General features: G+C 46.9%; 2 protein-coding genes and 2 long non-coding RNA genes across 11 annotated transcripts; 1 reads left to right on the forward strand and 3 right to left on the reverse strand.

Moving 5' to 3' along the window:
- Window positions 1-28,106: 28,106 nt before the first annotated feature.
- On the reverse strand, window positions 28,107-29,959 carry LOC127329954 (uncharacterized). The gene is made up of 2 exons (XM_051356345.2): window positions 28,516-29,959; window positions 28,107-28,282 (listed from the first exon to the last, which is right to left on the reverse strand). The coding sequence occupies exon 1, from the start codon at window positions 29,811-29,813 to the stop codon at window positions 28,614-28,616; it is 1,200 nt and encodes a 399-aa protein (XP_051212305.1). The 5' UTR covers window positions 29,814-29,959; the 3' UTR covers window positions 28,107-28,282; window positions 28,516-28,613.
- A 25,165-nt stretch (window positions 29,960-55,124) lies between these two features.
- LOC127332278 (uncharacterized) lies at window positions 55,125-58,035 on the forward strand. Of its 4 annotated transcripts, none has more exons than XR_007870336.2 (4): window positions 55,125-55,403; window positions 55,835-56,107; window positions 56,277-56,512; window positions 56,590-58,035. It is a non-coding gene; the product is annotated as an uncharacterized lncRNA (long non-coding RNA). The 4 variants fall into 4 exon arrangements; XR_007870335.2 differs by having other exon boundaries at window positions 57,400-58,035; XR_007870334.2 differs by having other exon boundaries at window positions 55,835-55,931; window positions 55,994-56,107; window positions 56,277-58,035.
- Window positions 58,036-63,312: 5,277 nt separating this feature from the next.
- Window positions 63,313-64,755, reverse strand: LOC127332276 (uncharacterized). 3 transcript variants are annotated; one of them, XM_071829023.1, is made up of 5 exons: window positions 64,560-64,755; window positions 64,242-64,432; window positions 63,714-63,810; window positions 63,538-63,651; window positions 63,313-63,368 (listed from the first exon to the last, which is right to left on the reverse strand). In XM_071829023.1, exons 1-4 carry the CDS (start codon window positions 64,672-64,674, stop codon window positions 63,626-63,628), a joined length of 429 nt encoding a protein of 142 aa, XP_071685124.1. In that variant the 5' UTR covers window positions 64,675-64,755; the 3' UTR covers window positions 63,313-63,368; window positions 63,538-63,625. The 3 variants fall into 3 exon arrangements, with proteins under 3 accessions (XP_071685124.1, XP_071685122.1, XP_071685123.1); XM_071829021.1 differs by having other exon boundaries at window positions 63,538-63,810; XM_071829022.1 differs by lacking the exon at window positions 63,313-63,368 and having other exon boundaries at window positions 63,376-63,810.
- Window positions 64,756-67,998: 3,243 nt separating this feature from the next.
- On the reverse strand, window positions 67,999-70,395 carry LOC127332277 (uncharacterized). 3 transcript variants are annotated; one of them, XR_007870332.1, is made up of 6 exons: window positions 70,168-70,395; window positions 69,902-70,009; window positions 69,692-69,799; window positions 69,393-69,622; window positions 68,874-69,029; window positions 67,999-68,773 (listed from the first exon to the last, which is right to left on the reverse strand). It is a non-coding gene; the product is annotated as an uncharacterized lncRNA (long non-coding RNA). The 3 variants fall into 3 exon arrangements; XR_007870330.1 differs by having other exon boundaries at window positions 69,902-70,027; XR_007870331.1 differs by having other exon boundaries at window positions 69,351-69,622; window positions 69,902-70,027.
- Window positions 70,396-71,622: the final 1,227 nt, after the last annotated feature.

Below are 71,622 nucleotides of genomic sequence, written 5' to 3' on the forward strand. Positions count from 1 at the left end.
GAAATAGTTATGTATAGGGTGTAAAAAACGCTAAGTCAAACATCGTAGACTTTTTCAAGTTCCGAGAACTTGATGCCGATGACTCTGATGATGCCATAGATAGAGGAGTTGATGATTCAGATGATATCCCAGAGGAGCCGATGATTGAGATGATGGCCCTGAGGAGACGATGATTGAGATGATGGCCCAGAGGAGCCGATGATTGGGATGATGGTCCAGAGGAGCCGATGATTCGGATGATACCCAGAGGAGCCGATGATTCGGATGATGGCCCTGAGGAGCCGATGATTCGGATGATGGCCCTGAGGAGCCGATGATTCGGATGATGGCCCAGAGGAGCCGATGATTGGGGTGATGGCCCAGAGGAGCTGATAATTTTATCGGGTGCGCATCCAGTGCTCCCGATGGAAGTAGCCCCCGAGTTTGGGCACTGATGCTTGCAACCGTGAGTAGACTCAAGTCGAGCAACCCGATGTTTACAGTTTTCTTCAGGTGCCGTTGACACATTGTTGTTTATTTCAAGGGGCAAAACGCACCTTGAGCATCGTTGATGCCATTGTTTGTAAGTTTTTTGGTAGGTACATGTATATGCACTTTTACCGTGTTAATGCCGTTGGCAAATTTTGAAGGAGCAAATCTTAATTGCCCGTTTAAGCGTATGTGTATTCGTTGGTCAGCAAATTGTTTGAGTGATCAGCTCATGTTGCAGGTCTTGCTAAACCCGTTGTATGTGCAACTTTGCTTTCAACCGATGCATGTCTTGACTGTGGGTCATTTTCGTACGTGTTTCATGATCCTTGCTATATGCGGCACTCTTTGAGGCATCTATAGCAAAAGAAAAGAGCAAGGTCCCCGTTGCTTCATGATCCTTGCTATTTGCGGCACTCTTTGAGGCATCTATAGCAAAGGAAAAGAGCAAGGTCTTCGTTGCTTCATGATCCTTGCTATTTGCGGCACTCTTTGAGGCATCTATAGCAAAAGAAAAGAGCAAGGTCCCCGTTGCTTCATGATCCTTGCTATTTGCGACACTCTTTGAGGCATCTATAACAAAGGAAAAGAGCAAGGTCTTCGTTGCTTCATGATCCTTGCTATTTGCGGCACTCTTTGAGGCATCTATAGCAAAGGAAAAGAGCAAGGTCTTCGTTGCTTCATGATCCTTGCTATTTGCGGCACTCTTTGAGGCATCTATAGCAAGGGAAAAGAGCAAGGTCCCCGTTGATTACCATCCATTGCAGCACTCGTATTTTCAGAGGCTTTTAGACAATAACTTCAGGTATAAGAAGTCTTCATTTCCTCTTGAATTCCAATACACCAGCGCTCCCGATGGGAGTAATAATTCCAGCACACCGGCGCTCCCGATGGGAGTAATAGTCTTCATATCTTCTTGAATTCCAATACACCGGCGCTCCCGATGAGAGTAATAGTCTTCATATCTTCTTGAATTCCAATACACCGGCGCTCCCGATGGGAGTAATAATTCCAGCACACCGGCGCTCCCGATGGGAGTAATAGTCTTCATATCTTCTTGAATTCCAATACACCGGCGCTCCCGATGGGAGTAATAATTCCAGCACACCGGCGCTCCCGATGGGAGTAATTGCAATAGCTCGAAGATATTCCAGGAGCCCCCGAGTAATTCCAGCGCTCCCGATGGGATCGCATCGGGTCGATATTAAATAAGATGATATCCATTGAATTTTCCAGATGATGAACCCACTAACCCGAGAGTGCATCGGGAGAAGATATATCAGGGTTGAAGAGGATAAGTCCATCGAGTAATCATAGGTGATGAAGCCTTTGACCGATTCGGGGAAAATAAATCCACCGAGAGTACTGGAGGTAACGATGTCATGGCGCCTCCCCAATCATCGGGTGTGGCGAAAGGAAGAGGAACACTTAGTTCTGCAGGCGCAGTCGAAATAATTGCGCCATCCATGATAATTCATGCGGCGGGCGCAGCCAAAATAATTCCGCGGCAAGAGATAGTCCATGCGGCAGGCGTATCTGAAATAATTCCACGGCCAGAGATAGTCCATGCGGTAGGCGCATCCGAAATAATTTCACGGCCAGAGATAGTCCATGCGGCAGGCGCATCCGAAATAATTCCACGGCCAGAGATAGTCCATGCGGCAGGCGCCTAGCTGACGTGACCGATGAAGAGGACGCGGCTGACATAGCTGATCCGCTGCGGGTGAGCATCCGAATATATCGGGTCCGTGAGGTCGGGTCCAAGACAGGTAATCTCCAAGTGCAACCAGTGCGTGATGGTGGGGCGCAGTCGACCGGGCAGAGCAGTCGAAGATTATTCCCTATCTGATATTTTTATATCGAATGTAGGGGAGTAGCGTCGACGAAGAGGACGCAACTGAGATAGTCGCGCGGCGCCTCGCCTAATGTTCTCCAGCTTGCATCCGGTACTTCTGCTTTGTAGATTGATTCGCTTTCCGCTGGTATCAATAGCATAGATTCATCTGGTTTATATCTCTTCTGGAGAGCTCCACAGACAGCGATTACTGAAATCAGCATGTCATCTCAAGCACTTCGATAGTTTATTTTAGTCTGATCAGCTCTTTCCTTTTTTCTTCTCGCCGAGTACTTTGATGAAGTAGCATAGATGCGATCTGGTTGTCCGATGTTGACGAAGGTTCCCGCCCGGATAACAAAATCCAGCGTCGTGTTTCCCACAGACGGCGCCAATTGACGAGGCGGTTCCTCGGCAATGCCCACCATGAGGAGCTTGGGTTTTAGAGAAAGGCGACGACGGAAGTTCCGGGAGCGAGGCGGTACACGACGTACCCAGGTTCACGCCCCCGCGGTGGAGGGTCGCTACGTCCTGCTAGCAATCCACTATATGAATATATGTATACAGGGGGCCGCCATAGACGGAGTTGTTGGATCTAGTCTAGTTCTAATCCGCGGATTGCGGTGTCTAGGCGTGTTGCCTCTAAAATTATGTTTCTGATTGTGTGTCCCTAAGGTGTGCCCCTGCCTGGCTTTATATATCAGCCAAGCTAGGGTTTACAAGAGTCCTAGTAGGATTCATATTGGAGTCTTCTTTCCTTGTAGTCCAAGTTGAGACGCGTGCAGGTCCAGCTTGTCGAGTCCTTGTGCTGGTCCACCTTCATAGTTTGCATCGGGTATGGCAATGTCGAGTATCCAAAGGGTTATGCCCACGTCAACAGGCTACGCCCTAGAGCCGGTAGAGCAGTCGGTTCTACCAGTAGAACTAGTTTTTGTACAACACCTTTTTTATTTTCGGTTTTGCCTGGCTTTGCAGCTGCGTGTTATGCAGAGACTAGGTGTAAAGCTCCTACGAATTGATAAATTTTGAAGTGATAAAGCGTCTTTTATAGGAAAAAAAGGTCTATTCCAACATGATGTTCTAGTGACAATCACAGGACGTCCACTAGAGGAATGGGAGCTACGCCGAGGACCAGCCTATACACCGACAGCCAAAAGTCGGGGCCGTCGGTGTATGGCTCGGCCAGGCCAGCATGCAGTCCGACCCTCGGCGTAGAGTTGCCGTCGGCGTAGTGAGGTCTACACCGAGGGCAGCCCTCGGCATATGTTTGGCCCTAGGCGTAGACAGGGCTATGCCGGCAGCCACCCTCGGCGTAGACTATTTTTCAAATTTGTCTAATTTTGTAAAAATTATAACTAATTCATATGATGTCAAAAAAATGCGTATAAGATATCAAAATGTTCAGAAAACATACTCTATCCGTTTATGTCAAAATCATGCATATTTAAATCATGTACAGTACCATGTTAACATACTAACAATTCAAACACTTTTTTATATATCCTCGGGTTCCCGTTTTGGCCAGATGGCAATTTAAACGAACTCAGAATATTCCGCGGAGCCGCATGACATCATTTTATGTGTTCTAGTAACCACTCCAAAAGTCGGAATTAAGATACGATAATTATTTTGGAAAACCCTTCACAAACATGGCTATCAAGTCCGGAGTTCTATGACTCATAGGGAAATGAGTAGGAAACGGCCCGTGATACCGCATAGTTTGTCGGAACGAGGGCATATTTGGCACGTGTGGGGTCCCTAGGATGGGAAGCAAGGCTCCGGGAGCGGATTTCCAATCCGACCCATGGCGATGGTTTTTTCATTTCCGGGGTGCCAAAACGGGTTTTTTTTGTGAAGCAGCTACATGGGGCGCACTTTAGTATTCCGCGAGACCTCTGCGTAGTGGTAGGACACCGCATTCGCACCACATATCACATGTCATACGTGCACGTTAGCTATCTAGGAATCCATGCGGCTTCCTGCGGTGTCCAGCCGAATCTGCTGGAAACTGACCGGATTTAAACTAGGGGTATACTTTCCGTCTCTCAATAAATTCCGGGAAAAAAAATTTAGGTCTACGACACATCACTTTATGTGCTAATTTTTTTCCGTTTAGCGCGATGGTGAACGGGTGCACCAGCGCACCCGGTACAGCCATACCGCATCTCCGTGGGGCCCGTTTTGGCCAAATGACAATTTAAACGAAGTCAAAAAATGCTGCGGAGCCGCATGGCATCATTTTATTTGTCCTAGTAACCAGTCCAAAAGTCGGAATTAGGATACGGCAATTATTTTGGAAAACCCTTCACAAATAAGGCTATCACGTCCGGAGTTCTATGGCTTTTAGGGCAAATGAGTAGGAAACGACCGGTGACACCTCATAGTTTGTCAGAACGAGGCCATATTTGGCACATGTGTGCTCCCTGGGATGGGAAGGAAGGCTCCGGGAGCGGATTTCCAATCCGACCCATGGGCGATGTTTTTTTCATTTTCGGGGTGTCAAAACGGGTTTTTTTGTGAAGCAACTACATGGGGCGCAATTTAGTATTGCGGGAGACCTCCGCGTAGTGGTAGGACACCGCCTTCGGACCACATATCACATGGCATATGTGCGCGCTAGGTATCTGAGAATCTCAGCGGCTTTCTGCGGTGTCCCGCCGAATCCGTTGGAAACTGACCGAATTTGAACTAGGGGTACACTTTTCGTCGCTCAATAAATTCCGCGAAAAATGTTTTTAGGTCTATAACACATCACTTTATATGCTAATTTTTATCCGTTTAGCGTGTTGGCGAACGGTGCACCAACGCGCCCGGTACAGCCATTTCGCATCTCCCGAGGGGGGCTGTTTTGGCTAGATGGTAAATTGGACGTTATATTTGGATTCCTATAATTTTTAGGTTCAAATGATGATATGGATGTGATATTTAGATTCCTCTCATATTTCTGATCGATTTAGACATATTATTTGTAGAATTTCGATTTTTCGATTTAAAGATATTAATTATTCCATATTAAATAGAAAAAAGACCAAAAAATAATTTTATTGTTATTTGAATTCAATATTATTATTACTTATATTCATTTTTGTTTACTTAAGTAATTATTTGGAATTCAAAAATAAAGAGGTGTGACATCACGGTTCAAGGGTTAATAGGGTTGATATGCTATTATTATTAGCAAGGTGTCAATTCTGTAAAGGAAACTCATTCGAATGGAACCAAGAATTTAAGCGTGCTGAGCCTGGAGTATTGTAAGGATGGGTGACCGAAGTTTAACCATGATTGTAATCTGATGTAAGATTAAGTATACTTAGAGTTAAAAGTGTCTTGGGTGAAAGATAAACAAGTAAAAAAAGAAAAAAAGAAAATAATGGTATAAAATAAATTTAAATTTGAAAAAAAAATTAAAACTATATGCCGAGGGTTTTGCCGTCGACATAGCAAAAAATGATTTTTTTCGAATTTTTTTTGGAATTTATATTTTGAAAATGGAAATTTGATTTTTTAAAATTTGTATGACGACGGTTTTGCCGTCGGCGTAGCGTCCTACGCCGAGGGCCGGGCTACGCCGACGGCAATGATGACTCTGCCGATGGAGGTAGCTGCCGAGGTGATATGCCGATGGCGGCTCTCGGCGTAGCCTATGCCGAGGGCCAAAACAGGCTACGCCGAGGGTTCCCGGCCCTCGGCATATCGCCCCATTCCTGTAGTGGTCGTCTATTTTCGGGTAAATGTATGCATAGAACGGATGATCATGCAAAGTAGCTTTGTTTGGGTCTTCTTTGAAGGAGACTATGATCAGAAAAGAAGCCACAACTCACCATATGTAGAATAACCTCCCCAACCCTAGCCACCTCCACCTTCTCCAACCCCCTTCAACTTCGTCGGAGGATGCCCTAGGCAAAGGACATGCGATAGACTCCAACGTAAGGACCTCTCGCAAATATTTTGTTGTGCTGAGCTAGTGGCGGTATGAATAGAAAGATGGTAACCAGTCACCCCCGGCATCTGCATCTGTTATTGAATGATAGATGAAGGTGGCAGGGGCTTTGCCATCCTCAACTCCCGTTGGCCTGGCCATCCCTCTGCCCACCTTGCACCCTTCTTCTTCGGCGTAGGCAAGCTGCTACCTTAACCTCAATTTGCGCCTACCCATACCCCTCGACCCTAAGTTTAGGCCTTGCCTCTGGCTAGCTCGCATCTCACAGGAGGCTTCTCCACTAAGACTAGCAGGGCGCCAACACTAACTTGGTTGCTAGGGAGAGAACGATATATAGACATGTGGGAGAAGGAAGATGTAAGAGAGAGAGTCACAGAGGTCATTGGGATCTATGGGGGACACGTATCGTGCGAGGTGATGATACATGTAAAACGTACCTAAGAACTTTGATGTATTTTATATGATATTATTGTTGTGGTTCTTAGCAGAAAATAATAATTTTTCTAACTAACGTACTCCGATTTTCGAGATCTATCTTTTTTATAAAGGAAATATATTAATATCGTGAAGATACCAATTACACCTAGCCTTTGCACTAACAAACTGCCCGAAGACATCGACGGTGCACACAGCAAAAAAAAAGACCTCGCCATAGTGATCAATCACTCACAGCAACAACACTCGGACTACAAAAAAGTTGTCCACAAGCAACGGCTACAAGAAAGAAACAATGCACACGTGTTGTCGAAGATCTTAGGTTTTCACCCTGGAGAAAGTCTGAGTTTCCAAAACAATACGTTGAACAAGGCTATTGCCAGGTACGACCAATAAATGTCAGACATTGGGTTTTCACCCTAGAAATAATGACTCGGTACTCGAGGAACACCACCAAATTAAGCTGAAGTCCCCTGGCGCTACCGCTGCCGCATGCCAAGGGCGGTGCTGCAAATTACCAATCACCAGGCTCACAAGCACCACATGTGCGGGTTGGATAGGAACAATTGCAAAACAAGTCAGCACAACATCCCATGAAGCAATGTCTTTCATCACATCCAGTAACCCACCTCGGATGTTACCTTCTTGTCTTCCAATCGTAGTCATCTTGACATTTCCCGTCTCTACCAACACCAGGGAAATCGCAACTTCGACATTTCCCATGGTGTCAACTGAAAACGGAGCTTCGCAACACGCCCCTTAAAGCCCCATGGGCTCATGTTTGTGGACCCGCTCGACCAGATCCCCTACACTTCAATGGTCCAGGGGCATTTTGCCAATCCTTGAAGATCTTCGGTGGAGAAAACCAGAACTCGTCCGTGGCCAGATCGAGGGTGACCGGCAGCAGAAGATCGGCGTGTTAGAAGGAATAGTACCACTAGGTTCACCTCCAAGCCCCCTTTATTGTCCCGGCGGGTGACAACAACAACGTTCTGAAAGCACACCAAAGCCATACGGCTGAACAGATCCCGCTGTCACCGTGGAGGCCGGCAGAAGCTGCATCGGTGCAAGACGACCATAGCTCCCAACCTCCACCCCATGGCCAACGCCGCCCCATCCATCCACACGCCCAACTCCATCTAAGAGTATTGTTGTAACATAGATAGTTTCAGTGCGTATCCTTGTAGACCAAAAGCAGTTAACGTTTCGCTGGAATGTGGATGATGTAGTCGTACTTCATCGCTGACCTTAGGGTCAAGTTTAATCTTTGCACGACATCCAGTACCGCAAATGCAACACCTCGTAGTTTATCACACGTATGGTGTTCGGCGATGACTCTCGAACCTGTGATGCAGTCGAGATTGCGGAAGTAGATCTTTTGGATCGGACCGCCAGCAGCATGATGGTATACTAGAGTGGACTTGGCCCTTACGTGCACAGCTCTTCGAGGAACCACGTGCGGGAGAGAAAACATGTGAGATAGAGGTGGAGGAGAGGGCTCTCCTTTTCCACCTGGAAATTCTGTGTAGTCCTCCCTCTATGTGCCCCCACTATATATAGGGGGAGGGGGAGGAGGGGCTGGCCAGCCGACATAGAGGAGGGGTTCGTGCGACGGCCGGCTCCCTTGGTGGCCCACGCCCCCTCCCCCACCGAAACCCTAGCTAGCCTCCTTGGCCCATGGGGTGTCCGCTCAGCCACCTTAGTGTGCTCCTCTACGGGAGGGGCCCATTAAGGTAGGCTGCCTTATTTTAATAATAAAAATGTATATTTAATAGTAATTTATTTAATTAATATATAATACATATTATTCATTCCTTGATGATCCGAGACACCTCCAGAACCACTCCGAACACCCTTCGGATTCTCCCGGAACCCTTTCCAGTTCTCTTTCTCTTTTTCTCTGGTGTTTCAAAATTCCAAAACAATCTCTAAGCATCGCGAACCCTTAAGCGTGTTACCCTACGGTACATGAATACTCAGACATGACCGAGATGTTTCTCCAATCAATGATCATCAGCGGGACAGGGACACCCATAATGACCCTTGTGAGTTCCACGAATAATGTCGTCGTTTGAACCATTACAGTGAGTCTTATTCCTTTTGTTACTTCGATACCGGCACCTGTCCGAGATATGAACATCAATATCATCATACCTAGTTCGATCTTGTTACCGACATGGCTATAATCTCACCGAGTGGGCCCGGAGTATCTATCCATCACGTGGATGGACAAATCCCGCTCTTGACACATATGCATGAGCCTACCCCTTCGGAATACCTTTGAACACCTTTATAATCACCCTGTTTTGTTGTGACGGTTGATGCACTCAAGGCAGCCTCCGGTAATATATTGCGATTAAATATGCTCTCACAGTAAGGATTAGGTCACTACTCTTTCATAATTATTATAAGGGTGAACTTTGTAACTTGATCAGGTGACAATACTTATATATTAGGCATGTACATCATATCATTCACCCAATGATGTGATCCCATTATCAATTGACATAAATATCCATACTGAGAAACCTCGAGAATCATCGAATGACCACAATGAGCTAGTTCACTTATATGCTTAATAGGGACCCTGATTTGTTTACATACCACACATGTATCAATATTTCTGATTAATATAGTTATATCATGACACGAAAATTATTATGAACTATTGAGATATAAATAAATACTCTTTATTATTTGCCTCTAGGGCAACAAATATGATAATTGAATGATATATCATGTTTCCAACATGTTTTGTAATTGATTTTCGGGATATATGTAAAGTCCCCATGTATTTATTATTTAACTTAATGAGGCAGGAAAACCTCTTTTTACTGTTTTTGATTTTTCAGGAGCTACAAGACTCGAAAAAAAGGGCAAGGTCAAATAACACTCTTCAGAATTTTGTAGGAGCACCCAACAATACAAAGTAGAGCATCAATAAGACAATAATACGGGAGATCAATCCCATGGCATAGCCCAGGGCCTAGTCGCGCCATGAGGGTGATTTTATTACAAGGGACACACGAAGTAAAATCATTAAACAAAAGTAAAAAGAAGCTATCGTATAAAATAGAACAACCACAAATACACAAGGTAAAAGCATTAAACGTAAGTAAACAAATCTATAATCCAACATAAAACAACCACATGAACACAATCGCGATGAACTGTATCAAGATTGTGATCCTTCAGGACCTTCACCCTAACAGAGTCGATATGAGCTGCATTATTACGAACTTCGTGGTTGCTCCTACTATATTCAGTCCGAGCTGCATTATTTCATCTTCGTGGTTGCTCCTCTATGCTTTACTTAATTACGGACTCGAAGTAATATTCATTCAGCTTCCTTTCTAGTTTTGAACTCTTGGAACTTGTTGTCGTAGTCAATCACTTGTTTCTCATGCTTGTCCCATGAGGTACCTACTCCAAATAATGTGAATGTTCGTGTTGAGAGCAATGTGTTTGTGGGTGTGTGTGATGTTTGACCACGCCACAACAAAACTTATGTCCTGATTGCTCTTTATGGCGCAAAAAAAACATCTTAGAAATGAAAATTATTTTTTGTCATAAAACATTAAGGTATGCTTCTTTTCTCTCAAAGATGATTTTCACCACTAACTTGTTGTGTAAATTCCCTTGTTAAATTCTATCATTTTGATATCTTCAATTTTTTTTTTCTCCACCATCTCAATTGATACGTCACCCTACCAACTACTCCCTCCGGTCTTGTACAAAATTGTACTAAATTCGAGTCAATTAAAAGAGACCGGAGAGAGTATCAACCAAGGGAGGATTGAGTTTTTGTTCTACGGAAGATTAAATGACTTTGCTACACAACTTAGGGTATCAATTCCGTTTGTCGTCTAATATAGATCCAACAGACAAGGTTGATCCAAGTTTGAACACAAAGTTCAAAATGCTCAGAGTAAATTGAAAAGTTCTAGTAAATCATATATGTTCAAATGTGTTTATGAGTAAGTTTTGTTTCACTTGGACCACTAGTTTGTGATTTATTAGGTTTTATGTTTTGATCTCAAAATGCTACTCATGCGATCCATAGTAACTATCGCTGATTGGCAGACATCATAGGTCGACAGGCCCGTGTCGCTCCCTAGGGCGACACCGGGGCGATACCGCGCCGCCGCCGCCTACAGCCCCCGCCGCCTGCTCCTCTAGCCGCCGCTGCCGCCGGCCCTTGCCGCGGTGGCGGTGGGCCCAGCCCCCGAAGGTGGACAGGGGTGGTGGACGTCGGAGATCGGCGCCATGGCTGCTAGGGCCGTGGTGGCGGCTCATTTGCATGCAGCGACCAGGGCGGCGCCCCTGGTCGGGGTGGTGGCGGAGACTCTCCTCCGGCGGCGCCTTGTCCGGCGGTGAAGATCTGGGCCAGATTGGGTGGCGTTGGGGAAAACTCCAGATCTTGATCTGGGTGATTCCCGTGCTGCCTATCCGGTCTTCTTCGCTGCATGGTTGGGCCGGTTCTGGTCGGGGTCGACCCTGCTTGGTCGTCGCCGTTCTCTTTGCTGCCTCTTGGCCGCTGGTAGAGTGCGGCGTCCGCGGCGGAGCAGGTTGCCGGCGGGCGGCGGCGAGGGGGACTGCCGTTCTGCCTAATAAAGGTGGCAGTCCTAGGGTTTCTCTCGCGCCAAGTGAAGATCGTTTGGAAGCTTCTTCCCACCGAGCTTGCTGGATTGTCGTGTTCCGGAAGGTCCTGCCGGCGAAATTCATTGTGCGATCAATGCCTGAAGATTGCTGGATTGAGTGTTTTCGGTCGAGCGCACCCATGTTTTATCTGACCGTTTGGTTTCAGAGGGAGCGCTTCGAAGCTCTGCTGGCTGTTAATATCATGGAGCTTGTTTTCTTTCCATGGTGCTGGCGGAGAAGGTCATGAAAGTCAAGATTGGTGGAAGAGCAATGGTGGTCGGATCTTGGTGGTGAGATGGAACTGGCTTTGTGTTCCGGGCTTCACAGCAGCGGTATGAAAGTGGGGGCGACAACACAAGTGAAGTTCAGAGTCCTACCTTTCAGGGTAAAAACCCAAGGTCTGGCCTTAACTTGTTGTGCCTGGCAATGACCTTGTTGGAGGCATTGTTTTGAGAGCGGGGACTATCTTCAGGGTGAAAACCTAAGATCTTTGATCGAGCGACGACGGTGTTAGAGCATTGTTCCCTTCTTGAAGGCGTCGTTTTTGGAGAGTCTATATTTCAGGTGTTGTCTTGGCGGTGGATGTATTGCTGTTGTTAGGTCCAAGATATTGTAGCGGGACTTTTATTTCTTAGTTTTCTTTTCTTTTTTTGGCTGTGTGCATCCGTAGTGCCATTAGGGTGGTGCGTTGTTGCAGAGGCTAGGTGTAATTGGTATCTTTTAATATTAATATATTCCCTTTATAAAAAAAATATCGCTGATTTAGTACAAAGTTTTTCTAAACCAACAGGGAGCATTAAGTACTCCCTCCGTGCAGAAATATAAGATGTTGGGGGAAATTTCCGACCAGGTGAAAAAGTGCTAAAAAGACATTCCTACCCCTGATTGAAACTAGAATCAGATCACGATCAACGCGATCCCTCTTCGCGCATCCTCTTCTTCTCGCCCAGGTGCTCGCTGCCCACCCGGATCTCGACCACGATCCCACGCCCAGCTCCTCCGGCCAGCGACCATCAGGTGCTCCACCTCCGGCCTGCAGCTGCTTCTCCTCCGCCCAGCGACACCACCTCTAGCCTCCACCTGCTTCCCCTCCGCCCAGCAAGTCCCAGGTCCGATCGATCCTGGGCCGGCCGCCATCCCCTTGGCACCAGGGATCGGAGCGTGCACTGCCTCCTCCTGCACCTTCTCCTCGACCGACGGTCTAGTTGCGTCACCCAGCTCGCGCCCGCAGCTCCAGGTCGCCCAGCTGCACTTCCCGGAAGCCGGCCGCACCTCCAGGTCCACGCGCGCCCAGCACATCACTTCTTCCTCGCTCAGCAGCACATCAGATCATGATTCTTCCAGACCTCAACTTCTCTCTTCCTGAAGAGGAAGGACGCATCTCTTAAGAGGAAGGCAACATATCAGGATATGAACATTTTGGCGTACGGATAAACTCATAAGCAATGACATAGTCATAAACATGGATTCAGTAGTGCTCAAGCTATTTTACTTTTGAAGACTCAGATGGATTGCAAAATAGCAGCAGCTTGTAAATATATGCACATAACCATTTCAACTCTTAAGCTATTTTACTTTTGAAGACTCAGATGGATTGCAAAATAGCAGTAGCTTGTAAATATATGCACATAACCATTTCAACTCTTTGATAAGCATTAGTGCATCATTAATTTTTATCTGACCTAAGTTCACTACGGGAACCAGCCGAGGGGCCGACGGCCGGCGGCCGTCGGCACAGCATCACCTGCCGTCGGCCCACGTCTGTGCCGACGGCCGCCGTCGGCACACCGCCGTCGGCACAATATCGCCTCGGCACAGACTGGCTCGCCGTCGGCCCAGCCTTTGCCGTCGGCACGGACTCACCACCCGACGGTCAAACGACGCCGTCGGCACGAGCCGTCGGCACGGTCCAACGTGGGGCCCGCGGAGCGTCTGCGGCCGTTAGGTCGAAAGGTATCGTGCCGACGGCCAAGCCGTCGGCCCAACATCGCCATCGGATGACCGGCGGCCGCCACGCGTCCACGCCCCTGTTTGTTGTGCCGACGGCCAAGCCGTCGGCCCATCAATCGCCATCGGACGACCACGGGCTGCCACGCGTCCACGCCCTGCTCTGTGCCGACGGCCAAGCCGTCGGCCCAGTCCTTCGGCCCAGACGCTGCCGCCCGCTCCGCCCATTGGCGGGCGCAACCTTCCTATGCCGACGGCATAGCCGTCGCACCCCCTGCCATTTGGCACGTCCAGGGGCTATGCCGTCGGCACGTACCATACCATTTGGTTTCCCGCTGCATTTCTGGCCCAAAGACAAGACGCACGACATATATAGCGGTAATATACATTCAAATGCATCACAAATGTTGCACAGCACATAATCATCATCAAATGTAGCAACAACATCATCGTGATACAAATATGTGTCATGTAGCACACAAAATCATCATACATCGTCGACACATGGCACACACGATCGACGCACACCCGCTAGACACCTAGCTAAGGGAAACTAAGATCAGGGGGTCCAACCAAGTTCCCGACTCGTAAATTCAGGCGTCCGGCCTTTGTCGAGGTAGACCGAAGTAGAACCATGGCCTGAACCATCGCCATGGTGAAAACCCCGAAGCACCGGGAGAATGGCGGCCGGGGTGCATCGGTGTGCCCTCGCGCGACGAACCAGGAGAGGGTCGGTTCCGCGAACTTCCCGTGCCCTACATGTTTGACAAGAGTTAGCATCTTACACATGGGAAAGGAAAGCGGTGAGAACTGGTTAGGCACGGGACTTACCGGAGTCCGTGCGTAGTATGTGGCCGCGAAAGCTTCCCTCGATGGGCACACCGGAGTCGGCCCCGGCCTAGGCGGCTCCTCGGCCGGAAGTGCGATCCTCTCTCCGATCGGGAAGAACGTCCTGACCGCCTGCAAGATAGTTTAGATGTCAAGCGCCGCAGATATAAAAAAAGGGGAGGTGGGACTTGTCATGTCTTCGAACCATAAAAGATTGGAACTTATACGACTCGTCGCCTCCTGGTACTCTTCCCAAGCCGCTCTCTTGAGGTCCCACTGCTACAACCGTCAAATACTTCTCATAAGCGGCCGCGTGGCGGCCTCAAAGTGAGCCTACAATTTCCAAGAAAAGGAGTCATGTCAATTTAGCCATTCAGGGATGAATGTTGGAAAGAAGATGGAAATGAGAAAACTTACATCCGTACGACGGTGTCGAGGAGGCGCGACCGGTGGGTCGCCGGTGGTGAGGGTAGACCTGATCTGCGTGAGGGTCCTCTGCGGCTTGATCACCCCACTAAGAAGCTTCGTGCGGCCATGCTCCGCGCCGCTCCCCGCCACCATAATCGCCATCAAGTCGGTCTCCTGCTCAATAGGATCATCCACCTCCGGATGAAGACCCTTGAACACCGAGCAGTACTTCTCCAACTCCTCTTCGGCATAGCCGAAGTACTGGCAGCGAGGGCTGAGGCTGGCTCGTATCGGGCTGCTTCAGCTTCATCTTCTGCCACCCTCCCACCTCGGTGAGAGGCTCCCGAGTTCCGCCTCCCGCACACAAGATAAATGTTATGTGTATCAAGTAGTAATATGAGGGGAAATAAATGCAAGTTGTTCCATGTATATATGTACCTTGTGCTTCTGTAGCGCTCGGTGCTGCGGCTTCCCGCACCGTGTGTTCCTCCAGGTGCCCCGGTTGGCCTTGTTGCGCGCGCTCTTGGCGTTGAAGTCGGCGTCTTCGCCAACCCACCTCGCTACCAAGGCCTCAAATGCGTCTTCCTTATTCTCGCACCATAGGGGCATAACCTGAAAAACCAAAACTCATTTGAAGAACACATAATGCAATCCCAACTATGCAGCAACATAGAGTCTCATTGAATATTTACTTACCTTGAAGTAATCTTCCTTTGTCAGCTGAGGATCGTCCCTGATATTGTCAGCTTTCTTGACCCTCGTGCCCTGCTCAGCCTTGAAGTGCCCGATGCAGGTATGCTTCTGATTGTACCACTGTTGCCTTGTCAACCTCGACAAGCCCTAGTCGCACCGCCCTCCCTTGCTCATCCATATCATCAGGCACCTTATAATGGGTCTGCAATCATGCATAAGAATAATTGTGAGAGAGACATGAGTTAGCATAGTGTGGTCATCAACTATGAAGTAAACTCGAGAAGCATGCTTTACCCAAAACTTGGTGTACACGGCGTCAGAAGCTGTCCCAAAGCCCGGGCAAGGAGCTGCCTCATAGTCCGCCCAAGTCTCGGCTAGCTTCTTCTCGCCGCCGGGGACCGGAGTGTAAAAGCCCGGCCAGTACTGCCTAATAAGAGCTCCAATCATGCTCGACGGCTGGAGAACCCCCTTGTCATATGTCCAATTGCTGCACAATAATCAAAACATTAGTATGCCAATCAGTTATGCACAATAATGAAAACATTAGTACATAGCAAAATGAATCTAAATGTTCAAAATTAAACTTACTCTTTTTCGTTCGGGATGATGAGGGCTTTCGCATCCTGGCTAGTAGGCTCCCTCCTCTCATCAGGGACTTGCGCTTCACCACGAATGCGCAACTTCTTCGGCGCCATCTCCCTCTCCGCCTCCTCGTCCTGCCCCTCCACCTCCATCTCCACCTCCATCTCCACCTCCATCTCCCCCTCAGTAGACTGTGTGTGAGCGGACTGGGAAGCCACGTCACCAGAAGCAGAGGGTATGTCACCAAGGAAAGGTCCACCTCCACCTCGTCCTCGTCCTCCACCTCCACCTCGTCCTCGTCCTCCACCTCCGCCTCCGCCTCGTCCTCCAGCTCGTCCTCCACCTCCACCTCGTCCTCCACCTCCACCACGTCCTCCACCTCCACCTACACCTCCACCTCCAACTCCACCCGTGTCATCGTCCGCGTAACGCGAGCTGGCACGCGTTGGTCTTCCACTTCTAGTGGTCCCGGTGAACTTCTGTTGGCTCATCTGAATCTCAACCCGTTCTTATGCCACGTCATCTGTTTGGCTGACTCCTCGGACATGTAAAGCCGTTGGATTCTTTTTATGAACGGGAGATAACGAAGAATCTTCACGGCGACTTTTGTCTGCACCTTCTCACCATTAGCTCTGGTTATCTCATGATACCTAGAGGACCCACACTTGCTACAATATTTGTCATCCGCAAACTCTTTCCAAAACAAAAGACAGTTTTTGGGACAACAATCATACTTCACATAATCCATGCTGAGCGCTTTCAACATTTTCTTTGCTGCATACATGGTTTTAGGCAGACAATGGCCTTCGGGCAACATGTTACCAACTGTTACCAAAAAATTTTCAAAGCATGCACGGGTGCTGTCGAACTGGGCCTTGTCGGCTAGTACTTGCGCGATGGCATCGAGCTGAGAAATTTTTGCACCCTCGTATAGAGGCCTCTTAGCCGTAGCCATCATATCATAGAAGGCCTTTGCGGTAGGCTCGGGTTCCTCCGGTTCTGGCGGTTCCTCCGGCTCGGCGGTCCCTCCGGTTACGGCGGTTCCTCCCGTTCGGCGATTACGGCATGTAGGCATCGTGGAGATCATCTAGCAAGTATCTAATCCCATCGTCCTCATTGCCATCGATTCGCTGCCTCATCACCTCACCTCTGTCACGTTAAATGCGAGCAAAGTCGACACACGTGACGTAATCAGGCATATACCCATTCAACCAAAGATGTTTAGTCATATCATCCTTTCCGTGACGATGACGCCTCTTGCAACGAGCGCAAGGGCAACTTGGACGAACGTCTGACTTTGAACCACGCGCTAACTCCTTTACTAATAAATTGGTCTTCCATACCCACTCTTCTGTCATTTCAGTCGAACTAGCACGGCCACTGTACATCCACCCATTATCAGCCATCCTCTGCTTGATTGGGAGACAAACAACAAATAGTACCATGAAATTAAATGCATCATATTTTTATTTATTTTACCGGGCGAAACGCATGTATCAACCTACATCTCTACTAGGTGGGCTCCTAGCAGCCGCCGGATCCGTAGTTGGCTACGTTCTCCATGCTCTACCCCGGTCCAAGTCAGAATTTAGGCAGCACCTCCCCGCTGCTCTCCCGATACACGTCTCGGCAAAAAACCGAGAGGATGTGCATCCGGAGAACAACGGGGAGGCGCCACCGAAATCCTGACTCGGACCGGAGTAGAACATGGAAAACGTAGACAACTACGCATCCGCCGACTGCCCCGTAAATGCCGCAAGCGTTACGGTTGAAAATATGCCGACCACTAATGCATATTTATCCGCGTAACGCTCGCGGACGGGAAGTGACACCTAGGTTACGCAACTTTACTTGAAAAATGAATCTAGTGATGTAAAAATATGGAGGAGGTGGAGTTTTAGCTCACCCTCGGCGATGTCGGCGACCGTCTCGAATCGCGTCAAGCAGCAGGGACCCGGGGTCGTCACGCCATCGGCCTAGTTTAGACAACAACAAATTCAAATTGTTATTTTCCTATTTTCAATTTTTCATTTCTATTTGCTATTTGCTATTTTCCATCTTTTTTTCTATGTGCTATTTTCCATTTTTGTTTCTATTTGCTATTTTCAAATTGCAACAATTACTATTACTAAAATGAAAAATAAAATTGCAACAATTACTATTACCTAGTGGAGGAGCAGGGGAGGCGCGGGGCGGAGGCGGCCGTGGGAGGAGGGGGCTGTCGGCGGCCGAGGAGGAGCAGGGGCGGAGGCGGTGGAGGAGCAGGGGCGGAGGCGGCCGTGGGCGGGGGGGCTGGGGAGGCGGACGGGGAGGAGAGGCAGGGGAGGCGGCCGGGGAGGAGCGGCAGGGGAGGCGGGGGCCGGGGAGGGGGCTGGGTGGGGCGGCAGGGGAGGAGCGGCGGCGGCCGGGGAGGAGCGGCGGCGGGGGAGGAGCGGCGGCGGCCGGGGAGGAGCGGCGGCGGGAGGAGGAGCGGCGGCGGGAGGAGCGGCAGGGATGAGCGGCGGCGGGGAGGAACGGCGGCGGGGAGGAGCGGCAGGGAGCGGCGGCGGCCGGGGAGGAGCGGCGGCGGGGAGGAGCGGCGGCGGGCAGGCGCGGCGGCGGCTGGGGCAGGAGGTGGAGGCGGCGCGGGTTGGGAGGAGGACGAGCGGTTGTGAAGGGCACGAGCTGGAGGGGTTAAGTCAAACCCATCCTAACCCTACCTGTGCCGACGGCTAGGCCGTCGGCACACTTTTTTTCATTTTTTTTTATTTCTATTTCTATTTCTGTTTCTATTTTTTCTTTCTATTTTTATTTTTCTTTTTCTTTTTTCCTTTTTATTTCTTTATTTACTTTTGCAGTGGTTGCTAGGAGCTGAGCGCGCGGGGTGGAGGAGCTGAGGGTGGCGACACATAAAATGACGCCACGCGGTTATTTTTATTTCTATTTCTTTTTTTCTTTTTATTTCTTTATTTTTCTTTTGCAGTGGTTGCTAGGACACATAAAATGACGCCACGCGGCTCCGCTCGATTTTTTGGCTCCGTTTGCTTTGCCAACTGCGCAATAAGGGGACGCCGGGACATGCGGTATGGCCGTACCGGGCGCGCGCGTGCACCCGTCCGCCAACGCGCGAAACGGAAAACATTTAGCACATAAAATGACGCGTCATAGACCTAAAACCATTTTTCCCTCCATTTATTGAGCGAAGGAAAGTGTCGCCCCAGTTCAAATCCGGTCAGTTTCCAGCGGATTCGGCGGGGCACCGCAGGAAGCGGGTGGGATTCCCAGATGGCTTCCGCGCGCATATGGCATGTGATAGGTGGTACGTAGGAGGTATCCTACCGCTGCGCGGAGGTCCCGCGCGATACTGAAATGCGCACCATGTAGCTGCTTCACAAAAAAAGCCCTTCCGGCACCCCGAAAATGGAAAAACCGTCGCCCGTGGTTCGGATTGGAAATCCGCGACCGGGGCCTTGCTTCCCATCCTAAGGCCCACGCACGTGCCAAATATGGCCTCGTTCCGACAAACTATGTGGTGAAACGGGCCGTTTCCTACTCATTTCCCCTAAAAGCCATAGAACTCCGGACGAGATAGCCCTGTTCGTGAAGGGTTCTCCAAGATAATTGCCGTATCCCAGTTCCGTCTTTTGCAGTGGTTGCTAGGACACATAAAATGACGCCACGCGGCTCCGCTCGATTTTTTGGCTCCGTTTGCTTTGCCAACTGCGCAAAACGGGGCCGCCGGGACATGCGGTATGGCCGTACCGGGCGCGCGCGTGCACCCGTCCGCCAACGCGCGAAACTGAAAACATTTAGCACATAAAATGACGCGTCATAGACCTAAAACCATTTTTCCCTCCATTTATTGAGCGAAGGAAAGTGTCGCCCCAGTTCAAATCCGGTCGGTTTCCCGGATTCGCGGGGCACCGCAGAAGCGGGTGGGATTCCCAGATGGCTTCCGCGCGCATATGGCATGTGATAGGTGGTGCGTAGGAGGTATCCTACCGCTGCGCGGAGGTCCCGCGCGATACTGAAATGCGCACCATGTAGCTGCTTCACAAAAAAAAGCCCTTCCGGCACCCCGAAAATGGAAAAACCGTCGCCCGTGGTTCGGATTGGAAATCCACGACCGGGGCCTTGCTTCCCATCCTAGGGCCCACGCATGTGCCAAATATGGCCTCGTTCCGACAAACTATGTGGTGAAACGGGCCGTTTCCTACTCATTTCCCCTAAAAGCCATAGAACTCCGGACGAGATAGCCCTGTTCGTGAAGGGTTCTCCAAGATAATTGCCGTATCCCAGTTCCGTCTTTTGCAGTGGTTGCTAGGACACATAAAATGACGCCACGCGGCTCCGCTCGATTTTTTGGCTCCGTTTGCTTTGCCAAGTCCCAAAACGGGGCCCGCCGGACATGCGGTATGGCCGTACCGGGCGCGCGGTTGCACCCGTCCGCCAACGCGCGAAACGGAAAACATTTAGCACATAAAATGACGCGTCATAGACCTAAAACCATTTTTCCCTCCATTTATTGAGCGAAGGAAAGTGTCGCCCCAGTTCAAATCCGGTCAGTTTCCAGCGGATTCGGCGGGGCACCGCAGGAAGCGGGTGGGATTCCCAGATGGCTTCCGCGCGCATATGGCATGTGATAGGTGGTACGTAGGAGGTATCCTACCGCTGCGCGGAGGTCCCGCGCGATACTGAAATGCGCACCATGTAGCTGCTTCACAAAAAAAAGCCCTTCCGGCACCCCGAAAATGGAAAAACCGTCGCCCGTGGTTCAGATTGGAAATCCGCGACCGGGGCCTTGCTTCCCATCCTAAGGCCGACGCACGTGCCAAATATGGCCTCGTTCTGACAAACTATGTGGTGAAACGGGGCGTTTCCTACTCATTTCCCCTAAAAGCCATAGAACTCCGGACGAGATAGCCCTGTTCGTGAAGGGTTTTCCAAGATAATTGCCGTATCCCAGTTCCGTCTTTTGCAGTGGTTTCTAGGACACATAAAATGACGCCACGCGGCTCCGCTCGATTTTTTGGCTCCGTTTGCTTTGCCAACTGCGCAAAACGGGGCCGCCGGGACATGCGGTATGGCCGTACCGGGCGCGCGGTTGCACCCGTCCGCCAACGCGCGAAACGGAAAACATTTAGCACATAAAATGACGCGTCATAGACCTAAAACCATTTTTCCCTCCATTTATTGAGCGAAGGAAAGTGTCGCCCCAGTTCAAATCCGGTCAGTTTCCAGCGGATTCGGCGGGGCACCGCAGGAAGCGGGTGGGATTCCCAGATGGCTTCCGCGCGCATATGGCATGTGATAGGTGGTACGTAGGAGGTATCCTACCGCTGCGCGGAGGTCCCGCGCGATACTGAAATGCGCACCATGTAGCTGCTTCACAAAAAAAAGCCCTTCCGGCACCCCGAAAATGGAAAAACCATCGCCCGTGGTTCAGATTGGAAATCCGCGACCGGGGCCTTGCTTCCCATCCTAAGGCCCACGCACGTGCCAAATATGGCCTCGTTCCGACAAACTATGTGGTGAAACGGGTCGTTTCCTACTCATTTCCCCTAAAAGCCATAGAACTCCGGACGAGATAGCCCTGTTCGTGAAGGGTTCTCCAAGATAATTGCCGTATCCCAGTTCCGTCTTTTGCAGTGGTTTCTAGGACACATAAAATGATGCCACGCGGCTCCGCTCGATTTTTTGGCTCCGTTTGCTTTGCCAACTGCGCAAAACGGGGCCGCCGGGACATGCGGTATGGCCGTACCGGGCGCGCGGTTGCACCCGTCCGCCAACGCGCGAAACGGAAAACATTTAACACATAAAATGACACGTCATAGACCTAAAACCATTTTTTCCTCCATTTATTGAGCGAAGAAAAGTGTCGCCCCAGTTCAAATCCGGTCAGTTTCCAGCGGATTCGGCGGGGCACCGCAGGAAGCGGGTGGGATTCCCAGATGGCTTCCGTGCGCATATGGCATGTGATAGGTGGTACGTAGGAGGTATCCTACCGCTGCACGGAGGTCCCGCGCGATACTGAAATGCGCACCATGTAGCTGCTTTACAAAAAAAAGCCCTTCCGGCACCCCGAAAATGGAAAAACCGTCGCCCGTGGTTCAGATTGGAAATCCGCGACCGGGGCCTTGCTTCCCATCCTAAGTCCCACGCACGTGCCAAATATGGCCTCGTTCCGACAAACTATGTGGTGAAACGGGCCGTTTCCTACTCATTTCCCCTAAAAGCCATAGAACTCCGGACGAGATAGCCCTGTTCGTGAAGGGTTCTCCAAGATAATTGCCGTATCCCAGTTCCGTCTTTTGCAGTGGTTGCTAGGACACATAAAATGACGCCACGCGGCTCCGCTCGATTTTTTGGCTCCGTTTGCTTTGCCAACTGCGCAAAACGGGGCCGCCGGGACATGCGGTATGGCCGCACGGCGCGCGCGGTTGCACCCGTCCGCCAACGCGCGAAACGGAAAACATTTAGCACATAAAATGACGCGTCATAGACCTAAAACCATTTTTCCCTCCATTTATTGAGCGAAGGAAAGTGTCGCCCCAGTTCAAATCCGGTCAGTTTCCAGCGGATTCGGCGGGGCACCGCAGGAAGCGGGTGGGATTCCCAGATGGCTTCCGCGCGCATATGGCATGTGATAGGTGGCTTCCCTACATCACACTTGTGCACATATGCTAGGGACATATGCAAGTTTTTAAGCGGTTCCGACGCTCCGCTGATCTGTATCTTCGGAAACCCTAGGGCGGGGACCCCGCAGATCTACCCCTATAGCTTTCTCCGTGTGACGGTGTAACAATGGATTTTTTTATTTGCTTTGGTTTGTTTAGGACATATGTACATGGGAAACCATAGGTTGGGCTTACTTTACCATAAAATAGGCTCCATTTTAGCCGTACCAGGAGTTTGCACATACAGATCCTGGATTTTCACCAAGTGCTGGCCCATGTCTGCGAAAATCGTCAACCCCGGGTACATGCAAGGTTAGCCAAACCCTACATCACACTTGTGCACATATGCTAGGGACATATGCAAGTTTTTAAGCGGTTCCGACGCTCCGCTGATCTGTATCTTCGGAAATCCTAGGGCGGGGACCCCGCAGATCTACCCCTATAGCTTTCTCCGTGTGACGGTGTAACAATGGATTTTTTTATTTGCTTTGGTTTGTTTAGGACATATGTACATGGGAAACCATAGGTTGGGCTTACTTTACCATAAAATAGGCTCCATTTTAGCCGTACCGGAGTTTGCACATACAGATCCCGGATTTTCACCAAGTGCTGGCCCATGTCTGCGAAAAATCGTCAACCCCGGGTACCAGCAAGGTTATCCAAACCCTACATCACACTTGTGCACAGAAGCTAGGGTAATCTGCTTCTTTATAAGCGGTTCGACCGATCCGCTGATCTGTATCTTCGGAAACCCTAGGGCGGGGACCCCGCAGATCTACCCCTATAGCTTTCTCCGTGTGACGGTGTAACAATGGATTTTTTTATTTGCTTTGGTTTGTTTAGGACATATGTACATGGGAAACCATAGGTTGGGCTTACCAGAGTTTCCACATACAGATCTGGATTTTACCCCTACGAGTCTATAATCTGCTGAGTTTTGGGACCATTCCCACCCTCCGATGCTCGATTTCTGACGACACACAATAATGATACACTTAAGAACTTGAGACCCACACACGTTACAAAGCACTTAAATAACTAGACCCACACACAAACCAAAACACTTAAAGAACTAGACCACACACAAACCAAAGCACTTAAAGAACTACACCCACACACGAAGCAAAGCACTTAAAAACTACACTACTAACACACAAACGAAAACACTTAAAAAACTAAACCCACACACGAACAAAGCACTTAACACTGGGTCGACACATGACCCGTTAGACACACGGACTCGACACACACACATACTAATCAGTTCTCGAAATCTTCGTCCTCGCTAGGGGTGTCCTCTGAAGCGGTACTTGAGAGGTACGAAAACCACCGTTCATCATTTTCCCCCCATGTCGACGCCTCTCCTTTGGCGTACTCCGCGTCATATTCGGCCCTCCTCTGCCGCTTTCCCGCCCTCCTCTCTCTCTCTGTACGCTGCTTTTCCTTCCAGAATGCGCGCGTGGCCGCGACGTCTCCGGGATGGTCTCTGCGCCACTGTGCCATGAACTGCTCGTCCGCCTCGGTGGTATCAATCCGCCGCTGGCCATCTCTGAACCGCTGCGCTTCACCCTCTGAGCGAAGTAGCGGCTCAGTAGAGAGACTCTCGGCTTCCGTCAGAGACCTGACCTCCGGGAAGTTCAATTCGTGGCGCGACCGGCCAAACCTCCAAGCCGCAACGTCGTATGCGCGGGCAGCAGCCTCCTTCGTGTAGAAGGTGCCGAGCCACACACGCACACCACCGGCGGAGATTTCGGACGCGAAATGACCCGCAGCCCGCTGGCGAACGCCGATGAAGCCCGTGTTGCTACGGCGACGAGGAGCCATCTCGACGGCAGCTGAGCTCAGAGGATTCTGTGGTGTTTTTTGGATGAGAGAGTTGATGAGGAGAGAAATGTTGCTGGTGATGTTAGTGTTGAGAAGACATGGCTATATATAGGACGACGAGGGCTGAAACGGCGGGAATAATTGGCGGGAGAGAATGGGCGCGAGAAGAATGGCGGGAGGGAAGGAGGGGGAAAAAATGGCGGGAACCTGTGCCGACGGCCTGGCCGTCGGCCTACATAGGAAGTGGCGCGAAAAAAATGGCGCGAATAAGGGCGGGAAGAAGGAAAATTTGGCGGGGAAGCTGTGCCGACGGCCTGGCCGTCGGCCCACATCACGCCGTTTGCCACCTGCTGACGCCGTTGTCGGTAGCTGTCTGTGGCCCCACCATATGTCCATGTGCCGACGGCTAGGCTACGTGCCGTCGGCACAGACTGGGTTTGTGCCGACGGCCAAAGTGTGCCGACGGCGGCCATCGGCTCTGGTGGTTCTGTGCCGACGGCCAGGCTGTGCCGACGGCTACTTTGCTGGGCTGACGGCGAGCGAGGCTGTGCCGACGGCGGTACATACTGCAGTATTCAGGGAGTATAATTTTTTTGGCACAAGCACAGTTGACGACCAAACTACCATTACCCTGTTGATTGGAGTAGCGGATAATTATACTGCTGCCTTACAAATCGTATGAATCCTAACGGCAAAACCAAAAACCCCACATGAACTCTAACATTAAGCGAATTGAGTTTGAGTCTGGCCTAAATTTAGGAGTATTTCTATGGCAGATAATGGAGAACTCGAGGGTTGGAATGGAGGTGACTCACCGCAAAGGAAGCGTCCAAGGCTGCAGTTGGGAAAGTACGGGTAGACGAGCATCTTGTGCCCGGCTCCAGCCCCGGCGGCGGAGGAGGCGCATCAGCCGAGGAGGGAGACCAGGTTCCGGAGCTGCACCTTGAGCAGCAGCCTCAGCTTGGAGATGATCTCCCGCGCCCCTTGCAGCGACTCCAGGTTGCGGCCAGAGAAGCCGGCTGAAAGCCGAATAGAATTTTAGGCTGCGTGATCAATGTCACGGCCTCCCCCCTCATATATTTATATGCCAAAGAAATACAAGTCCAACATGATTACAACACAAATACATATCTGCTAGGTTTCTTGGAGTCTACTCCAAGGCGGCGCGGTGTGTAAGTCCTTGTCTAACACGCCCCCGCAGTCTGAACGATGAAGAGTATCGACGTGAAGACTGGAGCGAAACTCTCGGAATAATGCAGTCGGCAGTCCTTTAGTGAAGATATCAGCATACTGTGAAGAGGACGGGACATGAAGCACACGAACAGCACCGAGAGCAACCTTTTCCCGAACAAAATGTATGTCAAGCTCAATGTGCTTGGTGCGCTTATGATGCACAGGGTTGGCGGAGAGATACACCGCACTGACATTGTCACAGTAAACAATTGTGGCAGTGTGAATAGGACAGTGAAGCTCCTGCATTAGTTGGCGTACCCAGCATGATTCGGCCACGGCTGTTGCAACGGCTCTATATTCGGCCTCAGCACTGGAGCAAGAGACCGTCGTTTGACGGCGAGAAGACCAGCTAATCAAATTATCTCCAAGATACATGCAAAACCCTGACGTGGAGCGTCTGGTGTCCGGACATCCCGCCCAATCAGCATCCGAGTAGGCAATGAGAGAATGAGAAGTGGATTTGTGAAGTGTAAGACCGTGAGAGAGTGTACCCTTGAGATAGCGAAGAACGCGTTTGATAAGAGAGAAGTGAGGCTCTCGAGGATCATGCATGTGAAGACATATTTGTTGGACAGCATATGAGATGTCAGGACGAGTGAGGGTGGCGTACTGTAATGCCCCAGCCAGGCTGCGGTAAAAGGATGGATCAGCCACCGGTGGACCGGCGGTAGAGGAAAGTTTAGACTTGGTATCGATAGGAGTGGTGACGGGATGACAATCCCGCATACCGGCACGGTTAAGAATATCTAAGATATACTGATGTTGGGAGAGATGAATGCTAGTGGGTGAGCGAGTGACATGGATTCCAAGGAAATGATGAAGGGGACCAAGATCCTTCATTGCAAATTCATGACTAAGAGACGAAGTGATATTGGAGAGGAAGCTGGGAGAGGAAGCTGTAAGGATAATGTCGTCGACGTACAAGAGAAGATAGGCGGTGTCGGCACCGCGGCGAAGAATGAATAGGGAGGCGTCGGATTTGGATTCAATGAACCCGATGGTGCGAGCAAAGGAGGAAAAACGTTGAAACCAGGCACATGGGGCCTGTTTGAGACCATAGAGGGATTTGAGAAGCCGACATACGTGAGTAGGGGTTTGAGGGTTGATGAAACCAGAGGGTTGTTGGCTGTAGACAACTTCGTTGAGGTGACCATGTAGAAAGGCATTTTTGACATCGAGTTGATGGATAGGCCAAGAGTTAGAGAGAGCAAGAGATAAGATAATGCGGATGGTGGCCGGTTTGACGACAGGACTAAAGGTTTCATCGAAATCAATTCCGGGTTGTTGAGAAAAACCACGAACAACCCAACGAGCTTTGTGTCGGGCAAGAGAGCCATCGGCGTTGTATTTGTGACGGAAGATCCACTTTCCGCTCACAATGTTAGCGCCAGGAGGAGGGGGAACCAGAGTCCATGTCTGATTGAGGGTGAGAGCATCAAATTCTTCCTGCATGGCATGTCGCCAATTAGGATCACGAAGAGCGGTGAGGTAGTTAGTGGGAAGAGGAGAAGAGACGATGGCTTGGAGGTTGAGTTTGGCAGGTGGACCAGGGAGGCGGCCGGTGGTGGACCGTGTGCGATGCAGGATAGGTGGTGGTGGCCGTGGCGGACTAACTGGTGGTGAAGGTGGTATGGGTGGAGAATGTGCTGCCGCGGCAGGAGAATGAGGCGCGGCAGGCTGGCGTGGCTCGGCGGCAGGCTGCCGCGGGCTGGCGGCAGAGAGATCGGCTGCCGCGGTAGGGCGGGCTGCCGGCAGAGAGGGAGGAACGGGTGGATCAAAGAGGTCAGGAGAAGAAGATGCAGAAGGTGGCGGCGAGGCGGCAGGGGCATAAGGAAGAGAGGTTTCATCAAAGATGACATGTCGGGAGATGATAATGCGACGAGAGGTTAGGTCAAGGCACCGATACCCTTTGTGACGAGACGGATATCCAAGAAAGACACATTTGGTGGATCGGGGGGATAGTTTGTTTGGTGAAGTGGAGGTGATGTTTGGGTAGCATAAACAGCCGAAGACACGTAAGGTGTGATAAGGTGGTGGAAGGCCGAGAAGACGCTCATATGGTGTAGAGAGAGAGGTAGCTTTGGTTGGTCTAATATTAATAAGGAAGGTCGCGGTATGAAGTGCCTCAGCCCAAAGAGAGGGCGGCATCGAAGCTTGGAATAAAAGAGTGCGAATGACATTGTTGGTGGTGCGAATAGCACGTTCGGCCTTGCCGTTTTGCTGCGAGGTGTGTGGGCAAGAAAATCGGAAGAGGGTGCCGTGTTGGGAGAAGAAGGAGTTTACTTGATGATTGTCAAATTCGCGGCCATTATCACATTGAATAGCTAGGATGGGAAGGTTGAATTGGGTGCGAGCATAGGCATGAAAGGCGGTGAAGGTTGCATAAACATCTGATTTCTTGCGAAGTGGAAATGTCCAAAAGTAATGCGTAAAGTCATCCACAATAATGAGATAATAAGTGTAACCAGAAGAACTAGGAATCGGTGATGTCCACAAATCACAATGTATTAATTGAAACGGTTTGATACTATAAGAGTTCGAGGAATAAAAGGGGAGCCTAATGTGACGACCTAATTGGCAAGCATGACATAAAGACGATAGGGTTTTATTGCTAGGAATATGTTGTTGCCGATGAAGACGTTGCATGGTGGGATGGCCGGGGTGTCCAAGGCGACGATGCCAAAGCTCGGTTGATGAAGTGGCAAGTAGAGTCTGGGCTTCTGGTGGGCGGCAGATGGAGTAGAGAGGACCGGGACTATTGCATCGAAGAATCACGGTCTTGGTAAGAAGATCCTTCACGGAGAAACCAAAGGGGTCAAATTCGATGGAACAAAGATTATCGATTGTAAATTGACGAACAGAAATTAGATTTTTGATAATGTGTGGAACAATTAGAATATGACGAAGAAAGAAGTTTTTAGAATTAAGGGTGAAGGTGTGAGAGCCGGTATGTGTGACAGGGAGAGAAGCACCATTGCCCACTATGATTTTATGTGCGGAAAAGGGAACGGAGGAGGAAAGTATACCGTGATCGGATGCCATATGAGACGAGGCGCCGGAGTCCATGACCCACTCCTGGCCGCCAGGGAGCTGCAAATTCTGGAGAGCTGTAAGAAGAGCTGGGTCAATATGTTGTTGCTGCTGCGGCTGCTGAGCGATCATCATGTTGCTGGAGGGATGCTGGTAGCCGGTGGCGGTGTACGCCTGGTACGGTGGCAGAGCTGGTCGAGGCCCCAAGACGCCGGGGGTCGGAGCGCGCCAACGGGGCTGCCAGGAGGAGGGCATCGCCGGCTGCTGCTGCTGGAGTTGATGAGCGCGCGTAGGGAGGCCGGTACCAGGGATTAAACATCCAAGGGCTGTTGCTGTCACGGCCACGGCCGCGACCTCCGCCGCGTCCACGGCGGCCTCCGCTGCCACCACCCCGGCTGAAGTTGGTGAAGACGCCGGGCTGGAGGGGCGAGGGAGTCCGTGGATGAGACGGACCACCGCCAGGGCCGGCAGGAGGAGGGGCGCCCCCGGCGTGCGATGAGTTGCCGCCGTTGGGAAGCACACTATTGCCGCTGGCCCAGAGCGCAGTGGATGCCGCATGCTTGGCATCAGTCTTCTTTTGCGCCTCCTCGAGAACCAGGGCGGAGCGCGTCCGCAAGAACGTGGGGAACGGCACCTGGTAGGGAAGGAAGGCGCGGAGGTGGCTGTATTGTTCGTTGAGGCCGCGGAGAACCGTGAGGACGAGGGTGTCATCCGAGATCTTCTCACCAACGTCACCGAGAGCATCGGCAAGAGACTTGAGCTTGGCGCAGTAATCATGGACACTCATGTCACCTTGTGGCGTGTTGCGAAATTCCGCGTCGAGGGCAAGGGCGCGGCTTTTCTTGTTGTCGTGGAAGAGGTTGGCGATGGAGTCCCAGATCTGCCGCGCCGTCGAGCCAGGGGAGATGACGATGCCGAAGAGCTCGGGGGAGATCGAGCCGTAGATCCAGGAGAGGACGGTGAAGTCGTCACGCGCCCAATCGGAGGTGGGGGAGGTGTCCGAGGGCGTGGCGTCGGCGATGCCGGTGACGTGGCTGGTGAGGCCGTAACGTCCAAGGGCGACGAGAAAGAGCTCGCGCCACTTGATGTAGTTGGAGTCCTGCAGATCAAGGGTGATGGCGACGATGGTCTTGACGGAAGGGACGTAGGTGGAAGGGTTTTGGGGGGTAGGGTTGCTGTCGACGGCCTTGCCGATCTCGGCAGCACGGCGGTCGAGCTCATCCTTGCGCGCCTGAAGGAGGGATTCGCGCTGCTTCAGCTCGGCTTCGAGCTTGGCGATCTCGTCGGGAGTCATCGCGACGGCGGGGGGAGGGTGTCGAAAAATTTAGGGTTTAGAGGGGGGGTAGGATCGGCTGGTGCTCTGATACCATGAAAGCCGAATAGAATTTTAGGCTGCGTGATCAATGTCACGGCCTCCCCCCTCATATATTTATATGCCAAAGAAATACAAGTCCAACATGATTACAACACAAATACATATCCGTATGCTGCTAGGTTTCTTGGAGTCTACTCCAAGGCGGCGCGGTGTGTAAGTCCTTGTCTAACACCAGCGATGGCGGCCTCCGGCACGAGCAGATCGATGAAGATTCTCCACTGGTCCTCCCGCCTTGACACGCCGACACCATCATCGTCGTTCCCAACTTCCCATAGAGCCAGTGCACAAAAATGCAACCTTTCGCCTCGAATGGAAGCGGGATTCCTCCAGGGAAAAAAGCGGTGGTGGGGAGCGACCTGTGGGGAGAAAGTAGGCTGTGGAGAGAGGGATGGTAGGGGCGGTGCCGATGCGGGCTATGGACGGCGGAGGTGAGGATGCAGGCCATGGAAGAGCGGCGACGGAGAGGAAGAGATAAGATGAGCGGTGCGAGCTAGTGTGCAGCAACCAGACATGCGAGAGAAACATACGCGAGGGTAAAATAGGAAAGTCCGGAATTTTTTTATGCCTAAACAAGTTTGATGTGACATTCCACAACGTCTTATGTTAAAAAACAGAGGGTATAAACCAGTGATCTAAACAAAACAAAGCTCTTGTAGAATACACAATGGAACACTTATTATTCACTGAAACTTTACAAATTTTCTAGACAGTTCAAGTCTTGAGATTAAAATTTTGGCCAAACTTGTCTGTTGGATCTCGATGGAAGGATATCATTAAGACGTCGTTTGGTATCCATCATTTGAACCTGGAATCCTGGAATTCATTTTAAAATTTCATAGCTGGGCTGTTTGGTTGCCACAGAATTAGGCCATCATTTCATTTAGAAAATCCAGCAAAATGATGCCATGTGTAATCACAATTCCAAGCTGAAACCTGTCATTCACAATTCCTGTAGCAACCAAACAAATTCAATATTGAATTCTACTGTCATTTACAATTCCTGTGGCAACCAAACAAGTGTCCATTTCTGGAATTACAATTTAAATGAAATGAATACATGTATTCATTTCAAAATGCTACAAATGAAATGAAAACCTGGCTTCCAAATGACTTCTAAAGGAAACGAAAACTTTGCATGGTACCTAAAACACATGGTAAAGGGTTTGTCGTGTGTAATGCTTGGAAAAAAGTCCGTCGGCAAATCGAGTATTCTGAGTGTATTATCATGGACACTTGGCAATGCCATTTGCCATGTGTCAACGAACATCACTCGGCAAAAAATGGTGTTAGATGTTTGGGGAATGTTAACGCGGTGAGACACTTTTGCTGAGTGTCCAACCTAAACACATGGCAAAGATAGGCTCACCATGTGCTGCTACGTCACTCACTTATTTCACCTAAGAAATTCCAACGTTACCAATATTTTTTTTAGGAGCTCCAATGAATAGTTAGTGGGTTATAACAAAGAACACGGTTGAAACTGGATATATCTAACCGTTGCTCAGAAAGGCCATGGATGTTTGATTTTATATGTCCCAGGATGCATCTAACTCATATGGATGATTTTTATTGGACGGACAGAAAGAACTCAGAGGGGAGGGGAGATAGAACACTCCGCCCAGTGTGTGAAATCTAGGGCAGGAAGGTGGGTTATATATAAGGGTATATGCAATGGTTGATATGATTGTCTTATCTTAACCTCACCACGTAATTTAGGTATGGTAAAAAAACATAATGTACAATGAGTTATTTGTTAGTCTTATCTCTAGTAACCACACATCCCAAATATATGGTGAAATAGATTGTTCTAAGAGTGTCGGAGCTGCGTATATTGCAGCTCATTCTTCAACCTCTGAACTACTGAATTCTCATAATAAGAGCAACTCTAACAGAGCCCGTAAATCCCGCCGGAACCGAACTTTTCTGGCGGTTTTACGGGTTCGGGCTGATGGCGTGTAACTCACACGTTCGTTGGGAACCCCAAGAGGAAGGTATGATGCGCACAGCAGCAAGTTTTCCCTCAGAAAGAAACCAAGGTTTATCGAACCAGGAGGAGCCAAGAAGCACGTTGAAGGTTGATGGCGGCGGGATGTAGTGCGGCGCAACACCAGGGATTCCGGCGCCAACGTGGAACCTGCACAACACAACCAAAGTACTTTGCCCCAACGAAACAGTGAGGTTGTCAATCTCACCGGCTTGCTGTAACAAAGGATTAACCGTATTGTGTGGAAGATGATTGTTTGCAGAAAATAGTAGAACAGTATTGCAGTAGATTGTATTTCAGTATAGAGAATTGGACCGGGGTCCACAGTTCACTAGAGGTGTCTCTCCCATAAGATAAACAGCATGTTGGGTGAACAAATTACAGTTGGGCAATTGACAAATAAAGAGGGCATGACCATGCACATACATATTATGATGAGTATAGTGAGATTTAATTGGGCATTATGACAAAGTACATAGACCGCTATCCAGCATGCATCTATGCCTAAAAAGTCCACCTTCAGGTTATCATCCGAACCCCCTCCAGTATTAAGTTGCTAACAACAGACAATTGCATTAAGTATTGCGCGTAATGTAATCAGTAACTACATCCTTGAACATAGCACCAATGTTTTATCCCTAGTGGCAACAGCACATCCACAACCTTAGAACTTTCTGTCACTGTCCCAGATATCAATGGAGGCATGAACCCACTATCGAGCATAAATACTTCCTCTTGGAGTTACAAGCATCTACTTGGCCAGAGCATCTACTAGTAACGGAGAGCATGCAAGATCATAAACAACACATAGACATAACTTTGATAATCAACATAACAAGTATTCTCTATTCATCGGATCCCAACAAACGCAACATATAGAATTACAGATAGATGATCTTGATCATGTTAGGCAGCTCACAAGATCCGACAATTAAGCACAATGGGGAGAAGACAACCATCTAGCTACTGCTATGGACCCATAGTCCAGGGGTAGACTACTCACACATCACTCCGGAGGCGACCATGGCGGCGTAGAGTCCTCCGGGAGATGATTCCCCTCTCCGGCAGGGTGCCGGAGGCGATCTCCTGAATCCCCCGAGATGGGATCGGCGGCGGCGGCGTCTCTGGAAGATTTTCCGTATCGTGGCTCTCGGTACTGGGGGTTTCGCGACGGAGGCTTTAAGTAGGCGGAAGGGCAGGTCAGGAGGCGGCACGAGGGGCCCACACCACAGGGCCGCGCGGCCAAGGGGGGGCCGCGCCGCCCTAGGGTGTGGCCACCTCGTGGCCCCACTTCGTCTCCTCTTCGGTCTTCTGGAAGCTTCGTGGCAAAATAGGACCCTGGGCGTTGATTTCATCCAATTCCGAGAATATTTCGTTACTAGGATTTCTGAAACCAAAAACAGCAGAAAACAAAGAATCGGCACTTCGGCATCTTGTTAATAGGTTAGTTCCAGAAAATGCACGAATATGACATAAAGTGTGCATAAAACATGTAGATAACATCAATAATGTGGCATGGAACATAAGAAATTATCGATACGTCGGAGACGTATCACGGGCCAAAACGCGCGCCGATTAGTGACCGAAAACATGGGCTAGCCCGAATACGGAGTTCAGGGGCCCGAACATTTCCCCGCACGGCCCCTATTAAAAGGGTTCGCGGAGGGAAGTTCGGTTCGCAAACCCTACTCCCCTCCGCCGCTCGTCTCCCGCCGCCCGGTCCCCGCTCCGACGAGCGATTCCGGCCGCTCCGAGGCCGCGCCGCCGCTTCGGCCAGCTCCCCTCCGTCTGGAATGACGCGTGTTATACGCGTGGGTAGGGGAGGTGGCCGATCCGGCGCCGGAAGGTGCACTCGGCGTCCGCCGGGTGCACGGACGTCACCGGAGCTCGGCAGGAGTAGGCGCTCCATCGGCGCATGGAGGAGGGCCGGCCGGAAGTGGCCGGAGATGATGGCGTACCTCGCTGCGCGCGCGGAGGAGGCGGCGGAAGAAAAAGCCGAGGCGCCCCCCGCTGCCGCGGCGTGCAGCCCTCCTCTGCCGGCGCTGCCCCCGCACGGCGACGACGACGACGACGCCGCCGGGACGCCTCAAGCATGCGGGAGCACCTCGGAGGCGGCGGTCATCCTCGCCTAGGAAGACCGGCGAGCAAAAACCCTCTGCCGGCTTCGTTTAGCTCCCTGGTGACAGTATAGTCACTCCGGGGACTAAAATTCTAGTTGAATTTAGGTGCCTAGATCGTAATGTACTTGCAATATGCATGTATTTTGCCTAGTATTGTACAAATTATGAACGAATTTAGCTTCATGCGACGAAATCGATTGCGATCGCAAATTTTGGTTTCCCGTGACGTTTGATTTCATCGAGTTCGGTTCACCTTTTCGGTTTCTGTTCTGCGCCATCGCTAAATCCGCAACGAAATTGTTTTTCGGGAGACTGAACTCGCTTTTTTCAGTTCCGATAAATAGGGGCTCTGTTAGAGTTGCTCTAAGAACACAATGGACACGGCCACACAGGTGGTTTTTGCGTTGGTTGCTTCTCAGAGCCAACCATTTCTCTCTTTCTATTTTCTTGTCAAAACAAACATGATTACATGGCTTAAGTAGCCTCACACACGCACTCCTTAGGCGCCAAAGTAGGCCACTAACACCACTAACAAGCTGACATATTCTCTTTCCTAGATTCTCTCTAATTCAGACTAGGCCAACCGATGCCCCTGCAATTAACACACATATCTACACCTCCTAAATTCTCTCAAAAGCATCACATCACCAGACCAAACGTGCACACGATGCATGCCACACAGCTTGGGACTTAGCATCTTGTCATGAGCCGCATCTCACGACTATCTCCGGCATCTCGCCATACGTCCCTTGCTGAACCTGCACCCATACGCTTCTCACATACGAGCTGCGCGGCAAGTACACAAATACCCGATCGTCTAACTACATGCAGAATGAAAACAACAATGCAGATACAATTAGAATCAAGATTAATGCTAACAATTTTCCACTAATCTTGATTCTCTAATCTTCCCGCAACTTCAAAGTAGTGTCGGCTCATCACCGACTTCGTCTCCTCGTGATAGTATCAAACCGTCGCCATGTTGCTGCAGCATCACACTGCCACCAGTGGCACCCAGCGGCATCGCACGGCTGCTGCCTCGTGACGGCATCGCACCGTCGCCTGGCCGTGGCAGTATCACACCGCCATCTCCTCCTAGCGGCATCACACCACGACCAGCTTCTAGCGACATCGCATCGCCAGCAGCCTCCTCCTTGCGCCCTCTGCCTCCACCTTGCATGGAGCCCGCCAAGCCGCCGCCACCGCCTCGGATCTTCGGGCTCTGATACCAATTGTTGGGGCTGCATCTCATATTGAAGAGTCGACGGCCCACTAACTCCACCTAGTATGTGCACTCACACACTACAACTAACCCACTAACAAAACCTAACCTATTCCTCCTAGAATCACTCTACAAAGGTATCACATCACTAGGCCACAACTTGGGACTCACCATCGCGCCATGAGCCGCATCTCACGACTATCTTCGGCATCTTGCTATGCGTCCCTTGCTAAACCTGCACCCATACGCTTCTTACATACGCTGCTCGGCAAGTACACAAATACCCGATCGTCTAACTTCTTTCAGGTGTTGTCTTGGTGGTGGATGTATTGCTGTTGCTAGGCCTAGAATGCTGTAGCGGGATTTTTGTTTCTTAGTTTTCTTTTTCCTTTTTTGGCTGTGTGCATCCGTACTGTCATTAGGGTGTTGCGTTGTTGCAGAGGTTGGGTGTAATTGGTATCTTCTGATATTAATATATTTTCTTTATCGAAAAAAAACTACATGCAGAATGAAAACAACAATGCAGATACAATTAGAATCAAGATTAATGCTAACAAAGAGATCATCTCTTAATTAAGAGAAGGTAAATCTTTTTTTCAACATTCTCTCTCCTCCACCTTAGCATTTATCCTATGTGGTAATGCTAAGATATCACCATTGTATGTATCCTGAGGGAACGGGAACTGCGGAAAAGAAAGAGCAGGAAGAAGAGGGTGGGAATGGTAGTTTGCTGCGAGTATTACATAACACTTGGCAAAGAGGCGGCTGGAAAATTTCTATCGCAAGGGAGAAAGTGGTGAGAGAATTCACAAAAGTTTCGCCGAGTATTCGTTAGTCGTCACTCGGCAAAGGCTAACACTGCCTAGTGGCACGGAGGAAAATTTTCAAATCCAACATTTATGACGCATTGTCCAAAACATTAGGCGGAAACTATTTAATTCTCTCTCCCCGTCTCGAACGGTAACAAAAGATTAATCAGTAATCCTTGCAGATTTTGTGCCGCTCACGAAGGATTAATCAGTAAGCCTTACCGGTTTATATGCGCTCGTTAGTTGTTTTTTATCGCCTCCATCCCATATATACTTTCCGTAGCCTCCATCACCCGTACCCACAAACCCTATTCTTCTCCATATCTCCTCCGATCGACGGCGGCTTTCTGCAGGTCAGATGAGGTCAGGTCTCCGCTCCTTCTCTGTTTCTTCCATCGGCTTTACAATGTAAGAAATACTGCTTGGGCGAGTAATTGTTTATGCAACGTACATGTTAAATTCGAAGTGCATGCATGGAGGCGATCTGTTCTGCTTGAGTTTGACAACCGGAAGAAAGCCAAGCTGGTTAAAGTCGACCGGCTCAGGGCTCTCCGGACGAGATGCTGCATAAGATCATTGTACGCGGCGGCATGAGGGTATGGGAAGCTGCATCGATCTGCACCTGTCATCTGCTGGCAACAGGTATGAGCGCTCAGGCCCCCAGTTTTGGAGCCCTTGAATCCCGCTTAGATTTAATTTTGCGTATCAAATCCGGGAAAAACTGCCTAACAAAGCCCAACTGGACACTAGTATGTAACAGAGAAGTGGAAGCTCGGCCATAGTCCGTGATCCCATATCGTCAGTTGACAAATCAATCTATCGATCCTATTTTGCCGGCAGCGGCGGAACTAGTATTTTGCCGCCGCACCACCGCACCATGCCAGCGCCGACTCATCTCGCCGGCCTGCAGGTGAGATGAAACCCGACCCGACTTCAAGGTTCGATCATTCTGTTTTCTTTGGATCATTACATTTGTCTTTGTTAATCCTTTGGTTCATAAAACTGGCAGACGTTTTTTTTTGTTCAATCACCATCATGCCTGTTTATTGCCTGAAATTCATATTTAATCTTGAAGCATTGACATTTTTGATATTTGCTAGTAGTTATCTTTTGACGTGATGATATATTTTAATCTGTATAAGATATACCATGTATATATTGAAGTTATGGCCAGGTTTTTCCCACTCTTTTAAAGTTAAAGTTATACTCCCTCGGACCGAATTAATTGGCTCAACCATATACCATGTCTAGTACGAGTTCACTCTCGAGTTGCGTCAATTAACTTAGGCCGGAGGAAAAATGATACTTAAGTAAGATATATTAGTCTATATACTGTTAAATTTTAGGATCCCGTATATATTTTGCACCAAGGCTTCCAATTCCCAGAGACGCCACCTCCTCAGAACTTATCTTAGTTTTATCGATAGCAAGGGGGTTCTGGTGCGTCGCTGCCCTTACAATTATGTGCGCCTCGGCCCTCGGACCACCCACCTTCTATAATGTGCCGTCAAGTAGAATTGCCTCCGTCGCCTCGCATTCTTCATCTAGTGTGGCCTCCACTCCAACCTGTAATTTTGCCTACACAGTCAACGCAGACCCCGGCTTCCCTCTTGTCAACACCCTCATCAATGCAGACGTCGCTTCCACACTTCCCTCCATGTTGCAGCCTTCTTCCCGCTTGTTTACCTTGAAAGGTTGGTGATCTGAGAGAACCCTTTCTTCTCCACAGAACCAGTTTTATCACCTAGTGAGTAGTCCAACATAACAAGAATATTTGGAACATCATTAAATGAACTAACTATAAAAGCATAAGCATGATGGAAAATTAAAATTCAAAAAGAAATTTACTTTTCACACACAAATGGATGAACACATTCTTTTCTTATCACTTATCGGTACAATTATATCATACCTTTCCGACTAAGATGGATATATCGCTGCAATTCCGTTTTTGGTTTCACAAGATATCTAGTTATGTCATCAACTTGATCGTTGACAACATGCATACAAGATGTAAGACTCGATGTAGAAGATATGTAATATAGAGATATAGTAAAACATGACTCCGACAAATCTGAGATGTAATCATCAAAAACCGGAGCCTTATTCAAGTTCGTTTTGAGTTTCATTTTGGACAATGATGATTTATTGCAGCAAAAATCAAGCTGCTTAATAAATTTACTATTCTCATTGAATAAAACTCAAAATTTAACATTGAAAAAGGTTATGGCCCTTGATGATTCTTTTTCTGAATTATCAGGGGCATGTTTTATTGACCTCTATACATCTAGTCTTTCAGCTTATATGTATGCAAATGGCAATGATGAATCTGAATATCTTGTGAAACCAAAAACCGAATTCCAAAGATACATCCGCCTTAGTCGTCAAGGTAATGATATAGCTCTACTGATATGTGATAAAAAATAACATGCGTTCATTCACTTGTGTGTGTGTGTGAAAAGTAAATTATTTTTGCATTTTATTTTGTAATTCCGTTTTATGCCTTAATAGTAAGTTCATTTAATGATGTTTCCAAATGTTCTAGATATGCTGAACTACCCATTTGTTGATAAAACTGGTCCTCGTGAAAGAAAACTTTTGGATCACCGCTCTTTCCTTCTTAGTTCGAAGGATTCTTAACTCTACAAATATGAGTTTTTAGTTAGCATTGAGATTCGACATTGGTTTCCTCGATCATAATTCATATCATGTTTTAAAATAGGCAGAAGTGGTTCCTTGCATTCTATCCAACGGGAAGAGCAAATGAAATATGGAGGCAAAAGAAAACCGTTGTCATAGTGCTTATTTAAAATATAACGAGCAAATACAATAGGTAGAAGTGGTTCCTTGCATTCTATACAACGTGTGTCATTGTGCTTATAAATCAGTACACAACAAATAAGAATTGCTTTGATATCAAATGCATAAACTTACATCAGCGATGAGACATTATGACGACTAACACAATCTGAAATAATGGGGAAATCTGATGCACGCGGCACGCCATCCTTTTCAGGCGCAGTCATCTTGGTGGAGTCAAGTGTCCTCTTCCTGTTTGAGTTTCCTTCCGCAACAGTGGACAGCCACATATAACCACTGGTCTATCCTGACCTCAAGCTCATACAGTCTTAAGAACTCCTAAATGCCAATATTCACCCTTGACATAGCGATCTTTGAGTAAGTCAGAGCACAAAGTATGCTTATTGTGTGGTTGGTGCTCTTAAAACTCCTCTATTGATGTCATCATATATGGCGGGTCCCCAAATTTACAACATTGTGCATCTAATTAAGGTTTAGGCTCTACACGAACACTGACATGTCACAGCGGCCATAGGCCAGTTGAGGAAATTGGGATAGTATCATCCATGCTTACGGGGACAGGCCTAGCTCTTTGCCTGTTGAGTGTCAACGAGAACACGGCCGTATGTTGAGTGTCAAGCTCTTTGCCGAGTGCTATTCCTCAAGCACTAGACAAAGGACTACATCAAGGGAAAGTTCTGAGACACACAAAGGCTGACGAGTGCCAAGTGGAATCCCTCGGTATCCTGGACACTGTTAAAATTTATGTTGCCTATCTCTTTCTATCAGTGAAGATTTTTGGTTGCGTTAACTAGTAAATCAATTCTTCATGGAGAAGTTTAACCAACATCATCTTCCAGCACATCCAGATTGTGCGCCGCTTTTGCGGAGATCAATTTTGTCTCCTAGGGGACGTGGCCACCGATCATAATAAAAATTTAGATCCGTTCTTTAGATTAGACCAATGTTGATTTTTCTCATTTCCATAGATTAGATCTAATTAGCCAAATAAATCCCCAAATCACCACAACATTATAACCCAGTGAAAATTAATGGAAGTCAGTGGTTCGGTGCGTGGCGCATGACAAAACCTGCAGCTAATACATGCTGGTACGCGCAACATCTCCATCAATCAATTTGATCCCTAAACGAGTCAAGCACAAGATTTTTCTCCCATCAATCTGGGGTGATATAAGAGGATAAAAATTCATTGTATGGACGCTTGGGAGTTGCAGGCAGTCTGCACAATATCATCGTTCATCAAACTTCAACTTACGAGTGCCAAAGATGGCTCAGGAAATCAACCGAGAACACCTCTGGCCAAAGCCCAAAACCCCGTCACCGATGACCTGACCCACTTCCAGAGATCCGCCGCAGCCACCGCAAGGGGTGGCCATGCAAGAGGGCGAAACAAGCTGACACTAACCCATCTCATCGAGGTGGCCGGTGGGCCGCGGTGCAAGCTACAGGACCCTTCTTTGCGCTCCCTGGATTCTTGCTTTTCCTGTTTATCTGGGCCGTCCCTGAGTCGCTGATCACCGCCGAGCTCTCGACGATGATTCCAGGAAATGGTGGCTATGTGGTGTTGGTGGCTCGCGCCTTTGGCCCTTTCGCCGGTTCCCTCATTGGCAAGTGGAAGTATGTCTGCAGGGCCATCAGCTGGATTAGTACCGCTCGTGCATGGCCTGCCGCCGGGCTGGTACGACCGTGTGAAGAGCTCCGTGTGCGGTTCCACAGCTGTTGTTCCGTTCAATAGGAGATAGATTGGTCTGATGTTGATTACCCATCTTTCACAAAAAAAAGAGTTCAATTTGTTATCACTGCAATTTTTATTGAGTTTCATTTGCAAATTATATGTTTGCTCTGATGATCTTTTTCCTGACAGAGATGATCTCTGGACGTTGATCTTTGTGTTTCTGGACGGCTGTATTATAGAAGTATCTGACAGTTTTCTCCACGCAGGATGGGAGCCCCCTAAATATTGTTCTATTTACCCGCCTCACAAAAGCAAAAAAGATCCAGTCATCCCTTTGAGAATTCAGATGTATTAACTTTGTTGTGTTCTTGTTCATTTTACCTGTCTGCAATTTTTGCAACATGCCAGTTCTTTCTTAGTTAATGTTAAGTTCCTGTTCAAACTGTGGAACACACATGTTCAGTTCCCTTTTCAAACTGCAGAACACACATGTTCAGTTCCCTTTGCATCTGCAGGTGCACATACTTAGTCATGTTATCTGTCCTTTTCAAAGGCCTCTATATTGTTGTTAACCTATGAAAGAAAGAATTTCAGTTTGCGGACATTCTTTTATTTATATAAGAATTGTACAAACTATGATAGTAATCCCTGATGTCCATGTAGAAATAAGCCATGGTGTCTTCTTCGGTACTTGCTTTCATGCATCTCTCACTCCATAGCAGTGATTAGACACGGCAAGCTCACAAATACAGTGCGTTTCTGACCTGCAGATTTCAAGAAACTAGAGTTCGCAGAGCAAGGGAAGATGATTAATTATGTGTTTGGTAAGAGGCCACATGTTGTTAAGTTGGTCGTGTTCTATTCGGTTTGCTTCTTCACTCTGAAGGATCATCATGTACTCCCATGTGCCGAATTGAATTTCTAGAAAACTAATATGGTTACTGTGGGAGTTTCAAAGACTCCTTATTCTTCTGAGAAACTTTCAGAGCCTCTTGATTGCAGTTGGATTGGATATATTTGCTCTTTTTTAGATGGAATTGGATATATTTGCTAGGTGTGTGGGCTAGGTAATTTGCTTTTAGAATGGAGTTGTTTGTCGATCATTAGTTCATTTCTCTTGACTTTTATTAAAGGGGTAAATAAAAGCCTGGAAGTGTGACGCTGTGGTGTTGGTTAACTTCATGGTCAACTCTTCTTTGTTATCGTGGTACTTATGTTTTTTCCTTATATAATCACCTAATCAATTGTAGGGAAACTTAACTCGCTCCGCAGAAGTGTAAAGGCTGAAGGCGTATGCAAAGACAAAGAAGTAACATGAGACTGGAACATGAAGATGAGCCATTACATTTTGATTAATACACCTGGATAGAACACGAGGATAATACACCTGGTCATTGCCTTCTTGGTTCAGTCAATCGTTGTACATATTTTGAGCCATTATAATTCGGTAAGTTAGATTATCGTTATTCTTTTCTTTTTACCCCTCTATGATTACTTCTTGATTTACTATTTTCCTATAGATCTTTTTGTGAAGTTCTCTTTGTTTTTTTTAAACGGAGGTAAAAGCTTCGCCTCATCCATTAATTAAGAAGAAAGTGCCGAGTTTTTCGGAGAAAACGGGGTGAAAACCTACAACAACGGGGCCACACCCACCCAAACACCGCCCACCCACATTCACCAACAGCCAAGCCTAACAGAAGACCCGAACACCCGACCAACGGGGCCGGACCCACTCGTCCCAACACAAATATCACGAAGCCACACGAAGGAACACTCCAGACACGGCACACCTACACCGCGCCGACAAACAGGCCAGGGCAAAGGGGGGGGGGGGGGGGGGGGAGGGGGGCAACCATCAAGCAACTGCAGATACCTATGTTTTCTTTGTCACCGTAAGAATTAATTTAGCTGATTTGCATCACTTGTTTTTTATTTGATCATCTCTTTAAATCATTTTGTTCAATGACCATTCTTTAAGATATTCCATGCAGACTGCAGAGAAATTTTGTTTGATCTTCAGATCGATTACCAGGTCACCTGATGCATACTGATGTCCAGTTAATTGACTTCACTTGTTTTTTATTTGATCATCTCTTAACTAGTTTTCTTCAATAATTTTTTTAAAATATTTCATGCAAACTGCAGAGCTATTTTGTTTGATCTTCAAATGGATTACCATGTCAACTGATGCATACTGATGTCCGAGCTGGACCAAACTGAACGTACAATGCAGTGATTATGTGACAATTTAATTCCTTGTTTGAGAACCGGCCTATCTATTCGGCTACTCTTCATAAGGTACTAGTAAATATACAAGTCAAAATGGAAAAAGATTAAATTCAGTAAAATCAAGTTATATTGTAACTCATGATTTTTCAGCTCTTGGTATGAAAGCTTTGTGTTACTGTGTCCTGCATGAGCAATCTTCTACTTGCAAGATCATCCTTGAAAGGTATTTACTGTCATTCACGTGTAAACAAACTATACTTTAGTACTTTTCCAAAATATGCATGCGTGATTAAGGTCTATATGGCCTATAATTTTCGTGGGAACTTAACATGTACTCTTTTATGCATAGTAATGTGTATGTAACGGGGTGCTATTCACCTTTATAAGAAGTCAGATGTAGAGACTCCTGGTTCTAGTTATAGCAGCATGAGGAACTTGGGGATTGCCTAGTGTCTCTTCTACTAGTATGACACCCATTCTCCTTACTGATCCAACTGGCCAAGGATGTCCAAGCCATCACTAATATTGATGGTAACCAGCAGTGAAGTGAAGCAGCATCTTCATTCGTTGCTATAGTTGTACAAATTTGTAATATGCTTTTATATGGTATTTTCTTAACCCTCTCATAGTCATCTTTGTTCAGCTTCAAAGGACGATGATCCAAAAGTTTTCATTCTTCAGGACCAATTTTATCATCAAATGAGTAGTAACACTGAGAAGTTCATTTAATGATAACATTTGTCCTCGAGAAGGAAAGCTTTTGAATCATCGTCATTTCAAGCTGAAGAAAGATGATTATAAAAGCGCTAAGAAAATACCGTACAAAATCATATTACAACTTCGTACAACTATATCAGGAGCAACAACGAAGGAAAGAGGCTGCTTCACTTTGTTGTTGGTTGGCATATCGACCTTGCTGGTGGCTTGGGCATCTTTAACCCGTTGTAGGAATTTATCAAGGCCACCGTTGTCTTGTGAGGCGGCTTCCTTAGCTTGTCTATCCACCAAAGCAGGATGGTGTACATCTCGGACATCTTGATCACTGTAACAAAGTCTTAGGGCACGTTTTCAATATCCACTCAATGTTAACACCGTAAATTATTAGACATGTATTGGCCTTTGGTCCTCTATGAATACTAGTTGCCCATTCACAACATGGTATCAGATCTTAGGTTTAGCTTCTATTGTACGTAACAACTCTGTGCGTTTCCTCCGTCGCCGCCGACGAGCTCCGGGGACTTCCCCGACCTCTCGCCGGCCTGCACTAGCCACGGCCGCCTCGTCTCCTGGCCGGCCCGCCCCTGCCTCGTCCGCCCCTGGCCGCGTCCGGCCGGCGCCGTCCTCCTTGCCCCCGGCCGCCATCACCTCTGCTGCGGCGTGGCCGACCTCGTCCAAGGCGAGCGCCGCCTGGTCCAGCCCTCCTCTGGCCGGCGCCCCTGCCCCGCTCCGCTCCGGCCGGCCTCGCCTCCTCATGAGCCAGAGCTCAGGCGTGAGCGAGAGCTCGGGCTGATCCCGATCCAGATCTAGTCTGGTCGAAAAAAGAAAATATCTCTGACGCATATGCACAGATAATGTCAAACATTACATGGGCAAACTTTTAAAAGAGTAAGTTAGCCTAGAACGATGCATATGCCAGTACAATCTCTATAAATAATTTAAGTATGATTTGAACAGATATAATAATTTCATTTAAAGAGCAATGCTTTCTTCCAATTGTAGTTTGGAAGTAAAGTAATTTCAGTTTTAGGAAATTAGAAGGGTTTTTTCCAAATTATCCACTCCTAGAATTTTTTTTTTCTCGGAAAGAGGTCACTTTCATAAATATATACTAGCAAGAGATGGCGCGGCGGCACGCCGCGCCCATTGTGGTTGCAAGTTGAAGAACAAAAGATAGAATAAAGAAAAAAATTGTAGTTTACCATAAAAAAATAATTGAAAGAAAGTTATTTCAAGTGCGTTTCATAGTTTCATGAATGTTAATTCATCGTTTTAAGTATTATTTGAACGTGATTGTCGGTGAAATCATCTACCAAACAAAAGTGTAGATACATGTGGACGTGGTACATTTGTCGGTAAATTGACGTGCAGAATAGCTATCAAGTTTAGATCTATCTCAAATTTGACTACACCATTGAATATAAACGAAACAATAAAATCATGGATTCAAAAACTCGACACACACTTGGTAACCAAATTCTCCTGGCCCGTGAGATGTAGTCAGTGCAACGGGGTAATGGTGTGAAGAAGATACATTCGCACAAAAGGTGCTCGGATAATTAATAGCAATAATACATATGGTTGGTAATTGAGCCATTTTCACATATACCTACCATCAACAGCCTGGCGCAAGCAAAAAAAATTACATCCATTGGAACCAACATACAACCCCACATTGTAGAGCTCGGATGCCGAACCCAGTGCCATCCATCGAGCTCGTCCGCCCGGCTAGGGCATCATCCAGGGGAGCGTGGGCCGGCCGGATGGGTAGGACGGAGATGACGAACGGGCTACAACTCTAACGGGGAGAGCTGGCAAGGGAGAGACCATGGTTCAGTCGGGCAAGGAGGAGCTTAGGCATGGGGATGCCGATGGAGTCGGCAAGAGGGAGTCAAGTGGTGGTGTGTGGCAGCACGGCACGCCCATTTTGATGTCGTGACCTTTTGTTGTATATAGTTTGTTTGAGCGTTCCATCAACTTGCCAGATGCGAGAAAAGATTGGCAATATAAGGAACGATCTAAGAAAATTAGTGGATATATTTAGGTGACATCACTGATACATAGTTTTAGTGGGCTTAGCCAGATAGCGCTGGTACATGGCTAGAGTTGCATTACAGAGGGGTAGATTCTAACCTACACTACTATCGACAGATACAGCTGACAGATAATGACAGATACTTTGTGTGGCACCTTAGGGCATTAAAGGGGGAGAGGAGAGTTTGATCAGATTACCACTTTGCACTGGTAGAAAAATGGCCTTCTGTCCAGCCCGATTAGTCGCCAAAATATAGGAACCGCGACTAATGGGGTCTTTAGTTGCGGTTCGGGTGGCGAACCGCGACTAAAGAGCTGGGCCCAGCGCGCTCGGTGGCCAGCTGGTGGACGGGAGGGGCTTTAGTCCTCAGGCCTGGCCCGAAGGCCTTTAGTCGCGGTTGACCAGGCCAACCGGGACTAAAGGCCCATCCCTATAAAAGGGCCTCAGCTCACAGCACTTAGCCATTTGGTGCCACTTCTCTTCACAAGCTTCACAAGGGGGTGTAGGTTTGCTTTTGGTTCCTCCTTATGCACACAAGGTGTTTGATAAAAATGCCCCAAGAGCATGAAACAAACATGATATGAAGTGTTGGAGCCACACTTGAGCTTCCTTATTTATTTTTTCCTCCTCGATCGCGGTTAGCAACTTGAACCTTTCATGTGTCATTGATAAAATATGCATGTGTGTAGTTCATTGTTTAATTTATATTGTTTGTAGCTAGTTAGTTTAACAAATGCATGATGGTTAATTATATATTTTATATTATAATAATGCAGATGAATCGGCAATGGATGTACGGTAACCGACTCTCCGGCGAGTTCACTACGGGTTTGAAAGGTTTCCTCGTAGTGGCTAATGCGAACAAGCAGGGGGGTTTTGTTATCTGTCCATGTGTTAACTGTAAGAATCAGAAGGGTTACTCTTCCTCAAGAGATGTTCACATGCACCTGCTTCGGCACGGTTTCATGCCAAGCTATAATTGTTGGACCAAGCATGGAGAAAGAGGGGTTATAATGGAAGAAGATGGAGAAGGGGATGATTTCATCGATGAAAGCTATCTTGCTCATTTCGGTGATACTTTCATGGAGGATGCTGAAGGTGAAGGGGATGGTGAAGAAGAGGCACGTGATGAGCCCGTTGATGATCTTGGTCGGACCATTGCTGATGCACGGAGACGCTGCGAAACTGAAAAGGAGAGGAAGAATTTGGATCGCATGTTAGAGGATCACAGAAAGGCGCTGTACCCCGGATGCGATGATGGTCTGAAAAAGCTGGGCTGCACACTGTATTTGCTGAAATGGAAGGCACAGGCAGGTGTAGCTGACTCGGCATTTGAAAACTTGCTGAAAATGTTGAAGAATATGTTTCCAAAGAATAACGAGTTGCCCGCCAGTACGTACGAAGCAAAGAAGGTTGTCTGCCCTCTAGGTTTAGAGGTTCTGAAGATACATGCATGCATCAACGACTTCATCCTCTACCGCGGTGAATACGAGAATTTGAATGAATGCCCGGTATGCACTGCATTGCGTTATAAGATCAGAGGCGATGACCCTGGTGATGATGTTGAGGGCCAGAAACCCAGGAAGAGGGTTCCCGCCAAGGTGATGTGGTATGCTCCTATAATACCACGGTTGAAACGTCTGTTCAGGAACAAAGAGCATGCCAAGTTGTTGCGATGGCACAAAGAGGACCGTAAGTCGGACGGGGAGTTGAGACACCCCGCAGATGGAACGCAATGGAGAAAGATCGACAGAGAGTTCAAAGATTTTGCAGCTGACGCAAGGAACATAAGATTTGGTCTAAGTACGGATGGCATGAATCCTTTTGGCGAGCAGAGCTCCAGCCATAGCACCTGGCCCGTGACTCTATGCATCTACAACCTTCCTCCTTGGTTGTGCATGAAGCGGAAGTTCATTATGATGCCAGTGCTCATCCAAGGTCCGAAGCAACCCGGCAACGACATCGATGTGTACCTAAGGCCATTAGTTGATGAACTTTTACAGCTGTGGGGCAGACCTGGTGTCCGTGTGTGGGATGAGCACAAAGAAGAGGAATTTGACCTACGAGCGTTGCTTTTCGTAACCATCAACGATTGGCCTGCTCTTAGTAACCTTTCGGGACTGTCAAATAAGGGATACAATGCATGCACGCACTGCTTACATGAGACTGAAAGTGTACATTTGCCAAATTGTAAGAAGAACGTGTACCTTGGGCATCGTCGATTTCTTCCGAAAGGTCATCCAGTAAGAAAGAAAGGCAAGCATTACAACGGCAAGGCAGATCACCGGCCGAAGCCTGCGGAACACACTGGTGCTGAGGTATTTGATATGGTCAAGGATTTGAAAGTCATCTTTGGAAAGGGTCCTGGCGGACAATCAGTTCCGAAGGGAGCTGACGGGCACGCAGCCATGTGGAAGAAGAAATCTATATTCTGGGAGCTAGAATATTGGAAAGTCCTAGAAGTCCGCTCTGCAATCGACGTGATGCACGTTACGAAGAATATTTGCGTGAACCTCCTAAGCTTCTTGGGCGTGTATGGGAAGTCAAATGATACAAAGGAAGCACGACAGGACCAACAAAGTTTGAAAGACCCTGATGACCGGCATCCGGAATGGTTTCAAGGTCGTGCCAGCTACGCTCTGACCAAAGAAGAGAAGGTCATCTTTTTTGAATGCCTTAGCAGTATGAAGGTCCCGTCTGGATTCTCGTCCAATATAAAGGGAATAATAAACATGGCGGAGAAAAAGTTCCAAAACCTGAAGTCTCACGACTGCCACGTGATTATGACGCAATTGCTTCCGATTGCTTTGAGGGGGCTCCTGCCGGAAAATATTCGAGTAGCCATTGTGAAGCTATGTGCATTCCTCAATGCAATCTCTCAGAAGGTAATCAATCCAGAAGTTCTACCACGGTTACAGAACGATGTGATCCAATGTCTTGTCAGTTTCGAGTTGGTGTTCCCGCCATCCTTCTTCAATATTATGACGCACCTCCTGGTTCACCTAGTCGATGAGATTTCCATTCTCGGTCCTGTATTTCTACACAATATGTTCCCCTTCGAGAGGTTCATGGGAATATTAAAGAAATATGTTCGTAACCGTGCTAGGCCAGAAGGAAGCATCGCCAAGGGCTATGGAAATGAGGAGGTAATTGAGTTTTGTGTTGACTTTGTTCCTGACCTTAAGCCGATTGGTCTTCCTCGATCGCGGCACGAGGAGAGACTAAGTGGAAAAGGCACGATCGGAAGGAAATCAACGATATGAATGGACGGCCATTCTCTGACTGAAGCACACCACACAGTTCTGACCAATTCCAGCTTGGTGGCTCCGTACTTTGAGAAACACAAGAATATTTTACGCTCGGACAACCCGGGGAAGCCTGAATCCTGGATTAGGAAGGCCCACATGGAGACTTTCGGCAGTTGGTTGAGAAAACATTTAATGAATGACGATCATGTTGTAGATCAGCTGTACATGTTGGCCAAGACACCATCTTCGACTATAACGACTTTCCAAGGGTACGAGATAAATGGGAATACATTTTACACGATCGCCCAAGATAAAAAGAGCACCAACCAAAACAGTGGTGTCCGCTTTGATGCAGCAACCGAGAATGGGCAAAAGGTCACATATTATGGTTACATAGAGGAGATATGGGAACTTGACTATGGACCCTCCTTTAGGGTCCCTTTGTTCCGGTGCAAATGGTTCAAGCTAACAGGAGGTGGGGTAAAGGTGGACCAGCAATACGGAATGATAATGGTGGATTTCAACAATCTTGGTTACCTTGACGAACCATTCGTCCTAGCGAAAGATGTCGCTCAGGTTTTCTATGTGAAGGACATGAGTAGCAAACCGAGGAAACGGAAAGATAAGAAAACGATCAGTACATCATGCGATGATCCAAAGCGCCACATTGTTCTTTCAGGGAAAAGAAACATCGTGGGAGTGGAGGACAAGACAGACATATCAGAAGATTATAATATGTTTGCTGAAATTCCGCCCTTCAAAGTGAACACCGACCCAAGCATTAAGTTAAATGATGAGGATGCTCCATGGATACGGCACAATCGTAAGCAAGCAGGGACACAAGGAAAGAAATGATGTGTAATAATTTATTGTACCAAACTTTGTTGAATGGATCATGTGAATTATATTACCCGTGATGTGTTTGGTGTCCATTTTTGAATGATTCAATTGACTCGAGATAGCACTGATGATACATGAAATTTGGAGTGATTCAGTCATACTCCTGCCTAAGCGTATAATATGCATACTCGTAGTCTTCATAGCCGCCGCCGTTGTACTGGTAGTCGTCGCCTTCTAAGTTGCCGCCGTCGTCGTCGCTGCTGTCAGCTGGCTGTCGTCGGGCGGCGCTCGTGGCTCGAATCGAGGGTAGCGCAGGCGGGGATATCGCCGGCCGTGATGTAGTCCATGACGCTCTGCAGAGTCCGGCCGTACCACCATAGCCGACGGCCGGCCTCGTGGAAGTTTCCAGGAGGCAGACCGTCCTCCTCATACCTGGCGAGCGCCCTCTCACGCCGATTGATGAAGAAGGCGTCCCAAGTATGCTGGTTATCGGGATGCCAGCGGGGATTCATCCGCTGCTCCGGCGTGAGGTCGAGGTAGTAGTGGTTCGTGATGGCCGCCCGGCGCGCAGTACCCTGAGGGACGGGAGGGACCGGCACACCGCCGGCGCTTAGGCTCCAGCCGGCGGGGACGCGGTAGCCCGGTGGGCAAGGGTAGTTCGAGGCGCAAAGCTCCTCCACCTGCTGGTAGGTTATAGTGGGTGCGGTGGAAGCCATGAGAGAGTGATGAGAGATTGTAGAGATGTGATAATGCTGGCCAAGCCGGGCTACATATATGTAGTGACAAATGGCGGGAAAAATGGGAGCGGGAAGACAGGAGGCGGGAAGAAAGTGGCGGGAAGAAAGAGGCGGGAAGAAATTGGCGGGAAGAAATTGGCGGGAAGAAAGAGGCGGGAAGACAGGGAAGAAATGGCGGGAAGACGAGGCGGGAAGAGGGGGTCGGCGGAAAGACAGAGGCGGGAAGAGGGGGCCAACGAGAAGACACAGGCGGCCGGGAAGAACTGGTGGGAAGAACTGGTGGGAAGAGGGAGGCGGAAAGATTTCTATTTTTAAGATTTTTAATTGAATTTATGAATTTTTTGATGTATTATTTGTATTTTTAAAATTTTGAATTGAATTAGTTTTATTTTTCTGAATTTATTGATGTATTATTTGTATTTTCAACATTTTGAATTGAATTAGTTTTATTTTTCTGAATTTTTTAATATATTATTTGTATTTTTAAAATTTTGAATGAATTAGTTTTATTTTTCTGAATTTTTTGATATATTATTTGTATTTTTAAAATTTTGAATTGAATTAGTTTTATTTTTCTGAATTTTTTGATATTTTATTTGTATTTTTAAAATTTTGAATTGAATTAGTTTTATTTTTCTGAATTTTTTGATATATTATTTGTATTTTAAAATTTTGAATTGAATTAGTTTTATTTTTCTGAATTTATTGATGTATTATTTGTACTTTCAACATTTTGAATTGAATTAGTTTTATTTTTCTGAATTTTTTGATATATTATTTGTATTTTTAACATATTGAAATGAATTAGTTTTATTTTGCTGAATTTTTTGATATATTATTTGTATTTTTCACATTTAGAAATGAATTAGTTTTATTTTCACATTTAGAAATGAATTAGTTTTATTTTCACATTTAGAAAATGAAATAATTTTGAAAAAGGCGGTCGTTTTCCGCGGGAAACCGCAAATGGGGCGAAAAATGCTTTAGTCGCGGTTGGGGTCACCAACCGCGACTAAAGGGTACCCGTTAGTCGCGGGTGGGGGCCCCCACCGCGACTAAAGCGCCGACGGTATAAATTCCGCGCGGGCGGCGCGCAGGATCGCACTTCTCCTTCCTCAGTCGAACCGCCAGGCTGCCTCTTCGTCGACCTCGCCTCCGCTGCGCGCCCTCGTCGCCGCCCTCGTCGCCGCCGCCTCCTTCTTCTTCCTGCGCCCACGTCGCCCGTACGTCGAACCCCCTGCACGCGCGCCTTCTTCTTCTGCACCGTCGCCGCCCTCGTCGCCCGTTCTGCCGGCGGCGCCCCCGCGCGCGCGAACCCTGTGCACGCCGCGGCCGCCGCCGCGGCCATCAGACCTTGCGCGCGCGCGCCGCGCAGACGCGCGTGCCGCGCCGCCGCCGGCCAGACCTTGCGCGCCGCGCCGCCGCCGTGGAGAGAGGAGAGAGGCGCCGCCGTGTGTGGCCGCGCGCGCCGTTACAGAGAGAGAGAGGAGAGAGGCGGCCGGGTGCGCCCGGCCGGCGGTTTTTTTTTTCTTCTTTTTTTCCTAATTTTTTGATATGCAAATTATGAACTTTGACTTAAAAAGATTGTGTAAAAAAAATGAACTACAATTTGACTTAAAAAGATTGTGTAAAAAAAATTCACTTAAAATTAAGTTTGTCTAAAAAATGAACTAATTAAAATTTCACTTAAAAAAGAACTCAAATTTGACTTACAAAATTTGACTTAACCACCGCGCGCGCGTATACGGAGGGGGGAGCGAGCCCCTCGTCGCCCCCTCCGTATACGCGCGGGGTTTTTTTTTTTTGTTTTTTTACGAGAGAGAGGATCGGCACCGCCACCTCCACTGCCACCGCCCTTTCGCCACCGCCACCGGTCTCTCGGTCACGCGGTCACTGCGAGGCGAGGTCGATTATCCGCATATACACATCTAATACGCGTCGCCGCCACCGCCACCGCCCTTTCGCCACCGCCCTTTCGCCACCGCCACCGGTCTCTCGGTCACGCGGTCACTGCGTCCCCCCTCTCGCCTCCCTCGTCGCCCTCTCTCTTTATATGTAGAAGAGATGTGATAATGCATATACACAATTAATTTGTTTTTACTACATGTTTTCAGGACTGACATATGGCGGACGATAGAGCTGACCCGATTATGGACAACTATGATCCGGACGCTGAAGACCATATGTTCGGCATCATAAAAGGCGATATTCTATATGTGCCGACCAGACAAGAAGAAGATGATATCTCTTCTTATCTGAACCTTGACGGTGAAGATGAAGGGCGCCGTCAGCAAGATGATGCCGAAGAAACGTCGATAAACGACGATCTTCAATTGGAAGTACCAACCACCTCCGGCGCCGAGGTATATATATACATTGAGCCTCTGGTGATACAAACTAACTGATTTGAATAAATATGTGTGTACTAACGCGCGCGACTCTCTTTCTTATTTTAGCCCTCGGCCGGATCATCGAAACAATCGAGTACGTCGTCAAAGCGTGGCGCAACCAAGACGCTGAAACAAGGAGAAATATATACCATCGAGGTTGTCGACAGTGCAACCGGCAAGCCGCTGGAGCCCGAGAAGAACGCCACCAAGTTTATCAACCAATGCGGAGCCGTTGTTAGAGACAACGTCTCGATCACCGTCCAGGAGTGGAATGAGCCAAAGAAGGCACGTCTTGGTTTCACTTTTGTCGAGAAGAGAACAAAAAAAGATTGCTTGCAAAAGCTTATGGAACATGTCGTCCTACCTCCGGAATACCACAAATTCGATGAGGAGGGTAACAAGATTGAGGAAAACAAGAAGAGGAGGAAGCTACTCAAACAGTTCGCTCTTCAAAAGATGGCCAATGCATTCCGGAAATTCAAGCAAAATCTAGCCCGTGACTATGTCAACCAGAACAAGACTCCGGATTTCAAAGGACAATATGAGAAACTGAAACATGATTGGCCAGAATTTGTGAAGCAAAAGAAATCGGAGCAGTTCCTTGAACTATCGAAAAAAATAAGAAAAATGCGGCTAAGAAGGAGTACAATCATATTATGGGGCCAGGAGGGTATCGCCTTTGGGAGCCTAGGTGGGAGAAGATGGAGAACGAGCTGAGGGCGCGAGGAATCCGTCCAGGTACGGAGGGATGGGACCCAAGGGCCAAAAGCTGGTGGTACGGGCATGGGGGATCGCTGAACCCGGAGACAGGGGAGTGTGTTTACCGGGGCAAAATAATTAAACCCACCGAAAAGCTTATTGAGGCAATGAGGGATGCTCAAGAGGGGAAGATCAAGTTCAACAGAGAGAACGACGCGCTGACAAAAGCCCTCGGGAATCCTGAACACGGAGGACGTGTACGAGGCATGGGGCCCATTCCGTGGAAAATAGGGTTCCCCCAGAACGATGACCCGTACGGTTACAGAAGCCGTAAGAGAAAGATGGATCGGGATGCAGATGTTGTGGCGCAGTTGGTATCGGAAATGGATGTGATGAAGAAAACCGTGAGTGTACTAGTAGCCGAAAGAGATGCAGCTCGGGCGCAGCATGAAGATCATCCAATGGATCTCGGAAGCCAGCAGCAGAGAAGAAGCAGCGTGGCTTCCACGGAGGCCCCACCGGCTGGTGCACCGACGATCGAAATTACTGCACCGGAGCCTCTGGTGGTCGAAATTACTGCACCGGAGCCTCCTCGCTACCCCGTGGACGATATAAAGGAGATGAAAGAATGTCATCTGTATTATCCTATCGGGAACATGTCCATGAAGGTAGCCATCGGCAGTGCTTTACCATGTTTACCTGGAGCACTCCACCACAACAACCCCATTCAAGATGGCTATGCTCGTGTCACGGTGGAGGACATAGTCCAAGGGTTTGAGGACCTGGACATTGACATTGCTACACCTGAAGGGGCGAGAAGACTTGGAGATGTCAAGCGCCACTTCATTCTATGGCAAAAGAAGTTTATCAAGTTTCCAGGCGAGGCGCCAACAAGTCCACCCCCCTACGGTGGTGGTGGTGGCGGTGGCGGTGGTGGTGGTGGTGCTTCACCTACACCTCCTTCACGTCAGCCGACGCCGCCCCCCAATTCACCTCCGGCGGGTAAGCAGACGCCGCCCCCCAGTCCTCGTCCGGCGGGTGATCAGACGCCGCCCCCCAATCCACCTCCGGCGAAGAAGCAGAAGCAGTCCTAGGTTATTAACCCGGACCCTTATGTACCTAGAACCACAAAGATACCAGAGCCATCACTGAAGCCTCTCCCCACAAGGCCTTGGGAACGTAGTGCCGAGGAAGTCGACGCACACGCGGCTGCTGATTATGAGAAATGGAAGGCGGACTGCAAGAAGAAAAGAGAGCCCGAGCCCAAGCAAGTATTTTCTGAGAAGGAAAAGAGCTGGGCTAAGTCATTTTTTAACACACCGTCCCAAGTCGCGAAGAATCTGCCTGACGACTATGCACGTGAACTTCGTAGGCAAGCACTCGCGTTCAAGAGGAACCAAGAGTTGGCGGAGAAGCAGGAGAAGAAAGCCTTGGAGGAGGCCGAGAAAAAATTAGAAAGGGGGAAAGAAGTTGCCCAGCTCGGGGAACAAAGTAAACAATCGATCGCCCCGCTCATAGTGCAAGCCGCCGGTCCGGATGCCCCCGATATCATAGCAGCTGCGGCAGCACATGGATTGACTGTAACGAGTGCCAGAGAACAAGCGGCCGACTTAGGTATCACTCTTCGTGCACTGTTAGGCCTTGATGAGGCGCCAATGAAGGACGTAGTATTTACATATGTGAAGAATGGCCCTCCCGTCACCACACTTGGCGTGGATGGTCCAGTTCATCGTTCTTGCCATCATGTGCCCTTTTAGTTGCATCAATTTGAGATGTTTTTTCTGCCCTGTTAGGCTTTACCTTTTGCTCCGTGGCTGCAACCTCCGCCCTTCGAACTGGTCTGCAGGTCAACGATGCTGTTCTTTCTTCGCGTGGCCGGCCTGATAGTCCTTCGGGTCATGTCTCTAGAGGACATGCTTCTGCCTCGGCCTCTCCTTCTGACTTGCGGATGGACGATGCCGATATTGCAGCAGAGAAGAGTAAGGTGAATAATTACCAACTGACTACGCACCCATGCATCCATCTCTTGTTTTGCATATTCTCCATAGTAATGATTCTTCTCTAGGAAAATAATAAGTACTGTATGATTGATAAATATGTGCTATATTTTGTCAATGTGGTTCATGTTCGTTTTGCCATTTATTCATATCCAATGCGCTCTAAAAGTATAGAGGTTGGTGTTTCTCTTCAAAGAGTGGTTCAGTGAGCAACAACATGTGCCTATGCCATATAGCTCATGCGGTTTTCAGCACCATTTTTCTGTCATATCTCATGATTTTCATCTGCGAATATGTATCTAGCGTAATCTTCAGGTAGAATATATCAGTTTTTTTTTGCCAGGCCCTGCAATGAGCATGGAAATTGAAACAACATAGCTTATCTATTTTTCACTATTTTCTACTCTTTGTCACCTAGACAACAGCTGTAGCCGCTAAGGGGGAGAAGAGAAGGCAACTAACAAGCGTCCGTGGTAGCCTGAAGAACAAGATCCTGCTCCGGCTGACATCCAAAGGTGGTTCCTTACCATTTATATGCTCCCAATATGACAGCATGATGACTTCTTCATGGATGCAGTACCTCTGAGTGCATGGTCGGTGTGAGTGGACAGGTGAACATGGGCTGGTCGCCACCATGACATTGAAAGGAGATCTGTGTCGTGGCGACATCAGCTGGCTGACCTGTGCTTAGGTAATTGTTCCTGCTTTGTGCAAGTATGACTGGACTGTCAGAGTTACTGAAAAATGATGGTTGTACTTATATTTTGCTTATGGTTTAATATATTTGCTTCTAGCATTGTTCTCTTATTTTCAGAAGTTGGTTTCTAACTCTAACTGAAGTGAAAAACATGTGTGCACAGCTGGTGGAATGATCAGCCCCGTAGCTGTTCTATTGGCTCACAAGAATGAATGGCCATTGTCAGAAACTTGAAATCAAGTAGTATCACGGTCAAAAGAAAATTACAAGAACCTGTGAAAAGAAGTTTACAAAGGAATCTTCAGGAGGCTCACCTGTTGGAACAATGGGCTTACAAGATCAAGAACGTACGTAAATGAACCAAAATAAGTGGGAATTCTTGTATGCTTGAACTTGGTGGTAAGCTGATTTACATGTGCCAGTTGCTAGCATTTAAGCATATTAAGATGGTCATCAGTTTGTTCTGTTTCATTCAGTTTGTACAGGCAGTTTCCTTGCTGCGGGCTATTGAAGTGTAGAAAAGAACTTTTTGCGAATTACTCCCTCCGTCCCAAAATATAAGGCGTCTAAGGATTAGTTAAGTTTGACCAAGTTTATACACAAAAATATAAACATTTACAGTACCAAATCAACATGAATAGATTCACCATAAAATATATTTCTTAATATGTCCATTCGATATTGTAGATGTAAATATATTTTTCTAAATATTTGGTCAAAGTTAGTAAAGTTTGACTGTTGACCAGTCCTTAGACGCCTTATATTTTGGGACGGAGGGAGTAGAAAAGAACATCTTGACGCCAAGAAATAAAGACCTGATACTTGAGTGGTGAAAAAAGACATATAAATTTGGAGGAGACCTAAGCAGGAAAGAAATGACGAGTAAACTTTGGCTTTGTAATCCCTATCCCAGGATTTTCAGATAGTTATACTGTAAGGTCCATTAGGTACCTCCTACAACTGTTGGCAGTTGGCACATGATTTCCGCATAGATACTAGGCGTTCCATGAATCTGTATTCATTTTTCGATCAACGTTTAAGATACTGGCTATGATTGCTCGATCAATGTTAAAGATACTTGCTATGATTGCTCCCTGCAAATGACATACTAAAGATTTCAGGTGCATGATGGTCTCATCATACCCACTTACTACAAAAAATCGGTGGCACATTTTTTAGCACTTCGTTGATTTACCACTGCAGAATGGAATTGCTATTGCTCTATGTGTTTTTATGTCAGCATATTCTAGCACTTAATGCACAAGATTATTTGTTGTTCCTTACAGGTTTCTCTAAGGTCTTAAGCTAGCAATACAACTTTTAAGGAAAATAAGGGATGCCCTACATGCCCATGTAGATGCCAATGTTCAGCTGATTACCTGTGCATACAATGATATGTTAGCCTTCACATGCTTTACATGTTCATATTCAAGGAGGCGAGCACAATCTTCCTTTTGTCATCTCAATGGTGGCGGATGCAGTATCCTTTTTGTTCTTTTTAGGGAATTAGTCTCGATCTGAAGTGAAAAAATATATACACAACTATTCAGAAAGATGAAACCTGCAGCTGAATGTCTGAGCTTTGGTTGGCTCCCAAAATATCTGTTGTCATTGTTAGGATCAAGTATTAACTGTGGCTTCAAAATGATGTACTGAAGGCAGTTTAGATCGCTCCATTATAAGAGCTTTTGTGTTATCAGTTGGTCTTGCGTTATGGTACCTTCAGTAGTCTCTATCATGTGGCATACGTTGCCCCGTACAGTTGGAATCAATGTACTGAAAGTAGTCCTTGGTCTTATGTTGCTCTATACATTGGGAATTGATGTACTGAAAGTAGTCCTTGGTCTTATGTTGCTCTATGCATTGGGAATTGATGTACTGAAAGTAGTAATTGGTCTTATGTATCTTTTTATTACTTCTGATCATTGTGATGGATTCAGTTAGTAATGAACTATGATCTTTGTTACCCAATTTCTGATCTCCCTCTCCAATTTTTGTTTACTTATATAAGAGAAATCTGCAACTAAACAGGCAAACTCATGCCTACATTTTCTAACTGATGAAGGAACTTTTTGTAACTGATGGAAGGAAGTTGAGAGCAAATCGTTACAATCGAAGCAAAGAAAGTTCACTTATAAAAACTTAGACAAGAGTAACTTACCTTTTGATAGCAGATCAACCCAATCCACATCCTGTAGTTCTTTGCTTACTGTGCCCTTTTCATCTGGAAGATCATTAATATAATCAGTGTGTCCAACACTGGTAGAAAAATGGCCTTTAGTCGCGGTTCGCAACTGCCATTAGTCGCGGTTGCGCAACCGCGACCAATTGGGCGCGACTAAAGGTCCCTCCCTTTAGTCGCGGTTCCTTACGAACCGCGACTAAAGGCCCGTCCACGTGGGCGGCAGGCGAGCGCCAGGGCGGAGGACCTTTAGTCGCGGTTCTTCTGGCCAACCGCGACTAAAGGCCTCCGCAGGGTTTAGGGTTTAGCCCCCCCTCCCCCTAAATCTGGTTTCTTTTTAATTTGTATTGTTTTATTTCTTTTGGGTTTTAATTTTGAAGGAGTTTCACATATTCTACGGTACTACATACATGCATATGAATGTACAATTTCAAACAAATTTGAAATTAGAACCAAAAAGAATCCAAGAGGAATATACAATATATATTCAATATCGGATGACCATATACAATTTTGAACAAGTTTCCATCCATAATTTAGTGCATATGAAGTTCTACGTCCTCTACATAGTGTTCTCCTCTAGGATCGATGACTTCCCTCGCGAACCATCCAGCTAGTTCCTCTTGAAGTGGTCGGAAGCGAGCTTCTGGACTAAGCGTCTTCCGGAGGTTATTCCTCTTGATGTTGTTCTCACACTGCTGGTTCCGCTCATTGGTGTATCTCCGGATCCTCTCACAAACATAGTATCCACATAGATTGGTCCCCGGTGGCTGAATATCCCCAGTCGTCCGCACTGCCCTTTTAAATTGTAGCTCTTTTTTGAATTCACCGACCTTTTGATCTACGAACCGTCTCCAAACCCTACGAGGCAAAGAAAATTAAATGAACAAGAGAGTTATTAATTAGTTACTTGATATTAGGAAATGATGAACGAAATAGGCCGATCGATATAGAGCGCAAATGAATGAAAATAATTACTTTTGCATAATTTTTCTCATGTCGGCCCAAAGCGCCGGATCCATATTTAGAGAGTCGTGGATGAGAATTGTGGAGGTGTGAAATAGAATTACTAGCAGAATCCAGTGGAACCTGCGGACACGATACATGCACAGTCATGCATAACTCATCGATTAGCCACATACCATGCATGGAGTAAACAAAAGAGAATGTGCTCAAGATAGAAACACTCACCCAAAATGGTAAGGAAATAGAATATCACTTTTGAGTTCCTGTTTTCTAAGAAACCGCCACAGGTCATCCTCCACGTCGGCGGGGTGGTGTTCTAACACATATGAATTAACGATGTGTGGGTCAATGAACCCAACATCATGGATGTTCCTTATTCGCATTTCCCGCTTCTTCATTCTGCATAATAGCGTACACAACAAGATAGTTAGGACAATATATATATATATATATATATATATATATATATATATATATATTCTTCATTCTGCATAATAGCGTACACAACAAGATAGTTAGGACAATATATATATATATATATATATATATATATATATATATATATATATATATATATATATTGTCCTAACTATCTTGTTGTGTACGCTATTATGCAGAATGAAGAAGCGGGAAATGCGAATAAGGAACATATATATATATATATATATATATATATATATATATATATATATTGTCCTAACTATCTTGTTGTGTACGCTATTATGCAGAATGAAGAAGCGGGAAATGCGAATAAGGAACATCCATGATGTTGGGTTCATTGACCCACACATCGTTAATTCATATGTGTTAGAACACCACCCCGCCGACGTGGAGGATGACCTGTGGCGGTTTCTTAGAAAACAGGAACTCAAAAGTGATATTCTATTTCCTTACCATTTTGGGTGAGTGTTTCTATCTTGAGCACATTCTCTTTTGTTTACTCCATGCATGGTATGTGGCTAATCGATGAGTTATGCATGACTGTGCATGTATCGTGTCCGCAGGTTCCACTGGATTCTGCTAGTAATTCTATTTCACACCTCCACAATTCTCATCCACGACTCTCTAAATATGGATCCGGCGCTTTGGGCCGACATGAGAAAAATTATGCAAAAGTAATTATTTTCATTCATTTGCGCTCTATATCGATCGGCCTATTTCGTTCATCATTTCCTAATATCAAGTAACTAATTAATAACTCTCTTGTTCATTTAATTTTCTTTGCCTCGTAGGGTTTGGAGACGGTTCGTAGATCAAAAGGTCGGTGAATTCAAAAAAGAGCTACAATTTAAAAGGGCAGTGCGGACGACTGGGGATATTCAGCCACCGGGGACCAATCTATGTGGATACTATGTTTGTGAGAGGATCCGGAGATACACCAATGAGCGGAACCAGCAGTGTGAGAACAACATCAAGAGGAATAACCTCCGGAAGACGCTTAGTCCAGAAGCTCGCTTCCGACCACTTCAAGAGGAACTAGCTGGATGGTTCGCGAGGGAAGTCATCGATCCTAGAGGAGAACACTATGTAGAGGACGTAGAACTTCATATGCACTAAATTATGGATGGAAACTTGTTCAAAATTGTATATGGTCATCCGATATTGAATATATATTGTATATTCCTCTTGGATTCTTTTTGGTTCTAATTTTAAATTTGTTTGAAATTGTACATTCATATGCATGTATGTAGTACCGTAGAATATGTGAAACTCCTTCAAAATTAAAACCCAAAAGAAATAAAACAATACAAATTAAAAAGAAACCAGATTTAGGGGGAGGGGGGGCTAAACCCTAAACCCTGCGGAGGCCTTTAGTCGCGGTTGGCCGTAAGAACCGCGACTAAAGGTCCTCCGCCCGGCGCTCGCCTCGCCGCCCACGTGACGGGCCTTGTGTCGCGGTTCGTACGGACCCGCGACTAAAGGGAGGGACCTTTAGTCGCGCCCAATTGGTCGCGGTTGCGCAACCGCGACTAATGGCAGTTGCGAACCGCGACTAAAGGCCATTTTTCTACCAGTGTTGGACACACTGATTATATTAATGATCTTCCAGATGAAAAGGGCACAGTAAGCAAAGAACTACAGGATGTGGATTGGGTTGATCTGCTATCAAAAGGTAAGTTACTCTTGTCTAAGTTTTTATAAGTGAACTTTCTTTGCTTCGATTGTAACGATTTGCTCTCAACTTCCTTCCATCAGTTACAAAAAGTTCCTTCATCAGTTAGAAAATGTAGGCATGAGTTTGCCTGTTTAGTTGCAGATTTCTCTTATATAAGTAAACAAAAATTGGAGAGGGAGATCAGAAATTGGGTAACAAAGATCATAGTTCATTACTAACTGAATCCATCACAATGATCAGAAGTAATAAAAAGATACATAAGACCAATTACTACTTTCAGTACATCAATTCCCAATGCATAGAGCAACATAAGACCAAGGACTACTTTCAGTACATCAATTCCCAATGTATAGAGCAACATAAGACCAAGGACTACTTTCAGGACCTTGATTCCCACTGGACGGTGCAACGTATGCCACATGATAGCGACTACTGAAGGTACCATAACGCAAGACCAACTGATAACACAAAAGCTCTTATAATGGAGCGATCTAAACTGCCTTCGCACATCATTTTGAAGCCACGATTAATACTTGATCCTAACAATGACAACAGATATTTTGGGAGCCAACCAAAGCTCAGACATTCAGCTGCAGGTTTCATCTTTCTGAATAGTTGTGTATATATTTTTTCACTTCAGATCGAGACTAATTCCCTAAAAAGAACAAAAAGGATACTGCATCCGCCACCATTGAGATGACAAAAGGAAGATTGTGCTCGCCTCCTTGAATATGAACATGTAAAGCATGTGAAGGCTAACATATCATTGTATGCACAGGTAATCAGCTGAACATTGGCATCTACATGGGCATGTAGGGCATCCCTTATTTTCCTTAAAAGTTGTATTGCTAGCTTAAGACCTTAGAGAAACCTGTAAGGAACAACAAATAATCTTGTGCATTAAGTGCTAGAATATGCTGACATAAAAACACATAGAGCAATAGCAATTCCATTCTGCAGTGGTAAATCAACGAAGTGCTAAAAAATGTGCCACCGATTTTTTGTAGTAAGTGGGTATGATGAGACCATCATGCACCTGAAATCTTTAGTATGTCATTTGCAGGGAGCAATCATAGCAAGTATCTTTAACATTGATCGAGCAATCATAGCCAGTATCTTAAACGTTGATCGAAAAATGAATACAGATTCATGGAACGCCTAGTATCTATGCGGAAATCATGTGCCAACTGCCAACAGTTGTAGGAGGTACCTAATGGACCTTACAGTATAACTATCTGAAAATCCTGGGATAGGGATTACAAAGCCAAAGTTTACTCGTCATTTCTTTCCTGCTTAGGTCTCCTCCAAATTTATATGTCTTTTCACCACTCAAGTATCAGGTCTTTATTTCTTGGCGTCAAGATGTTCTTTTCTACTCCCTCCGTCCCAAAATATAAGGCGTCTAAGGACTGGTCAACAGTCAAACTTTACTAACTTTGACCAAATATTTAGAAAAATATATTTACATCTACAATATCGAATGGACATATTAAGAAATATATTTTATGGTGAATCTATTCATGTTGATTTGGTACTGTAAATGTTTATATTTTTGTGTATAAACTTGGTCAAACTTAACTAATCCTTAGACGCATTATATTTTGGGACGGAGGGAGTAATTCGCAAAAAGTTCTTTTCTACACTTCAATAGCCCGCAGCAAGGAAACTGCCTGTACAAACTGAATGAAACAGAACAACCGATGACCATCTTAATATGCTTAAATGCTAGCAACTGGCACATGTAAATCAGCTTACCACCAAGTTCAAGCATACAAGAATTCCCACTTATTTTGGTTCATTTACGTACGTTCTTGATCTTGTAAGCCCATTGTTCCAACAGGTGAGCCTCACGAAGATTCCTTTGTAAACTTCTTTTCACAGTGTTCTTGTAATTTTCTTTTGACCGTGATACTACTTGATTTCAAGTTTCGACAATGGCCATTCATTCTTGTGAGCCAATAGAACAGCTACGGGGCTGATCATTCCACCAGCTGTGCACACATGTTTTTCACTTCAGTTAGAGTTAGAAACCAACTTCTGAAAATAAGAGAACAATGCTAGAAGCAAATATATTAAACCATAAGCAAAATATAAGTACAACCATCATTTTTCAGTAACTCTGACAGTCCAGTCATACTTGCACAAAGCAGGAACAATTACCTAAGCACAGGTCAGCCAGCTGATGTCGCCACGACACAGATCTCCTTTCAATGTCATGGTGGCGACCAGCCCATGTTCACCTGTCCACTCACACCGACCATGCACTCAGAGGTACTGCATCCATGAAGAAGTCATCATGCTGTCATATTGGGAGCATATAAATGGTAAGGAACCACCTTTGGATGTCAGCCGGAGCAGGATCTTGTTCTTCAGGCTACCACGGACGCTTGTTAGTTGCCTTCTCTTCTCCCCCTTAGCGGCTACAGCTGTTGTCTAGGTGACAAAGAGTAGAAAATAGTGAAAAATAGATAAGCTATGTTGTTTCAATTTCCATGCTCATTGCAGGGCCTGGCAAAAAAAAACTGATATATTCTACCTGAAGATTACGCTAGATACATATTCGCAGATGAAAATCATGAGATATGACAGAAAAATGGTGCTGAAAACCGCATGAGCTATATGGCATAGGCACATGTTGTTGCTCACTGAACCACTCTTTGAAGAGAAACACCAACCTCTATACTTTTAGAGCGCATTGGATATGAATAAATGGCAAAACGAACATGAACCACATTGACAAAATATAGCACATATTTATCAATCATACAGTACTTATTATTTTCCTAGAGAAGAATCATTACTATGGAGAATATGCAAAACAAGAGATGGATGCATGGGTGCGTAGTCAGTTGGTAATTATTCACCTTACTCTTCTCTGCTGCAATATCGGCATCGTCCATCCGCAAGTCAGAAGGAGAGGCCGAGGCAGAAGCATGTCCTCTAGAGACATGACCCGAAGGACTATCAGGCCGGCCACGCGAAGAAAGAACAGCATCGTTGACCTGCAGACCAGTTCGAAGGGCGGAGGTTGCAGCCACGGAGCAAAAGGTAAAGCCTAACAGGGCAGAAAAAACATCTCAAATTGATGCAACTAAAAGGGCACATGATGGCAAGAACGATGAACTGGACCATCCACGCCAAGTGTGGTGACGGGCGCGGGGCGGACCCAGTGCGGCGCCCACCTCCAGACCTGCAGGAGAAACGGAGGCGCTCGGTGGCCTGCCCCGCTGGCCACACGGAGCAGCAGCGGCACCGCCCAAATGAAGACCGGAAGGAGAGGCAGCCAGGAAAGAACATCGCCGGCTGGGACGATCCGGCGACCTACCATGGCAACTACACGGAGCAGCAGCAAATCAACAGCAAATCAATCAAAGCAAATCAGAGGAGAGCAAAAGAGGGAAGAACAGCTGACCAGGCGGCGGGGAACGAACAGCCTTGGTCACGATTGTGACGGCAGAGGACTGGACCAACACCACGACTGCCGAGCACGGAGAAGGTGGCCATGGAGAACTCGGGAGCGGCAAATCTCATGGTAGCAGCGACCGAGGAGAAGGGGCGGCCGATGGAGGAGAACGGGAGGTGGATCTTTTGATGGACTCCACGCATCCATCCATGGGAAAGAGAAAAATCGAGAGAGGCGCTCAGAGTAGTACGTGGCGCAGGCCACGCACGCCTCGGTACCAGCCCGGATCTGCTAGATTGTTTGATAGCGTGAAACCAAGCACCGCTTTGATCAAAGATGGAACCCGTCATGCACCTATGACATGATGGCTCACCGCTCTACCCTCATCTCAGCTACGACCACACCAAGAATACACCAAGTCATCCCACTGTGTGTACATGGTGAACCACAAAAATACTATATGCAACACCGAAAATACATACAGAAAAGAAACATCAAGAATCAGATCATTTAAAACAACACGTGTTTGCACCATGTTAATTCTCACATAGTCTTAAAATTATGAGAAAAATCGATATTGTTAAGGTTTAATATAGTAGTTATTATGATTGAAGAATAGATGTTTCAGCAAGCCTATACACACATCCTAACACTTTTTGTCTCTAGTAGTTGCCATAATTATCTTATACTTATAGTATGACATCTCTAGGTCTTTCTAGTCATGCTAGACATAGCAAATTATATACACAGACTCATTTGAACATGTAAACATTACATATCATATCACACAGCATATTAACATCTACACGTACTAACATTGTTGATAAATAGGCAATCTCACCATCCCAACAAAATAACAGAGGAAAGACATCCCTTTAAAAAACAGAGAAAATACAGAGGAGAAAGAGGGGCTTGAAGTGGGGACAGAGATTTGGTTCACATGGGCACCAGTGATCTCGTTTTTAAAATAAATTAAAAATCATATTTTTGAGTTTCAAAAAATTCTGAAAAAAAATATATGCATATAGCTAATAATGTATCCCACAAACATGTAAAATATCAATTTCAAATAGTTTATATTTTAAGCTACACAAAAAAGACAAAAGTGCAGATCTGAGTTGTCATTTTCAAATCTACAAAAATATGTCAGATTTTGTTATTTTTGTCTAGCTCAAAGTAAAAAGAATTTTGGGTTGAGATTTTCCATGATTGTGAGATGTATCACTAACAATCTACAGAATTATTTTTCAGAATTTTTTATAACTAATAAAAAAAATTAAAAAAATGGCAAGAGCACTGGAGCCCGGGAGCCAAATGTACTTTTCGTTGAAGTGGGGACTTGGCATACCAGGGTCATGCATATATACCGGAGTAGTTCCCAATCGAATGCACTGTTGTCTTGAGATGATAATCCACGTTCATTGCAGGCATAAGCATCCTACACGGAATAAAAACGTCATTCCCAAAATATTCACTTCTTCGGATAAATACAGAGGAAAAAAAATTGGACAAAGAAATCGAATGGTAACAAACTCCAGGAGGAAGCAAGAACATGCTGCCTTGTTTGTTGAGTCCCATCAGATTGCCTAGTTGGAGAGGAGCCAGAATCACCTCAACTTACAAATAGGGATTAAAATAAAATAGATAGTACAGTATTTAGCAACGAACTACGGGCAGCATACCAAGCGCCATACTCTTTATTAGGAACCATCATACTACGATAAAAACCATAAGGGCATGTCCAATGCACTGCCCTAGAGCTACTGCCTCATACCTTTAATTAGGTTCGGGTGGTCCAAAGTAGGTTCGGATGAGGAGACAGCCTCCTCTTCAGGAAGTGGGATCTTAAGACTTAAAAGCATATTTTTTGGAAAGAGAAAAAGATACATAGTGTCATATTTGTGGGTCCCTTCTCTCTTTTTTCTAACTAAAGTTGTAGCTTCCATTGGAGCTATAAAATTAACCATGTTGCTTCTGACAACTTTTTTACATGGAGCAGCTAGTTGTGTATGCCACCATTGCTCATGCCCTAAGACCATCTCAAACAAGTTTTAGGTGATGTCATGGCAACCGCAAGGCTATCCCTACACCGGGCTGAGAGCGTCGTCGGTTGGACGGCCATGTCACTGGGGCTCGCGTCCTTGTCGCCGTTCAGAAGATTTGACCTCACTCTGGTGGGAGGTGACCCCTGGCGAGAAGGGCTGGAACCTGTTCCTCAACACGTTGTCCTGGAACCTCAACTTGAACATCGTGATCCGACGAGGTGGAGTGGCCCGGAAGAATGTTCTCGCTAGCCCTGGTGTAAGTTGTGTGCATGGTGTCGTTCGGGTACCTGCTGCCACCGGGGACGATCGATGTGCCCCCAAAGGCCTGGAGGAGCTGATTCTTCTCCGTCGGTGCAGGTGAGTTAAGTCATTTTTTTTTAGTTCTTTTGTGGTACCCTCAAATAAATAATAGCCCTCCATTTCAGTCCATCCAAAGGCCTAAAAAATTTCATACCACCCTCCAAAACGTGAAAGGTATGTTACACTAGATGGATAGCGCGCTTCGCCGCGCCGCCTGCCTCACGTTTTCTAACGGCTTGCATATGTGATGAAAGATCGATATAGAACGGGGTGATGGGGCGGCGTGTGTTTTTTTCCGCTATCGCGGTGGTGTATTAGGTTTGGATTGTAGAAGAATATACCACACACTTTGTCTCACATGTTATGGCGCTTCACCACACCCCTGAATGAAATTTTAGCTGTTCAAATAGCCTTTTGTCATGTTCACAACCAGACGAAGAGCTGCTACAAATATCTCTTTTTCAATAAAGAGCTTTATTACATAAAAGGTTTAAGACTACACCTGGCCTACAATATCTCATGTGTTGCTTGACGAAAGTAACACCAAACTAATATTTATGGTAAAATTAAAGGTCAATGTGTTTCACGGACAGATAAGCATAAACATCTTACACGTACAATCTTGCCATCGTCAACAGATACCTCGCAAAAAACTGCAACATGTGAACAACGGACTGAACACTATCCGTGTCTATCCCTAAGTAACACCCCGTGCGGCACTCTGCTAGAATGTTACTTGTCGTTTTCTGCGGAAAATCATGGTTATCCTAAAAAATTATAGATGAAACAAGATAAACTGCAAAAGGAATACCAACAAAACGTTGGAAAATGAAGAACACAAACACATGACAGGCATATATCAAACCAAGGATGGGGCGTGCATAGGTATAAACCAAGACTAACAGCTGCTTCAGGTACAATGGTTGGGTTACACCTGTTTCAGATCTGACCAGTGAGAAGCTCAGAATACATTAACACACATGCATATGAAATTTCTATGACCTGCTAATCAAGAAGATTACTGACATTTCAGTTCCCACAAAAAAGTTGTGACTAAAATTCATTTAGAGCACGTACTAACAACTTCAGAAACTCACATGCAAATAAACACAAAATATTAGTTCACCACTCAATTGTATTGGGCAAAAAAAAAGTATTACTTAATTTGTGTAATGGGAGCTGATAATACATAGTATATCGCTGCGCCAGTTAATTTGGATCAGAGAAAGTATTTTATTTTTCTTTCTATTTCTAATTAGTTATTCTAGGCAGCCTCCCTCTAAATATTTGTAGGCAGTTGGACTGATGCTGTGCCTTTTCTTGCCACGCCCTGATGGGGTGGCTGGTAAGTCAATGATGCCGCATAGAGCTGATCCGCCTGTTGTTTGGGGAATGATTCTCAACTTTGACAATCTTGTGTGTGCTCTCCCATGCACACTCCACAGCGGCAAACTCGGTGGGCATGTGGTCGCCTTGGAAGAACCTTGGGACGGCTGACGTCTAGGAGTTGACAGTATCCCTATGTTGATATACCCCTTGAAGGGCCATTGCTATGGCGGATGGTATGGATGGAATTGATGGGCAACTGAAGGGCGGCGCAAATATGCTGAAGGATAATCAGCCGCAATAGGTACACTGTATGATCGGCCTGCTAGAGATGGTGATTAGATGCAGTCAATAGCTATTGTTCAACCAAGGAGGCGAATTCGTGCTGCTGCACTTGATGTCTACATCAAAATTGCATTCACCTTTGACAAATGTTTCAAATTCAATCGTGCAATTTTCTCACATGTTGCCAAGCTAAATGTGTTGCACAGAACCTCAGTAGAATCCTAAGTTCTTTCTTTCCAAATCGTGTGTATGCCCAAACTTGATGGCAGGTCTAGGAACCATGAATACATAGCCTGTAAGTTTTAGACACACGGGGAGCATCAGCAAAGGGGTTAGTAAAGCAGAAATGCATCACTGTTTGCCATGCAGGATGACAGTAAGACAGTAGTAACTGAACTGCTAGGTAAGCTAGACCAAGAGAGCATAGGCTAAGCAAATTATTCACTCAAACTAAATTTCTATTCCTAACCGAAGATGTGTAAACAAAACAAAGTCATCATAATGCACGCATGGTCAGCTAAATCTAAACAGAATAGGTTAATGCTAAAACGGTTCCGGGTAAGGAGATTTAGCACAACAATTTCAGGCAGAAAAGACAATCAGGTTGAAATTACTCAAATTAGCGAGGGTGTAAACTGCAGTATCCATGAGTTTACCCCTGCCACGAAGAAGACCGTGTGTCGGGCGTGATCAGCAACATGATCAGAGGCACGGGATCCATCATGTAGAGGTGAATGTCGCCGGTCTGGAACTTCATCGCGACGTGAATGAGCTGTGTCAGCACATGCCCCGACCGTGCATTCTTGTTGCTTGATGAGCCCTGGTCCTTCCTCTACACCATTTGCCTCTGCCGGTGCATGCCTAGATGCAACAGCACAAGTTCGTCCTGCACAAGTGAAGAGTATTAGATGCATTTGGCCGGAGGTTCGCACATTTCATGAACCGAAATATTTACCAAAAGTGCAGGTGGGAGCTCGGTCTCCAGTGGCCCTACATGAACAACAACTTATGAAGTAGGTGCTGCTGAGGCGTTTGTGTGTGTTGGCAACAGAAGAACCGCCATCTAGGAACAAAAAGGAGAACATATAAATTGCAACCAAGTTTTAGACAAAGCAATCAATCTGAGTAATCGAAGAAGGGAAAAAAAGAGGGCAATCCCGCAAACCTTCAGTGAAGAGGAAGAGCAGTAACCAGCAACCCACCACCAGCACCGCCCGGAATCAACGCCCCCAACTGTGAAGCATGCCGGAGGGACGGATCCAAACGCTGCCGCCTTCGAGCAGTATGTCAACTCCACAGCAACAATCGATTAGAACACGGCCGTTTCTTATACAGTAGGTACAAAGAACAAAGAGCAGCACACAGATAGAAGACCATCACCACAGAGCCGTCCGAAAAAGAAAGAGGAAAAAATAAGAAGAATGAAGGTACCTCGGGTAAACCAGCAGGCCACGCCGGCCGAACGAACCGGCGAAGAAATCCCGCCAAAGAAACAACCGTCCAGACCCAGATTGCCGATGAAGAGAGAGGAGCGGCCAGAATCTGCCGCAGCCGGCAAGACCAGCCAGCGGAGAGAGAGGATCGGCCGGATTCGAGAGGAAACCTAGCGGCAGCCAGAGAAGAAACTTCACCAAGAATCGAGAACGCGGTCGACCAGTCAAACCCGGCCAGTCCTATACACCGACCAGGTCGGTGCCGATGCGGTTGCCGCACACCCTGGTCGGGTATTGGGCCTGGCCCAGTTAGCATTTTTTCGATTTCGCTTTTGTTTTCTCTTTTTTTTCTTTTCTGTTTTCTGTTTTATTTTATTTTCTTTCTGTTTATTTTCTTTGTTTAAATTGAAAAAGTCTATATACGAAAAATGTTTAAATTTGAAAAACGTTCAAATTTGAGAATTAATAAAATTCGAAAATTAATATAAAAATTGTTCAAATTCAAAAATTGTTCAAATATGAAAATCGTTCATATTCAAAAAAATTTCAAATTCGAAAATTGTTCTAATATGAAAATCATTCAAATTCGAAAAATTGTTCAAATATAAAATTTGTTCAAATTTTGAAATTGTACATAGAATTTTTTTTTAAATTAAAAAATTTCAAATCTGAAAAATGTTCAGATTTTTAAAAAGTGATTTCTTCTTAATTTGAAAAATAGTAAAATTTGAAAAATGTTCAGATTATGAAAAAGATGTCTTTTAAAAAAGAAAACAAACAACAGAAAACAAAAAAAAACGAAAAAAAAAACGGCTTACCTGTTGTTGGGCTGCAGCCCAGTTGGTAACGCGGGGCGCGCAGGGTGTGCGGTAACCCGATCGGCACCGACCAGCTCGGTGGGTAGCACCTCCCGTCAAACCCCCCAACCCCACACGGACGGAAAGGATAGAGAAGGCCCAAACAGACCACGCGTCGACCATGCAGCAGCGGGCCAGACCTGAATGGCAGCCCATACACCGACAACGGGCCCCATGGCGAAGCAAACCACCGTCCAAACGCTTCGATTGCAACGGCCTTACCTTTTTTAAGAATACCTTTCCCAAATTTCGCACCGAAACGGAAAAAAGTTGTAACCGGGCCCGGCCCAAATAATGACCCGGCCCAAGAAACAGGCCACTGCCCAATTCACAGGCTACAGCCCACGTAGAGTAGTTTGCTAGCGTGAAGGGCCCAAGGGGACGGGACCAACCTACCCTAACCCTCGTTCGTTCCGTGGTCGCTGGGTGGGGTTCCGCCGCCGACCGTCGGCTTCCAAATCCGGTGGCGCAGCCGCCTCTGCCCCTACCGCCATCATGCTTGGCGAGTTCTCCACCACCCCCTCCGACGCCCCTTTCCCACCACTTACATGTCCTGGCCGCGCGCCGTTGAACTCACGGTGGATTGAAGATCCTCA

The sequence above is a fragment of the Lolium perenne genome, chromosome 4 (assembly GCF_019359855.2).
Source record: "Lolium perenne isolate Kyuss_39 chromosome 4, Kyuss_2.0, whole genome shotgun sequence".
Taxonomy (NCBI): domain Eukaryota; kingdom Viridiplantae; phylum Streptophyta; class Magnoliopsida; order Poales; family Poaceae; genus Lolium; species Lolium perenne.

Excerpts from the sequence above, each read along its gene's own strand:
- LOC127329954 (XM_051356345.2), bottom strand. The coding sequence starts at position 29,813 with ATGACTCCCGACGAGATCGCCAAGCTCGAAGCCGAGCTGAAGCAGCGC.
- LOC127332276 (XM_071829021.1), bottom strand. The coding sequence starts at position 64,674 with ATGTTCTTTCCTGGCTGCCTCTCCTTCCGGTCTTCATTTGGGCGGTGC. Across the intron at positions 64,433-64,559 it reads TTTCTCCTGCAGGTCTGGAG|GCTTTACCTTTTGCTCCGTG; the intron begins GTGGGCGCCGCA and ends CTGCCCTGTTAG. Across the intron at positions 63,811-64,241 it reads TTGCAGCAGAGAAGAGTAAG|ACAACAGCTGTAGCCGCTAA; the intron begins GTGAATAATTAC and ends TTTGTCACCTAG.